General features: G+C 37.1%; 1 pseudogene; it reads left to right on the top strand.

Annotated features, from left to right (window-relative positions):
* The first annotated feature begins 34,483 nt into the window (after positions 1 to 34,483).
* LOC107507099 lies at positions 34,484 to 42,777 on the top strand (annotated as a pseudogene).
* Positions 42,778 to 72,089: the final 29,312 nt, after the last annotated feature.

Raw genomic sequence — 72,089 nt, 5'->3', positions numbered from 1 at the left:
AACTGTTAAAAAAAAAAAAACATTTAGAATTATGCAAGAATAATCGAAGGATAATAAATTCATGGAGAAATTTTTATGAGAAACAAGATAGGTGTGTGGTGTTTAATGTCTTTGACAAACTATTTTATTGACTGTACTATGGAAAAATTGGAAAACCCCTTAATGGGGAAGAACTTTGTGTGATAAAAATCAACATCACTACTGAGGGGCTGATGGACATCGTATACCTCTGAATGTGAAATCTTGACAAGAGTACAGTATCCCCTGTGCAGTATTCCAGCCAGTCTCAGTCTAGCCATGAGGAAACCTCATAAATCCCCAAATGAAGAACATTTCTTGAACATTTAACATTAAAAGGAGGGGTTGTATTATTCCAAAATGTCAATACCATAACTGAAAAAGACAAGCTGAGGAACCGTCCCAGGTTAAAGAAAACTAAAGTGACACGACAATGAAATAAAATGTGTGATCCTAGACAGGATCCTATACTGGAAGGAAAATAATGCTGTAAATGTCCTGAAATTCACAAGTGACTGTGGTTACTTACAAGGTACCCTTATCCTTAGGAAATATGGATTTAAGAATCTAGGGTTGGAGAGACATAATGTATGCAAACTACTCCCTAATGGTTTATAAAAGATTATATTTAATGTATATGTATGTATATGTATGCATGTATGTATACATAAGACAAGTAAATAATGTTAAAATGTTAACAATAGATAAACTTGGGTATTCCTGTGGCTTTTATGTAAGTTTTCAAATAAAAAGTTATTTATAATTAAGATAATTTTTTAAATGCAGAGGCAAACCAGTACAAGTATATCAACAAAATTATCCCCAAATTATTCCCTATTGGATGAACAAAAAGAATCAATTCCTTCTACCTTGACTCCAACACACAGGCATTGATCTAGCACCTAGACCACTACTGAGGCTTCTGAAATGATTTCCCAGTTCTCAAAACCTCCCTCTCCAGTCACTAGGCCCAGCACACATAAAATGTGTTACCTTAAACAGCCATGGTTAGGGTGGGGTCCCTTCTCTGCAAAACCCTCTTAGGGCCCTTAGTTGAAAACCAAATACATATCAAACTCATTCATTTGACCTGCAAGACTCTCCGAAAATGAACATAAATTTGTATTCCTTCCTTTCATTCTACTAATATCCATAACAATGAGTAATGTGATAGAAAGTTTTGGGGTCAGAAAGACCCTGAGTTCCCATCTAACTCCAAAATGAGTTGTGTGGGATTAGGGAAGTTCCTCAACCCCTCTGAGGTGCAATTCTTTCATTCATTTAAAATATATGTATATATTTATATATATGTTTGTATAAATATATATATTTATATATAGAGAGAGAATTATCATATATATCATATATATGATAGAGAATATGTGTAATGATGACAAGGATTATTATACTATTAAGCCTCATAATAATATGTCCTAGTCTGTAAGATTGTATTCCTCAATTTTCTACAGAGGTTCCTTCTGGCCAGAATTCTCTTGTCCTTGACTTTTTCCCCCTGTGAGAGCATTTTTGATTCAGCCTCAATCTCATCTCTTCTGTGGACAGTCTCCATTTGTCATGGCTCTCCCTTCCACATTTTCATAACCCTGTTCATAAAACTCACGTTTAATTCCCCACCCTTGCCTCCATATCAAACCAAATGAGCTCACAATAAGTGTGGGGTCAATGCATGTGGGCCCTCCTGCCCTGCTGAGCATTGGAAGCTGACTTATATAGTAAGTACTTATACAGCATTATCTCTCATTTTGGATTACACATTCATTTAGGGCAGTGGCTATATCCTACATTCATCTGACTTCCCCACAGGATATTCAGCAGAGTGCAATGGGGTTTTGTGCCCTCAATTTTGGTGAAATAATAATAACGATAAGGATAATAATAGCTAACACTTACTGAGTACCTACTAAGTTCTTGGTCCTGTACTTTGTATGATATATACATTAAAACATTTAATCTGTGCACCGATTTTATGAGGCAGACTCTATTACTAGTCCATTTTCCAGATAAAGAAACTGACACACACAAAAAAACTAAATAACTTAACAAAGTCAGTAAAATGGCAGAGCCAAGAATGAAACTCAGACAGCTGGGCTCCAAAACTCATTCTCTTAACCATGACAAGGTACTATTCATGGTCCATAGATCATATAGGAATTCTTATGTCTGAAGGACAGCACAGTTTGCCACTGTGACAACACAGAGAGTGTCTGCAAATAGGGAAGATTGTCATAGAGGTTTCAGTACCCGAGGGGAGCCACAATCCTGGCCATTCTAAAGAGACTGTGTTCTTTTATTGTCTGGTGTCTTTCCAGCAAGGACACTCTGCTTTCTTTCTGTGTCTTCCCTATTGCTTCCCTTAACTCAGCAACTTCTCCTCTACTATCATTTTATCTCTGAAGACTCCACATCTTGGATGTCTCACCACCCATCTCTTTCTGTATTAGGTTGCTACTGTGATAAGGCTGTAGAACAGCAACACCCCAAATCTCAGTGGCTTACAAAAACAAATACTTTTTTTATTTTTTTGGCTCTCCTCTAAAGATCCTCTGCAGTTTGGCTAATTTGATTGGGCTTTCCTAGTTTAGGTGAGCTCAGTCGGACTCACTTCATATCCCATTCAAATAAACTCCAGTTATTTTCGTAATTTTGAACCCAAATTTTGGTATTCCAAAGACAAGTTCTTCATAAGACAAACGGCAGAGTAAAAGAGGCTAAACTAACTATAAAGCATATTTAAGGCATCTGCACGTGATACGTCTACTAATTCTCCATTGGCCAAAACAAATTGTATGGACTCAAAATGCACAGGATAGGGATGCGTACTCTGTCTACTTTACTAGGAGGAAGAATCACATGGCAAAGGAGCATGGAAATATAACTATAAAACACAATATATTTTTTAATAAGGACTGATAAATTGGAAATTTAATCCAATCTACAGACTTCTTTAATGTCCCAGAGGCAGCAATGCAGTAGAATCCTAACACAAATAGGGGCAGAAACAGCACAACGTATGTTTTACCTTTAGGCTCCAATATGAACTCAGCCCAGGCAGTCATTTAGAAGTGGATGGATGAGACCATACCATCAGGGATAGACAGAGAGTGTGCTCATGTATAATGCACGTGCCTGAGAGCTATCACATTACCCCAGCTTGAATAAGTGGGGCACTGTTATGCAATCAACCAACAAATAGCTACTCACCATTCAAATTGTAGCATCAACTTGTTGTTACTGAGTCCAAAAGAGAAATGGTGCATCAAGGACCAATTGACCTCTCTGGGAAGACATGACTAACACACTTGCAACACATCGAAGAAGTCAGAATGTGATTAAGTTCTCAACCACATAGAGGAGCTCCTGAGAAAAGGACGCTATTTTTTAAAGTGATAATTGTGCAGAATGGAACACATACAGAGAAAGCCTTGGGGAGCTGAGAGGTTTGAAAGAGGACCTTGAATGTCCTATAGATAGAAAGAGCAGATAGAAAACATTAGATACACATTTCCAGAGAGGATAATGAGATGAGTCAGGAGAGACAGGAGACAGTAATAGCACAGGATATTATAGGATTGTCATTTAATAGAGTTTTAGAAAATTATATTCCAAGAGCAAGAGAGGAATAAAATAAAATGGCCTGTGCTGACCAATATTTTGGCTGCCCTGGTCTGAGAGAAATTCCTAAACTATCTTTTTCAGTTAAAGTTCTGTTTTCTGTATTTTTTTTTTTTTTCTGCTTCAAACCCATTTACTTTCTGACTAAATTCTGTGGAAAGAAACAAAATTTAAATGACTCAACATATGTCACCCAGAACTACTGGGCCCTGTCATTCTTTTTTAAAGACAACCCCCATGAGAATTCTATTTTTGGTTTGAGCAGATTTCCATTTCAACCAGAGCTGCTGGGATGATACTTTCCCTTCTCTCCGTTTCAGCGTGGGAGACTGTTGGGATTCTTTAAAGGGCTTGCTGTGTTGCTGAGAGTCCTGGAAGAATGCAGCATTGCAGTAGATCCGGCTGAACCAATAAATCATGACCTGGAAACCCCAGCTACTGTGCCCTCCTGTTTATCACAAACAAAAGGAAATGCCATGCCTCTTCTTTTTCCTCTGAGGCTGTGTAGTACCCAAAGATTATAATATGAGGAGGGAGAATTAAAAGCTGAAAGCTAGATATTTTTTTAGCATGAGTTAAAATATTACTCTAGGATTTTAAATGTCGTTACAGAGACTTCTAATACTTCCCCAGATCTGGTTCCAGGAAAACAGGAAGATTAAATATCCCTTGGCTGTGGGGTGGAGATATTTGACTGTTTCTGGTCAGTGCACAGAGGTGTTTGTGAAGCAGGAAAAAGCCAGTGCTCATTTCTCCAGTGTTTCTTCCCCTGCCTTTTGAGCAAGTAAGTTATTAGTGGCACCCCACCATCCTGGACCACCGTGTTATCGTATAGAAGTCAATTGTCCCTAAGGATTTTCTGGATACTCAGTGGACATTGCATAAGCAAGATATACACTTTGCTGGGTTCAGGTGCTAAAATTCCAGAACTGTTTTTTATCACAGTTTAACCTACCTACATGTACTAATAAATGCTAACCAATATCTACAAGGATCTAAAATACAGAAACCTTAATTTAGGCTAGAATAATTGTGAATAAACAAACCAGAGCTCAAAGAGAAGAGGCCTAAATTGATCCTCCAAGTGCCACTGTGGTTTTTACCCACAGGTGAATCCCTTAGAATGTCATTTAGCACCTAATAGTTCTTATTTTAGACATGATTCAAGCACATTTCTTCTTTCTCCATTAAGGCAGAAAGTTAGAAGGGAGAATGTTCAGAGTAATACTTGCAGCAACAAACAAAGAGAGCTGACATCTTATCAGCTTGGGTGTTTTTCTCCATAACCTTGGTTCTGAATTGGATGAATTTAAAAGTTCCCTTATTTGGTCTGATGTTCTGAGCTATCATTTAGTTTGTATTTTGACAATGACTGTTTAACATCTCTGTGCCCTTGACTGCCCTGAAACACCAAACATTTTCTAGAGAGGATATGGTGTGAAGAATATCAGGATCGTGGTGTTGTCAAGAAGCCAGTGTAAGCACATGATTTTAAACATGAACCCTGGCTTCTTACCACTTGCACGCAGAATTGGCTCTGAGTGTAGACACAAAACACCTAAGAGGGTATAAGGCATCACATTCTTATTTTCAAAGAACAGCATGATTTACAATAGGAAATTTATTATACAAATGCAGACATACAGTAGCCCTGTCTAGCATTGCAAGCTACACTTATATTGACCACAATCTCTTGAAGACTCTTTTCTAAGGCTAACTCTACTTGCAATTAGTAACCCCAGGTGTACACAACTATAGATCTTTGATTGCTGTTTTCTCCTGCACACTTGACTACTGTTTTTGAAGAGCAGAATTGACAGGTGGTGCCTGAGGGAGATTTGGTGGAAGCTATTAGGTCACAATGTGCTATAATCATTAGATGTTTATAACTCACCTCTTGATGTTCATAATCCATCTCTACAAGCTAACCAAATCCTATGCTTTACTATGCGTCATCAATTACTTCTCTATCTAAAGACAAGCAAAGAGGGAGTGACTTATAGAGAAACTATGGTGAATTTAATTTTCTAACCAGTTATTTATCTGAATGGATATCTTTCTTATGAAAAGTGCCTTGGCATTTAAGAAGGTGGAATTTAAGAGTTCTTGGTCAACCCATTTTCCATAATTGCATCTGAAAATTCCTTGCCTATGTACACTGGCTAGTGTTTATGTTTAGCAATCGGAAGTTTGGAGTGATGTTGAAAAAAGGATAAATGAGGGTGATCCATACCAGGTAACTAGGTTAACCTCTAGGAGGTCCCCATCTCTCAGTGGCACAAAATCAACTATCCTTGGTAAAGAATCCATATTGAACTGAGAAAATTTTACAGAAGGTATTATTTCAACATCATGTTTTTCTTTCAGGAGACCAGGGCAATTGAGAGGCAGGTAAGCATAGAGGAAAGGTTGGTACTTCAACAATGGAATGTGGCTAAAGATCTACTGATTCTTTCCTGCTTAAGTGATTCTGGTATAACACTCATAGAAGAAAGGTCACTGAATGAGTGTGTGTATGTGTATGATGGGGTGGAAAAAAGGTTTGAATACTTCCCAAAATCATTCAATGTGATCACATAAGTCTGTCAACTTAAAACTCATCCTTACCCACACTTATATATGTATCCTTTTTAACAAGTAGCACCGCAACTTGTATCAGAGTTTTAAAATATTTCCATGAGACTCTATATGTCCATTTCGAATCTCATTGTTACCCAAAACTTGTATTCTATATGACACTGTCATAAATAAGAAACCCCAGACCATTGTTTTATATGATTTCATGCCTCCTATCATACTGGAGTTCTGGCCTTGAGTATTTCTGAATGTTTGGCTGTTTCCCTGAACTTGGGGCCCATAAATGGATATGAGGGGGTCTATGAAGAGTCAAAATTCTATGAAATTGTGTGCGGGCTTGTGTAACTATGTGTGCATACATGTTTTTGACAAGAGGTGCAATAGCTTTCATCAGGGTCTCAGAGTAGGTCTGTAACTCTCATCCCCAAAAAGAGCAAGAAACACTGCCTTAAAAAAAATGCACCCAGCTCAGTAATATATTTACTCTTTCCATCCTCTCAAAGTCTCTAAGGAGAAAGTAAACAAAGGTCATGTTGGTTCCTCTCCTTGTTCTCCTCCATTTCTTATCTTGCCTTTCCTTTCTCCTCCACCTTGAAGCATTCATGGCCCTCTATGAATCATGTCCAGGTGCTCTTTGATGAAATTATTCCCTCATAGCTGTTAACTGCAGAATATAGTATCTCTTCCAGTACCTTTTTGTTCTACACTTAAAAAATAAACAAACAAACAAACATCCAAGAATGAGAGTTTACGCCAAAGAAATAATCTGACTTAATTTCAGACATGGTCTCTAGACTAAAACTGCTTAAGAGTCTCTCCTAGAACCTTTCCAATCCCACCAGCAAGTGATGATATTATGCTGCTTAAGGTATGGCTGATTTTAGTCAAGCTATTTCCTTAAACCACAAGAAGTCACCAAAAGGATACAATTCTAGTTCAACAGGAGAAAAATCAGCCAAACTCATTGAGAGAGTAAATGTTAATTTGTATTCTGATAACATAGCCTTATCTCTAAGTTATTTACATAACTTAGTATATCTCTTTAATAACCTCGGATCGTACAAGAACCTATATTAGTGCCCTCTCTACAAAGAGAGAAGGGTAGGATATGACCAGAATTGCTTATCTTGCTTTTCCTAAAACAGAAGAGCATCTTCCAGAAGCAAGTGCAGGCAGCAGGCAGGGGAATGATGGGCACTTTCTTAGCTCGCACTGCACTTCTCCAGCACAGAGCAGCTGTTAGAGTCTGTGTCAGCTCTTCCTATACCTGGGGAAAAGGCAGAAAGCCCCCACACTGTATTTTTCTTTATCTCCCTGCTGCTGACCCACCTCCAGCACCCTCTCCTCTCTCTTTCTTCGTATATACACACCACATTCCAAAGAGTATTCTCAAATATGTATAGATGTCAGCTTCTTCCTCCTGGAGAGGAAGATGTAGCCAATTACCTGATGATGGTTCTGAGAAAAATGAATATGTATAATGAAACTGCTTAAATAAGCCTGGAAAGAGAAATCATTTTAGTCCATCCCTGCAGTTTCTGTGAGTCTCCTGTGACACTCCTGAAACCTAATCATCTTCCATATTTTGCCCAGTTTTCTGAGCAATGATGTGTGTGTGTGTGTGTGTGTGTGTGTGTGTGTGTGTGTGTGTCTGTTCCATTATCATTAATGGGAATTGGGAGCACTTAAGAGCAGGCAAGCCTTTCCCTAGAGATGTAATTTCATGCATTAAGATATCAAAACATGAGAGAATATACATTGATATGTGGTGGATTCATAAGATTGGCTCCATTAACACTAATGGGAATGAGGCTCATGTCTCCTCGCCACACTGTCGGGGCAAATATATAAACCCTGGCACCTCAGGAGGCCCACAATTGCAGGCTGACCTCACGCCTGCATGCAGTTTCCTTTGTTTTCAAATCCAGCTGGATAAATAGAGCAGAGGCCCCTTTTAAATATAGATGCCAGGTCCTCATCCTGGCAGCAGGCAGTCTATGAGGTATAGCTTTAAATAAATGCATGAGACTGGTTCCATAAGCCACATATAAACATCAGTGCAACCCATTTATGGTCACGCCTTTCAAAGAACAGAGAAAGTAAATTAACAATATCAGTTTTCCTAGAAAGGAGATGCAAAATTCTGAAACTAAAAGACCTAATATGCTGCAGACTCAAGCAACCTAAGGGACCAGACATCCTTTGATGGACTCACTGTCCACTTCATTCCACTCTAAACCTCACTTGCCTTCCCTCCCTTAGGGTAAATTTACTTTTAACTGCTTTTCCTTTGATGTCTTTTCTCTGTCATACATTCCGATAGTCTTTCCCCACTGAATGTTTTGCATATTTAGTATTTACTTGATTAAAAAATTCTAACCCCCTTGAAACATAAAATTAAGAAGAGGTATAGCATCTCAAGGAGGATGACAACATGGTCAAATTATTCACTAAGAGCCATTAGTCAGCAAGGAATAAAAATCAAAGCTCCAAATAAAATTAAGCATTAAGCATTAAATTATGGCAGGTAAACCATGAAGCTAGATATTTTTGGTTTCCAGTCAAGTGTTTAATGTATGATCTTGACTAAGTCATTTATACTCTGCTGTTTCCACATCTATTTTTTAAAAAATCATGTTTCAATGTAGGATTGTTGGTAAACTTTGGATTAGTAATCTATGGCCACAATAATATTGCATAAAAAACATGCACAAACTTCAGTGACTTAAAACAATAAATGTGTATTTTTTGCTTATGAATCTATGGGTTGGCTGTAAGACTGTGTAGACCTGCTTTGGGCTTGGCTGACTTTGGCAGGCTTGTTTATGCATGTTTGAATAGTTGGTTGGTCAGTTGTATCTGGATGGTCTAGGATGGCCTCAGTTGGGATGGCTCATCTATGCTCCACATGGTCTCTCATTTTTCATCTGTACCCCACATTGTTCTCCTGATGGCAGGGTCCAAGAGAGAGAGCAGCAGTGAACATGGCCTTCCAAGCATTGGAGTTGTATAAAATCATTTCCACTGCATTTTATTGATCCAAGCAAATCACATGGCCAAACTCAAACTCAGGGTTTCAGGAGATAGATTACACCCCTTGAGAGGCATTGCTACAAAATCATATAGGGTGTTGTAAGAGAAGAATAGAGAACTGTGGCCATTTTCCAATCAGTGTTACACAAAGCTGAATGAAATTGTTTATGTAAAGGTCTTAGCACATAAAATTGCTTAATAAAATATATCTTTTGTTAAAAGCATTACCAGCACACTGTAATTGCTAGTGATTAATTATATGGTATTATATCTGACTCATTTTATGTATCTTCAGATTCTCTTGGTACCAACATTTTCTAGTTTCATAGGTACTTGGTCATCTTAGTTACTGTACAAATGACCAACTCTCTTTGGACCTCCGTGGTCCAAACACAATTTTTTTTGCACAGGAATGTCAGGCTTCCCACACAGCTGAGCTTTTGGTTTGTCCCATGACATCTGAACTAATGTAAAATGCCGCACTATGGGGCCCAGGGTCAGTTATCCTGAGGAACTGCTAAAGCAGTTGGATAAATCAACTTGGAAGTGTGAAAAACCCAGTCACCTATGGGGTCACCTTTGACCAGTGGAAAATAAGACACAGAAGGAGCAGACAAGTAAATGCCTTTTCCTTATTCCCTCCCATGAACTATTTCATTAGCAGAATCTTTATAAATCCTGTCCAGAGACATTGCATGGGGCTGAGAAGCCACACCTGCTAGGCAATATACTGTATCTATTCACATTGACTAGTATAGTATCCTTTCATCTGGTTTTCTATCCTTGCCTATCTTACTTTCTTTTGTCCTCACTCTCAATGCCCTGGGTTTGTGCCTTCCAAATCAAGCTTTGGTACTTAATCCTTGCCTCAGGCTCTTTTTCCAGGCAACTCTAAGATAAGTACATTTATTATATATCTTGTGCATAAAACACATTTATAAGTTGTGAGTCAATTTAAAATAAATAGTAATATTTCAATATTCATCTAATGATTGAAGCTTATAAAGTAGTAACTTCTTAGAACACACATGTTACATGAACAGAAGTAACATGTATGTTCCAATGTGTTCCATCCCCACAATTGAGAACTTAAATCTCTTGTGTGTATGTTATTAAGTAACACAGTTGCTTCTGGAAACACTTGGAAAACAGGCATTGAAGCAGGGATTGGGAAGAAAAACAAATCTCTTTAGTGCCAAAGTTGGTGCTGGTTTTAAGTTGGATCTGAGTCATGTAGCTGGAGTTGTTTTGCAGAGCAAGTTGGATGAGAAGAATGAGTGCCAAGACTGGCCAGCAAAGCTATGCACTACCCATGTACAAAGTCCAGAGTCCACAGAACGAACAGGTTTTTCTCACAGAGTCTGCATTTCCCAAATAGAACTCAATTGCCCTCCTTCCATACCTGCCTTTAATCTATGATTCTCCTTTCCCTATATTGTGACAGAATGCCTAAAGCTTTTCCCCATGTAGAGAGATTTTTTTTAAAAAAAGGTTAAACTAGTTGTGTTATTGACCTTCCTTAATCTTATGATTAGTAACAACATCCCTTTGGACTGGTGGCTTAGAACAGCTTCCCACAAGATGAGAATTAATGTGCAAGTGATTTTTTAAGAAATTGCTCTCATGAAAGGCTCACGGAAATTTCCCTCAGAAGGACTGAGGGAAGCTGGTAGAAGGGAAAGAAACCAAGTGAGGAATGAGAATATTCAGGTAAATTTTGAACTTTAGCCTGATCTCAGGGGGAGCCCTGGAATATAAATTATACCCCGGAGTTTATCCTACCTCAAAACAAATAAGCCGAGCTTTTATATTTTCATACCAATCAGTAAGGCTCACCTCCTCATTTATAAAATGGGAATCATATCTACATTATTGGGCTATTGGAATTCTAAATTCTATGTGTAGAAAATACTTAGCAAATTACCTAGAGCAAGGTAAGAATGTAGCATGTCATGGTTTATATAATGATTGTCATTATTATTGATGAAATTGAGCAAATTGCTTAAGTGTCACACATCTATCCAGAGCAGAGCCTTGAAAGAGAACAAGTGTTTTATTTTTTCCCTGTAGTCTACCTGAGGAGTCACAGAACCTCTAAACTGCATGTTTATACTCTGGTTCATACGATATCCAAGTCTTCTTCTGAATGGTTCTAATTTTAAAATCAATTAGAATTAAAGTGAAGAGTTAGTAATGAAAGTGATTCTGTCATTTAATTGTTAGAATTGTTCTAAAAATTTGAATATAAAAGGTCAGACAATTCAAAACGTATTCATCTATTTGGGCACATTCATATGGAAACGTTGTCGAACTAGAAATATTTCATATTGACCAGTGTCAAATTTTTGTTTGATTGTAGAGTGCTGTCATCTCTCATTAAGCTTCTAAATCATGCCTAGTACATAATAAAAAGAAAATATATCATGTAATGAGCTCATATTCTTTCCTGAAAATATTCAGCACTTTTTCCTCTTTCTTCTTCCTCAGTTTGTTTACTTCAATTGTAACAAAGAGGCATTCCTGTTCCTCTTATTGAAAGAATATTCTCAAGCTTCTAGAGTCATTTTACCTGTACACAGAGAGCCAGAAAGGCTGGGAGGTTTTATCTGCCGGAATGAACCTTAACTGATGACTGTTTGATGCTGAATTATGAAATCTCGTTCCATTGTCATGAGGTAGGACAAACTATAGAGCTCCCTTTGGGGTCAGAATGGCTGAGAATGTCCCTAAAATTTCTCCATCTTCACTTGGCTTCTTTCTGTTTTCTCCTTAGCTTCCTTCACTTCTTCACCAATCTTTTCTGGGAGCAAACCATAATAAGACACTTCTAAGTGGATTCATCTAAGGGTTGGCTTCCAGAGTTCTGATCAAAGACACTAGTACAAAAGGATTTTCTTAACGATTCTAAGACTAAGACAAGCTAGTAACACTACAATGAAAAATTAATATTTTCTGTATGATTATTATTTATCAGGAAATGTGTAAAGCAATCTACAGATTATAGTATCTATGATCTAAGTTTACAAATAAGGAACCCATACAAATAAAGGTCTAATAATCTGTTCATAATCACACAGCTATTTAGTGACTAAGCATATTTTGATTCAAACTGTTCGATGATGATAAAGATTAGACTCTTGACCAGCCACCACCTTTGAACCTTGAACTTGAAATTGAGAAAGTATGAAAGGAGATACTTTAATTATTTTGGAAAAAGAGGTGTCCATTTCAACCTCTAGATTAATAGTACAAGTAAATTCTGTCTTTGTTTTCAGATTTGCTCCCAGGTCAGCTTTGTAAATGTTCCTGGATTTTGCATCATATTCCATGGAGATATGTGTGAACTGACATTTCTATTTCATTTTTATGTTTTTCTTGCTTAGATTTTTTTAGAGACCCCGTTGAGTTCTAATGCTAGCTGCCAATGACTCTCCACCAGGGAATGGGGTTTAAAATTATCATCTGTAATAAAGGCTCAACCACCAGAAATGTAATATCCTTAAAACCTGACCTTCTTGACGTTCAAAAGATAGTATCATTAATTTGAAAGGAAATCCTTATATGTAGGGTTGATCTTCTCAACTCTTAAGAGAATGAGTTTAAAGTTGCCTCCAAAGTGTGTTGTAAGAGAGAAAGAAAGAAAAACGAGAAAGTGGAGATGAGGTTAATTCAGTGGAATTCAGTACTCCAAATGTACTGAAAGTATTGTGTATTTACTCAATTTATTATACTGTGCAGCACCTTTATCATCTTTTTTTTTTTTTTTATTTCACCCTAAGTCCTATAACCACAATCGGCATAGTAATAACAATTTGTAATGATTCTAAGGGTAATACTCCTTTCATACTTCTCCACTATTCATAAAATCTATTTGGAAACTACAAAGCTTATGGTCATGAACACAGTTATGTGGCCAAAGAGAGAACAGCCATGGGTTTAGAAACTTTTGTTGTTTCCTTGTTCTTTCTCTCCTGCCATATATTAACTTAAAGAACAGTAGATAATAGATCCTTGAGACACCTACATTTGGGGTATATCCTCACACATTTTCAACCAGGTAAAAGATACTATACTAGGTGCAGGCATCTTCTTTCCTGCAAGAAATTGATAATCTAGATGAGAAATAAGACTTAGATTTATTGATATAGTATAAAATAATTAGATTATTTTTAAATTGCATAGGTTAGCGAATGAAAAAGTCATTTAAAGCCAGGCTGATCAAGGCAAACATTGTAAAAGAGATTGATTTTGAATAACAGCTTGCTGTGAGCAGGCTGAGAGGACCAGAAAAGGCATCCCATGCTCAGGATCGGCATAAACAAAGGTGTAGCAGTAGAAAATTTGCAAGACTTATCTGACACACATTGGGCCTACATGCAACAAAAAAAAATTATAATAAAATTTGAGCTTTTTCAACTAGGGCTAAATAGCCTTTCAAATATTTTTGAAATATCAAAGCTTTTCCTTATTAAAGCTATTAGCTGATGCTTAACAAACTATATTACTAATTCATTTCCATATAATAAACTACCACAAATTCAGTAACATGGATAATAACCATTTTATTTATTCATAATTCAGTAGATAAGTAATTTTGGCTGGGTTTACCTGAGTGGTTCTTTTGTTGGTCTAGTTTGGGGTCCTTCACTTAGGTTTGGTCATCTATGCTCAACCCACCATATTTTCTCCACCCTGCCCCCCAACTCTTCTACTTCTTCTCCTGTGCAGTAGGTAGAATCTGGCTCATGGACTCTGCCCTTCCATCATGTGTCATGGTAAAGACCAATAAGTGATATGAAGAGAGATAAAAGTAATGAATCTGAACCAAAATATTTATCATTCTTTTAAATACAGAAGAAATTCCAAGTGAGATTTCAAATTTGAAGATGCGTTTATGCTATTTATGAAACCTAGTACTATGTTCTTTAATGGTTGGATTGAGAAATGGTCAGCACATCTTGTTCAGTGCTGAACAAGGACATGGAAGGAGTCCATGGTCTTAGGAGAAGGAAGGTGTGATGAACCTGAGCAATAGCAATGACATTCTTTACTCAGTGGGAAGAAAACAAATCTGTGTGCTCTTGGTATATGCCTGCAAGCTTTGGCATAGATATGGAAAAGACATCATTCTCCCTTGGGGCTTAGACAGGAGATGCACAGCATACCAGCAACACATTTTCTCCTTAATACCTACATAGGGATTTGTCAATATCTGAAAGTAATATTTATTTTCATTTACTTTCAGTATTAAAAATCTTGCTCTTTAACCTCCTGATATTTGAGGAGGAAAAAAAAAAGTTAATTTAGTGGCCCGAATCAGAATCATACTAAATGGAGCCCAAATAGATTGAAAAAATGTTTTCTGTTCCCTAAAAGAATCCAAGAGAGCCTTTTATACAAGGAGAAGAGTTTGTTGCTGTACTCTGCCTGCGGCAGCTTTCTCAAAGGGTGGAGAGGGGTCTCAAAGTACTTCGGAAATGTTAATTCATTTTATTCTTCATATGTCCTTAATTAATGTATAAAGAGGAAGAATTTATACTGCCATTTTAAAAAAAGAGCTACATTAGCATCTGTCCATATCCCCTTTGGCCCTAACTCTGTGGTGCACATTGACCTGACATCCAAATGTCAACATTTGCATCTCTTTTGCCTGAGGGCTTCTCTTGCCTCCTTTCTTTGCCCTTATCACAGCAGACTGAAAGGACTAGATAATTAACAGTCAGGGAGAGCAGCCTCAACTAATGACTGACAAAAATAGAATATCAGTATATAGTGCCTCCCACAACAGGAACTTCTCCCCTCTGGTGGGATAACTCTGAAGCCCATGTTCTTCACTGGCTCCAGGGGTCCCCAGCAGGACTGAGGTTCAGTTACCCACAGTAACACTAAACTTAAGAATCTACCCTGAATTATCTGCCTTATTGAGTCACCTGCTTCCTAGAGTCCCCTCCTACATAAATCACAGGCACTCAAATCTTTTTCTCAAATTCTCTTTCTGGGGGAAACAAAACTAAGACAAACAATAGTGTGAAGAATAAAACAATTTGCCTTTCATTAAGTCAAACCTAATCTTCGGTTTTGGAAAGAAGACCATGTTCTTCTTTCTATATTTAGGATTGCGGGGTTTATAAATTAGAAAAGATTATAGAGAGTTTTATTCCAAACCCATCATTTCAACAGATGAGGAAACAGAGGCAGAGGGGTGAAAATCTTGTTTCTTTCCGGTAAAGCAGAGCACCTTCCTGTTCTTACTGTCCACACTAAGCCACACCATATTGATTATCTTGAGATCCTCTAAATGTCTTCCCTTATTGAAAATGATGAATTCAACATAAATACTTCAGAAAGTGAGAGAAAGAAAGTTGAAGAGAGCCAGAAAAATGAGCTAGAAGAAGAAATTGGGAAGGAGTGAAGGAAGAAAAGAATAGGTTAGCCTAGCAATGGAAAGTTAAATTGAATGCAGTGGTTCCGTTTTGGTACACACTGGAATTAATTACTTGGGCAGCTTTTAAAAATGCTGAAGGCTGGATCCAGTCTCTAGAGATCCTGATTTAATTGATTTGTTGAGCAGTCTTGGCATTGGGGCTTTAAAAAATGCTTAGTTGGTTCCAAGGTTGAAAACCACTTGTTTGATATACCAAACTGTGCAATTATTACATTACTGATATAAGAAAAAATCAGTCATATTGCTTCAAGGAAGGCCTCTCAGAAGTCAAAAGAGGCTCTAAGGATATTGAAAAGTGAAAAAGTTCCATAAAGTTGGTATATTCTAAAGATTTGCTTTTAATTAGTTAATACTTTTAAAGAACGCTGTGCAATATAATTACTTATTAATTCATAGTGCTTGTTTTAGGCAAAAAAAAAAAAAAAAAGCCAAATAATGGACCCCAAAATGTCTATGTCGTAATCTGCAAAACCTGTGAATATGTTACCTTACCAATTAGTAGGATTTTGAAATATGATTAAGAATCCAGAGATGGGAAGATTAACCTAGGTTACCTGAATGAGCCCAATGTAATCACAAGAGGCAAGAAGGTCATAGTCAGAGCAGTGAGGATAGTAACAGAGTTGGAATGATGCCATAAACCGAAGAGGCCCAGGCACCAAGGAATGAGAGTTGCCTCTATAAGTTGGAAAAAGCAAGAATTAAATGCTCCCTTAGAGCTCCCAGAAAGCATGTAGTCCTGCTAACCCCAAGGCCCATTCTCAGACTTTGACCTCCAAAGTATAAGCTAATAAATTTCTGCTGTTTTAAGTCACTAACTTTGTAATTAATTATTATAGTGGCAGTGGTAAATTAATACAGGGCTAGTGGTATGATCTATTAATGAGATACAGCTTTAAAGTTGTTTGATAAACATTTTCTTTCACTCTGGTATCCACTCCCAACTCTATGGATAATTTAGTCTACAGATAAGCCTAAATTTGGAGCCCTTTCTGACTGGCCCCCAGTGATGAGCTCTGACTCTAAACACATGTGATAATGTTGCAGATGATATAATAGGACTCATGCTGACATTTGCCTAAATATAGTGCCCAAAACAGAGAATTTGAGATTCTAAATAATTATTTGTTTACTTATTTATCTATTATTCTATTTACTCATTTATTTGTCCATTCAACCAATACATTTGGGTCACTCTATTGTGTTGGGCAGGGGGTATGATCTAGTACAGTTAGGATTGCCAGATAATATACAGTATACCCAGTTAAACTTGAATTTTAGACAAATAACAAATGATTTATTAGTAGATATATCCCAAATATTACCTCAGGTTATATTGTAATATTATTCAATGTTTAGTTTAACTTGTCATTGTACATTTTTATTTGCTAAATCTAGCAACCCTGAGTATAGTGGTTCTCAGCCAGGATTCCAGGACACACGACTGTGTTACTGGTAATTCGTTGCTATACTTTGTGAAAGACCTATGTTTATAAGACTAAATTCTCTTTAACTGCATTCACTCTGATATGCAGTGTTGTGCCTTAAAGAAAAGAGTAGAATTTTGGTCAGATTAAGAAGAAAGAGGCCATACTCAAAACATTCACGCACCCCCTGGGAGATGAAATAGCCTAGTAAAGTCTATTTGAGTGACAACTGTTTTAATCTTGAGTAATATAGAGGATACTTTTTTCTCTGGGCCTAGCTGGAGCTAGCAAAGGAGAGAACTAGCTTCTTTATGTTCTGCACTTCCTCAGTGAGGTAGGTTTCCACGAAGCAGTTCACAACATGAAGAAATACAGTGATTCGGTGGTTTGCCTGTATATCAAAAGGCTGGTGATGGAATGTTACATCTTTGAAAGCTTTGGTAGCCCATATGGAGATTGCTGTTAGTTCTGATAGCCAGGAGCCTAGACATCTAAGTGCTTACATTCAATATCACTTATTCAAGTAAAATTTATTGAAGTAATTCCTGTGTATGATGAAGGTAAACTTCAATTTTCACCGCTCACTGCAGTTCACATTGCTTATGAGCAAAAATGTGGCAACAGCAGTGTGTTCTGAGATTGTATATGAAAAAAATTTCTGATGAAATCCACAATATTCTCTTCATATTGCGATGTGCTATAACTTTTCTGATCTATGTGTGTACCTAGGAAAGTATACATAGGAAAGAAATTTATCCATGGCAGAGAAAATCATCTATTTATTCAACTGGATAAATAAATGGATGTCCTTTATTAAGCACAGTGCTGTGTGCTAAGGAGAAAGGGAAGATAAAATGTCACATAAAACTTTATACTTAAAGGGTGGACAATCCATGGATAATTAGCATCATCATTTGCTAATTCTTCAGAAATGCAGAATTTCAGGCTCCACCCCAGACCTACTGAATTAGCATCTACAGTTTAACAAGGTCCCCAGGTGATTCAAATGTACATTAGCATTTGAGAAGATACAGGTCAGGATCACTTGGAGAGACCACTTGTCCTATGGAGAGAAAAATTACCCACAAGTTATTAAGTAACAATGAGAACAACTATATGATTTTTCTCAACTTAAAATCCAAATTCCTGAAATGCTGTTCTTTTCTTTTCTTTCATTGTTATTTCAAACTTTTTTGACCAGAAGCAACAATACCAAACTAATTCAAAGCTATATTATTCCTGTCTGTATGTATTTACTTCTTGGGTTTAATTTCTTCCTCATGAATTCTTAGCTTTGAGCATGAAAATTCTCTATTCACCTTGCTTTTAAATTAATGCAGCCTCACTAATGTAAGGATACTTTTTTGCTGTCAGCTTCAAATATTCATGTCAATAGTTGATATCAGATTAGCAGAACAAGTAAAAAAAAATGATCCCCAAATCAATTAAATTAGGGTTTACAATATTCTTAGTATTTGCAGTAAAGTTTAGTATGCTGCCTTTTTTATGAACGCACATGAATTTTTTTAAAATTGAGATGTGATTCACATATGCAAAAATTGTAACCATTTAAAGTATATAATTCAATGGTTTTGAGTATATTTCAAGGCTGTGCAACCATCTCCTCATTTCCAGAATATTTTCATCTCCCCACAGAGAAATTCCATACCCATTAGCAGTCACTCTCCATTCTTCCTTTCCACAGCTCCTGGTCATTACTAATTTACTTTCTGTCTCTACAGGTGTCCCTATTTCAACATTATATATAAATGGTATCATTCAAATGTGCCCTATTGTGTCTAATTTCCTTCACTTATCATGTTTTCAAGGTTCATCTATGTATGAGTTCTTTATTCTTTTATTTGGCTGAATAATATTCCATTGTCTAGATACACCATATTTGTTTATTGATTACTCAGCTGATGAATATTTAGGTTATTTCTCCTTTTGGGCTATTATGAGTAAAACTGCTACAAACATTCTTTTACAAGTATTTGAGTGAACAATGTTATTAATTTTCTTTTGCATATACCTGAAAATGAAATTGTTCCACCATATGGTAGCTCTACATTTAACATTTTGAGGAAAAGCCAAACTGTTTTCCACAGCAGCTACATCATTTTAGATGCCCAGCAGCAATGTACGATGGTTCTAATTTCTCCACATCCTTGCCAACACTTGATTTTTTCTGTTTTTTTTATTATAGACATGCTGTTTGGTGTGGAATGATATTTCATTGTGGATTTTACTTGCATTTCCCTAATGACCAATGATGTTGAATATCTTTTCATGTGCTTATTGGAAGTTTGCATATTTTTTTTGAGATATGTATATTCAAATCTTTTGCTCACATTAGTCTCTTTATTGTTGTGTCACTGAGTTCTTTAAATATTCTGGATAATAGACGCTTAATAGATCAATTATTTTTCTTTGGTTAATTTCTAGAATTACAAAAATTGACTCTAGTAAACTCTGACTATTTTTTTTTTTTGCTGATTTTCTTATAGATTCTATGGGGAGGGGGTGGATTTTTAGAAGTTAGGCCCTTACTCTGCCATTTTTGTTGATATCAACCATACTAATTGTTTTAAAGTAAAGATATAAAAGATACAAAATATTGATCTGAGGGGAAATTAGAACGTTTTAAAATTTCATTTCTTTTTACTGTTCAAAACTCCCCTGTGAGAAAACAATATGTTATGTATGTGATATTCTAGTTTTATGAACATTGTGTATATTCATTTTACTGAGACTATTGTAAAGATATAAAAATGGTCTATATTGCCTTAAACACAAATAAACAGGAAGATACTTCTGAAGATGTATATTTCTCAGAATGACAACCAGATCTTGTAGACAGGAACTGGCTATCTAGGAAAAACAAGTTGCTTCAGACCTAACTTAGAATTCAGGAAATACAGTAAAATAAGCCTCGTTTCAGTATTTCACATTCAAGATAGGGTCTGGAACTTGGTGAAGCATTGCAAAACTGAGACTAAAATTTCCCATTATGGAGTGGTATCCCCAAAGACTAGGCAAGCTAGGATGCAGTGAGTAATTTTTTGGTTATTATTCAGACTGCTTATGATACTGGTATTGACTATATTTATTTTCCTCTTGTTGTCATTTAAGGTGATATTCCCTTTCTGAAAGCTAGGTGAAGATGCGTATTTAGAGAAATTTAGCCTCAGCCTGATTCCCACTATAAAAATAATTGACCCAAAGTCAACATTTTTCATGTTTCAGATCATGTGCAACATCATTATATGTCTTTAGAGTCAAAGCTTATCATCAAGAACCAGGAGGGCAATTTTCCATAAGCTGCATAGTCATGAAGGGTCTCAATATAAGACTTTTAATTTTATCTTTAGATTATGTTATCTATATGGTCACAGGGAGAAAAAGAAGCACTACAGGAGTGAAGGAAAATATAAAGCCTTGCTACTTAAATTGCAGTCTGTGGACAATTAGTTTTACCATCTTATGAGACATTTCCATATATGTAGTATCTAAGGCATCACCCTAGACCTACTGAACCAGAATATACATTTAAACAAGATCTCCTGGTGATTCATATGCACACCGAAGTCTGAGAAGCACTGCCATAGATAATCTAGCCATGGATTGTTGAAATTTGATTGTATTTACTCCATTAAACAAGGCTTTGGTGAATTCAAAAGGTTGTTTTTGGGCTTTCTAGCTACTCTGCTCCATTCACCTGCAAAAGCAAGAGGGCAGCCAAAATATTCTAATCCCCAAGTGGTCTCGTACATTATTAGTTGAGTGATATTAAATATCATTATATATATATTGTTGTAGTAAAATTTCTATGGCAAGAAACAGAGAAAAGTCACAGTTTTTCCCCCCAATAAATTTTATTTATGCTTCTCAGAGAAATTCTGTAGTCACATCATTCCACATACTAAACAGTCTTTATCTTCTCTGGCTACTTATTGAAAGAGATGCCACTGCCATTCCTAAACTTTTAATAGGGAGATGTAAAAATGATGATAATGGGCAGTTGGTCTTACCTGTTGCACGGGTGAAATTTCTGAAATTTATTGTATATATGAATTTTCACATTATATGAGAAATGCAGTAGTAGGTTGTCCTGGGGCCTTGGGAAAAGGCCTGGAAAAATAAAGAAGAGCAATTAATATTAAGAATTGTCTTAAATAAAGTTCTCTAAAAGCAGAGCCTGAAATAGGGATTCAGATGCATGTAATGTATTAAGGGAGGGCTCCAAGTGCAGGAAGCAGGATGGAGCAGGGAAAGCACATGAGCAAAGTGGTAGAAGCTGATGTGGTATCTAGCTTTAATCTGATCACACAAAGAACTCTAGACTGAATTTAACCACAGAGCCTCCTTTGAGGCAAGGGAATTAGCCTGTGCTGTCCCCATATTCATTGGTCATTTACTGCCCCTAGTGGTTAGATATGACGGCCTGAATGAGACGGCTACCCTTGGCCAAGGGCAGTTCTCCAGAGAAGGGGCCCCTGTGACAGCCAGCATGGCAATCAGGGGACGGGTGCATCAGTTGAGCAGGGCACCACATCGGCTATAAGGGAATATTATTGGGAGTCAACAACCATTCTGAAGCATTCATATCAATAAATGGGTTCACCATTTGACAGCCTCAGAGGACACAAAAAGAGATCTTGATACAGGGTGTATTTTCTACTCATCCATGTTTATTTAATCTGCATAACTTTAGCCCACATAATATACATAGCTCTAGCTGAACACTGTACTGTTATTTAAGTATTTCAATATATGGTGTGTAACTTTGGGTTTCCTTAAATGTAAACCCTGAAACAAGAAATTGAGTGCAGGTGGTATATCTGGTAAGTAACTCCAAAAAGCACAAGGGAGGGTTAGGGAAAGTGAGACAGGGAAGGGAGAAAAGAATTACTCCAAAACAGATTGTAAATTATTTGTAGTAAAAAGCCCTTGTATAGTATGGAATCACTTCGGGCAAATGAGGATCGGTCCCACTCGTGACTTGTTGGGGAATGCACCCAGAATCGTGCCACCAATCCTATCCATTGCTGTATGAGAATTGCTTCTGGAGATGATAACTGCATAGCACTTCCTGGCTACCCTCGTTATGTGACTTAAGAGAAAAGAAGGGTAAGTTTAGGCTAATCAAAGAAGGTCTCACACAAGAAGCAAGATTTGAATAGGGCTTGAGAGAAAGATGAAAGGCTAAAGGAAGAGAGTTTAAACTTTATCCTATAGGGAAGCATTCCCCAACCTTTTTGGCACCAGGAATTGGTATGCCTATGAGAATCTAATGATGATCTGAGGTGGAACTGAGGTGGTGATGTGGGGAGTGGCTGCAAATACAGGTGAAGCTTTGCTTGCTCACCTGCCACTCACTTCCTGCTGTGCAGCCCAGTTCCTAACAGACCGTAGACCAGTACTGATCTACAGGCCAGGGCTTGAAGAACCCTGCTATAGGGAATGAGGTGTTCTGAAGATTAATATGGGCATAGAATATAATAAAAGTACTTGTTTATTGGGATCATTATAGCAGAAAAGTATAGCAAGGTGGGCAAGCATGCAGCCATGCAACAAATATGAATGAAGTACCAACTGTATACCCAGCACTTGCAGCCTAAGGGTAAGAGAGAGAGCATTCCAGAACTCATCTAGTGTGATCCTCCAGCCTGGGTTAAGTCAGGACTGAGGATCATTTTCTCAAAGGCAAATATTGGCCTTTACATGTGGTCCCAGGTTGCACACTCTAAAGGTTCAGGTAGACTACTCCAGCTGACTCAGGTTGAATCTTTGGGGGTCCTAGCCCAAATGAGAGAATTTTTCCTCTATTAGGTGGGCTGGGAGGTTACTGAGCCAAGCTCATTAGGACAAGGTTCTAGTTCATGCTCCACTAATGAGCTTCATGAGTTTTTTTCCTCTCTAGGACCCCATTTCTTTTTTCTCTAAAAGTGAAGAGACATAACTTGAAGATGTCTATGGCCTTCTCCTATAGGCTCTCTGCTTTGACAAAACCCCAATCCTTGTTTTATGGAACTAATACCTGGCTGATTTCCCACCTCTTCATGTCCAATGTGTCCATCCAGAAAGGTCCAGTGATGCTTTTGGTCCTACCTTCAAACTTGCATGGCATTCATTCTTTGTATTAAGGGTAATTTGTCCATTTTCAAGGTCCAAAAAGCAAGAGCATTCTTTTTTATTTATTTGAAATTAGCCACCCATATTTCTCTTAAATAAAAGGCTAATGGAAATTCTTCATCTTGTCAATTTTCATAACTCAGAGCAAACTCAACCACACCTTCCTGCTGTGCAGAAACCTTTTCCATGGTGTGTGTTGGCTATCTACATGAACAAATATCTTTAAATAAAGTTATACAATATTTTTTATTTTCCACGGTGTAATATTTTAAAGAAAAAATATATTCTTGTGAGAAAATGTGCTAATTGATAATAGAATAGACCAAGCCTATAGGAAGCCTTTCTATTCAGAACACAGAGCCACTACAAAGCCAGGGAGGCTGTGGCTTACCCAAAGCTTAGCCATAGAATCCAGGAATACAGGTGTACCTCTGAGATATTGCAGGTTCAGTTCCAGACCACTGCAATAAAATGAGTTGTAATCTTTTTGCTAGCAGAGGGTCTTGTCTTTGATTGGCAAAAAAATGCAACACCTGTAAAGTGTAATAAAATTAAGCACAATAAAACAAGATATGCCTATATATAAAATACCATCCCAGATCTATAAAATGACAATAACTGTTAGTGCTTATAAGAATTTCCAAATCTCATGGTCTATAACAGAATCTAAACATGCTAGATATTCAATTGCCTGTTCTAGACAGAGAACTGAGCTGTGTTTTTCTGACTATACCCATTTGAAACAATCAGCAACATATGTCCTTGAGTTTGGAGTAAGTTGGCAAATGCGAATTCAATAAAAGACAGTAATGTAACAAGTATTCCAAGTGTAATAATAATATATTTCAACAGCCACATTAATAGGATGTGCAAGACCTAAAACCTAGGTGGGAATTAAAACTGCTCTTTTAATTGAGGAAAAATCAAACTGTGTAGAAAAGAACATGTCAATGGTCACACATGTTGGAAAGGTCAAGATTCCCAAGGACAAGGGGCATGTTCTTTATTCCACTAAAAACATGAGCATTCATGGCTAATGTTGCAGCACTAAGTCGGACTAAGTGAAACACTTCATTTGGTTGCTATTTTTGCTAAAGAAACTATTTCTAAATGTTCAGCAAGGGCTGGACTCCAGAGAGATCAGATTATAAATGTCATGTGCTTATAAGAGTTTGGGAGAAAAAAACAGTACATCCATCAGCTTTGGGCATGTAGTAATGATGCCTTAAATTTTATGTCTATAATAATATTGGAAAACATTTTAACTTTGTTCTTTGGGACTTGAAAGAATAGCAGCAAGAAAACAAAAACAACAAAAGGTTCATTTTACATATTTACATTATCTAGCCAGCCTCATTATTTAAAATCCAAAATTTCACCAAAAAAAAAGGACTTGAAAGGGATTTTAAAAGTCATTTAGTCCAAGTTTCTATTCACTCAGGAATATCTGATATATATTTATTCTCAGTTTGGGTACTTCTGGGTGAAAAGGTGGGGAGGGTCATTTGTCAAAATCTCATTCTCCTATAAGGTCATGATTGATTTTCCTTCTTTTTTCCTCTCTCTTGCCCAACTCCCTTTCTGCATTCCCTCCATCCTCTTTTCTCTTCCTCCTTTCTTCTTCTTTCTTTCCTTCTCTCCTTTCTTTCCTTTCTTTCTTTCCTTCTTTCTGTCCTTTCCATCATCCCTATTTATGCCTTCTCTTCCCCTTTATCCTTACCTTCCTTTCTTCCTTTTTTAAAAAATAGCCTTGATATTGAAAAATTTCACTTTCTGCTATGCTAAAAAGTCATTCCCTCTAAAACTTCCCATTTGTGTACAGATCTGGGCTTCAGGGCCCATTAGATGAGTCGACTTGGCTTGTGGGACTCTTCTTCCAAATTCCACTAAAGCCTCCACTCTTTCTTTCCAGGCTTCCAAATCTCTTCAAACACTCCCATGTATAATTTATGAATGAGAAACTCAGATTACAAATTAGGAAAGGAACATAATTTTTAATGCTTATATATTAGCTTTATTTTTATGATTTTAGTACTTTATCTTAGGGATAGCAGAGAGGCTAGTCAAATAATAATAATAATAATAATAATAATAATAATAATAAATACAATAGTCAAATATATTGCATATTTACCATGTGTCAGGTAATGAATAACATACTTACAGCAACTATTTTACTGAATTCTCTCCACCTGTAAGAAAGTAATCAGTGTTTTTGTGCAGTTTTAGAAACATTCCCAGGGTCAGCCAGCTAAGAAATGACAGTATCGAGAGTTAAAGCCTCCATAAATCTGCCAACAATGTACTCTCAACCACTGCCTAGCCCTGTATTTACATATGTTCAGTGTTCAATTTCCAAAAAGTCACCATAGCTGACTTTTAATTCCACCCAGGTTTTGCAGTTAGCATTCCCAAGAGTGCCAGAAGCTTTGTTTGCTTTTATGAGTTCTGTGCTGCTGCAGCCACAAAACCTGCTGGGCTATCCTTTGCCACCTCTCCCTTGTACAGCTGCTCTTTAATCCTGGACCACACTCCTCATGCAAAGTCTGCACCCATCCTTTCAGACGTGCGCATGTCCAGCCTGCCTCATCACAGCACCCTGGAGATTACCTCCTGCCCTCGCCCTTGCCTCTCACTCAGAGCTTTTCCTCAGCCCACGAAGCTTCCTGTCCTTTGTTTGAAGTCCTTATGGGGAGCCTTTACACCTCTATCCAATTATGAGAGCTTCCAGGGCAGAGTCCATGCCCCATGTAGGGCTTTGCACACATCATGCCCTCAAATCATGCATGTTGGATACATTGATCAATACATCCCTTTCCTAGCATCTCCACTAAATGCTCAAACTGTTTTCCCTATCCTGATCTGCACACACAGGTCTGATTTCTCAAAGGAACACAAGCAAACCTCAACTCCCAAATTCCCTTTTAAGCTTGTCCATTTGCTTTACAATGTTACCCAAACTTTGAGTTCCTCTCAGCAGTCTGCATAGAAAGGGAGGAGTTGGTAAGCAGTATATTTTTTGCTGAAATTCCTCATTCACACATGACCAAAAAAGAAAATAAAATGGCCCCCAGAGAGTCTCAGCTGCCAGAGAAGATGTTAGAAGATTGCCCTTAACTGAGGCCCCCGAGGGGAACTTGGGCTTCCCATGGCACACATAACATAAGCAAAAGGCTCTGAAGCATTGGGACAATTTTATCTCTTAATAAAAGATTAATTCCAGTGTACAAGGCTGTGCAGAAACCATCATTACTAGTTAGCAAGGCCATTCCATTTCCCTGTGCCGGCTTCGACCTACTTTGGAAAGCTGTCAGGAATGTCGTTGCAGAGATGGACAGATGCCAATGAAACCAAGGAGGAGGCTGTGCAGACCCAGATTAAGATGTGAAAGTTCTGCTCTTAGTTCTGACATTACTATTACCATTAACTGTTTTCTGCATCTTTTTGTTAGAACATCTTAAAAAGGCTTTCTCATTCTCAGGTTCTTCGTGCATGATCAGCATGTTTTAAATACACTTCCATGCATTCTTTCTTCTACCTGAGAGGTCATTCCCCTATTTTATGGTCTGGCCAATGTCTGGTGGTAGTAGCAGCTACTGAAACAGTGTGATCACTCCCTAGTACACAGGCCCAATGCTTGGCACATTAGTTTGATTTCTATCTTTCAGTACTCATAAATCCTGAGACAGATATCTTCATTATTATTATAAGTTCATAACCAATAATATTATGTCCTATAATTATATGTAATTAATGTTTAATCAAATGTATAATAGAATGTGTGATAATAATCTCCATTTTGCAACTAAAGAATCATCCTAGATCCCTGAGCTAATAAGTGATGAGCATTGCCTTTCAATCTAGGCTTTTCTAAATCTTAAGTTCTTGTATTTAACTACTCCGATATACTACCTGTTTGTTCACCCTTCAAAGTCAAGTTCAAATGTCACCTTTTACATGAAGAGACTTTCTGGGTGACAGTAAAGCCAATTAAGTGATTTTTCCATCTCCCTATCACATTTTCAAATATATAGCTGAGTAAATCTGTGTCTCATTAAGACCTGGTTCAGCATAGTGCCAAAATCAGATAAAATATCAATTCCATATGCATAAATTATAGAAAAGTTGCCAATATCTTTTTGTATGCTCTTAGAAAATACCAAAGGTAGATTGGTGTATTACATTCAATAAATCTAATGCACATGCAAAATATCTTAAAATCATCAAATATTTCTCTTTCTTTTGATATAGATATAGATACAGATATATAGATACAGAAATATACATACACATATATGTATGTATTTATATATAAAATAAACATTGAATAAAAAGCAAGGTTCGTGATGAGTGTGCTAATCATGAAATAACTTTATTTTTTTTCTTCTATTTTCTTTTTAAATCTATAGTAGTTCTTCCTTCGACCCTGGATAAAAAAATTAGCAGGTCTTATGACTTATCTGCTTACAATTATCTCATAAAAATTCTCCATCACTTTAAATCAGAATAGCAATTAAAATCTCCAGACCTTGTAACTGTCAAAAGCCCTTGCTAAGGCCTGCCATGTAGGGAGGAAGGGAACTATTGAGAAGTTTTTTTCCTTTCCAGCTCTTCCTTCTATAACTCTCTAAATTTGGTTTCTGGCTTTTCTAGGATTAGGGCATGGGAGATGTTAAAGGAAAGTTTATACTTGACTGAAACTCTTGTAAACTTTGTAAATTCTAATAACAAAAGCAATGCAAATTGCATAGCAATCCATAGCATATAGAAATACATAATATCAAATTAACATATATTTTTAAAAAATTCAACACAGCACAAAGAAGGAAATAATAGCTACCCATAATCCACTACCCTACTGACTTCTATCAACATTTTAGTGTACATCATTGGTATTTCATTTTCATCTGTAGATATACATATTGCAAATTCATGTTTATGGGAACTACTTTCCCTAGACTGTCTTTTTGAAACCTTAGCAATGACTTTTCTCTTGAGCGCATGTGAATCTTGAGTGCAATAAATAAAAAGAAGTCATAAGTCACCTGTTGATGATAACTACAACTCCTTTGCCTTTGATAGCTATGGCAGAAAATGATCAAGAAAACAGATTAAGAGTCTAGACTTCAGAGATAGAATTTCTTAGGGTCATAACAGTATCCATCCACTTATTAACTGAGTGTCTTTCAGTAAATGAAATCAGTTAATGTTTCTATATCTCAGTTTTCTAATCTGTAGCATGGAGATAATAGTAGTAACTTTCTTCATAGGTTTATTGTGAAGTATGGAATATGTAAATGAGCCTTTATGTTTAACATTCTTTGAATAGTGTTCAGCAAATGGTACATTCTATGATGATGACAATAATTTTGATACTAATATAATCATACAGTGGAAAAATAGTTCTCGAGAAGCTTGTAATTTACATTGTGAGATAAAATTAGTATAAACCAAGCAAATCAAGAAATTTTAAGTACTAATTTAATTATTTTAATTTTTTAAAAAAAATAATAAGAAGTTTTAATAAACAAGGTAGGGCTTGGGAGAATTTAAGCTCGTTTGAATCTGATGTTTGGCATATATTTTTTTCCCCCAAAGTTTTTCTGGATCTTTTTCATGTGCCCTAAAATCCAACTAGTTTCATAAGATACACTGATGACAATAAACTGCCCTAACCCTAATAAACAAATTGCACCCTCCCATGAGAGAAGCCACACAGGAACCTTGCTGGTGCCATCTGTTGTCAGCAACTGCAGCCCACTGCACATTCCTACTAGACTTAACTTGATCGGAGCGGATCAGGAAAATGAGTGAAATTGAAGGACTGGCATCATTCCCTCCTCCCCAGTCACCCACCAGCATGATTCCCAGAAACCAGCATGATTGGAATCTCTCTTCTAAAATTGAGAGGTCCAAAAAGAATTGGGACAAATAGCCTAAGAATTAAGAAGCAGAAATTCTTTAGGTATAAACTGTCAGGATGTGGAGGGGGAGGTGCTGAGAGATAGTTCATGATCATGAGCCCAGATACTTTAGCAATGTCAGTCTGAATAATAACACACTTTTCCTTTCTGTTGATTATAACCTTTTGTTCACTGGGTATGCATTTTGGAGCATGATTAGGAGGTTTTTAAGGAATATGGAAATAAGAGCATCCCATACAGTAGTATTATCTGCAATGACATGAAACAGTCAGGGTCCCACAAGTGGCTTTTATAGGCACTGAGATACCAGTGCCTCTAAGTCAGTGATTGTCAGTCCTGGGTGCAGAGTTAGAACTTCCTGGGGAGCTTTTAAAAAGTCCAGTGCTCAGGTTGCACCGAGATCAATTGAAATCAGGAGCAAAGAGGGTGGGATCTAGTCATTAGCATTTGTCAGAAGCTTCTTGGATTATTTTAATATGTAACCAAGGTTGAGAGCCAGTGCTGTAGACATTAGCTGAAGAATCCAGCCCTGTCCAGACAGGTGTATTCCTTTTCTACATATTGAAACCCCACATCTTAGATGAGGTCCTTGATCACAGAAAGAATGTATGGGTGGTCTGCAGCATGGTGGAGGAGAAGAGAACTGGTTTTGTAGCCTGAACATTCTGGGTTCGTAGCCCAGCTCTGTCACTAACTCCTTAACTGTGTGAATTTGGAAATGATAATAATAACAACAATTTTGCAGGGTGGTTCTAAAGATTAAAAGGATAAGATGAAAAATGCTTAGCACTGTGCCGAACATGATAATGGGTCAATAATCAGTGATTGATAGCTGTTACAGTTATTATTTGTAAAATACTTATAATTTTAGAAAAAGAGTACGTGCTATTGACAGCAGAACAATGATACCAAAGTCACATACACAGGATAGCACATTTCAAATGAAGATATGTTTATGCTACTGATTTATTTAATGTTGACAGCTAACTCTAAATTCATAAGTGCTCACAATTATGGATATTAACTTTCTAAATGAAAGAGGTATTTCCAGTGCATGATATGATGCAGAAAGGCTTGAAATTTGATGGATACATTCAGTTTGTTTTTAGAAGACCTATAAGAGATATGGAGACATTATTGTATCCATCTTGGCAGGTATCCAGGGGAGTAGATCAGAATATGTGCTATCATTCAAGAACAGATCACTAAGTGGCCCAAGAACTCCTGGAGTCATACAATCATAAAATGTTAAACCTGCAAGGGATCATATAGGTCAATGATTTTAAAATATATATTCTCCTAGTGGAACACTTACCTCAATGAAAATTTAAGTGTTAAAGTTCAATATTTGTAAGTGAATTTCATGTTGATGTGAGGCTTACCCATTTGACCTTGAAGGGTTGTTTGGAGCTCTAGTGATTTCAAAGAGTGCACTTTGGGAGTCACTGATTGAATTAGAACCTCTTGTGGTGGACTGTACTTGGGTAGCATCCAGTGAAACTCACCTCTTGATATTCCCACTGCTGTGTACTCTACTGCGGCACTGAGTAAAAACTGGACCTGTGACTACCAGTGGAACATTAGCAAACATGAATCAAGTAGATATGCTTTTGCTTCTTGGCGTACTCCCTCTTTGAACCAGTCACGATGTTGTATTAAAGCTTGGGCTAGGCCACCACATGATAAGACTATGTGAAAAGACAGACCATGAAGAGGAGCATTGAGGTACCAGATTCATGAGTGAAATCCAGTTTAGCCTCTAAATAACTGCTATCTCACAAGAGACTTCAAGTGAGACCTGCAGAAGAACCACCCAGCCAAGCCAAGCCCAGATGAAGAATCATGAGGAAATAAAGTGATTGTTGCCACAAGCCACTAAGTTCAGGGTGAATGGTTATATAGCAACAGAAAACTGAAAAGTTATTTACTAGAGACTCTATTATATCTCTAAAATCTATCGCTGTGCCTTGCGTTAAAAAGTGCTTTAATAATAAGCATTGTACTAACCTGATTAACCAGTCAGTGAAAGAACAAAAAATAATCAATGTCTTCTTATTCTGAATTCAACCCTACAATTCTGAATTCAGTGCTACATTTCACCTGATCTCATATTAATATAATAAAACCCCTAAACTCTAGATCTCCAAGCTAGATTCCTTAACATTAGCTATATTTTGAGGTAGAAAGGACTATTTTTGTCCCTCAGTCCAGAAGTCCAAACTCAGAAAACAACTAAAAACAAGTGGCTTTTAAGACGTGAAATAAGATGCCACAATATCATGGATTATTCTCAGAGGAGAGTCTCTCTCAAAAACTATATGCTCTTATTTTAGATAGTTATATTTTAATGTAATTTTCTGGATTCCTGGTCCATACTAGATTACCTAAGAGGCATTTGAAGTAAGTACATTAAAATTTCAATAATAGACAAGAAGAAAATAGGAAAACTATAGAAAAATACAGACACAAATATTCAGCAATATTCAAGAGTTTGGGCAATTTGGTGTAGATATGAATAACCCTATTTATTATCAGAAACACCATAATAGTAAAATATACCACAAAGACTGATTGATTACCAATGATATTGAGACAACAATGAAGGTTTGATATATTCTGTTTGATAATTATTATGCCTTCCAAGTTATACAATACCATAGTGCTCCTACGGTTAACAACCCACTGTTTGGGGGAAAATTACCACTTTCACTTTTCACAGCATTCCTATTTATTCCATATGGTTCTGGTGGAGCCGAACTCCATGACCCTCAAAAAGGACATAAAACCCACTATTGTCTAATTAGTGTAGTCTCTTCGATAGGCCACATTGATTGGTTCAATATGGATATGTCACTCAAGCCCTTTATGTTCTAAGCAAATATAGAAGATGAAAATAGCTTGAAGTCAAACCATAACACATGCACACATATATGTATATGCACATATACACATGTGTCTGTGTCTAATAAATTTAATTTACTAGATTAAATTTGTATTTAATTGGACTATACTGTATATATCATGCACCAGATTAAATCATATTTTGAGCAGCATTTTAAGATTTTGTTGGAATTCTTTCACATTAATGAGTGCTCAATCTGAGATATTTCTCAGCAAAGCATTTGTGACAGGGCCTCTGACTTATGTGTTTTGCTCTCACAATGAATCTTTGACTCCAGTGTTTCACCATTGCTACCATCACTATCACACCTGGTAGTTAAGTATTATTCTCTCAAACCAGGAGACCATAGGCCAGGCTTTTACAAGTGCATAAAAAGAAGTAAAGTAGCTACTGCTGGTTTTATATTCTTCCTTCCCCCAAAAGAACATGGCAAGGAAATGTATTTCCTCTTAAAATCTGAGGAATATGGAGGTTGTAAATGTTACCCTACAATACTGGGTTAAAATTTTTACTTTTTTACTTCTCAGAATCAAACTCTATTCTCCTGCCTGGTGATGAAAAATTCCACCCATTGTTAAAGTATAATTTTAAAAAGATAACATAATACTGAAGCAAATATAAAATGAACATGTGTCAAAGATTTATTCAACTTATTAATTACTGAGAGAAACAGTAAGGTATTAAAATCAGCTTAAAGAACATTTGAAAAGATAGGTATTTATAGGCAAGTTTATAAAGGCAGAGTAGGAATTGATTTCTGGCATAGATACAAAACTGGTTAATTTCTAGCAACATGATAAATCATAACCTTTGAGGTGATCTGTTCCACTGATTGGAAATAATTTACATCTCTATTAAGAAAAATCTTCGAAATAGCATATAACTTCATTATAACTGTGAATTAAAGGACATGCATTTACCTGATCCCTACAGGGGACTGAACTATATGACATTGAAAAAACAAGGCACCTGCCTTTCACTTTATGTCCAAATTTTGAGTAATTTTTATTAATACTCATCATTACTCAGTCTTTTTTTCTCCCTGTTGATGGGCCCCTACAAAAATCATTGGCCTTTTAGAAGCCAGGAAATATGAAAAGGTCCAGCATGTAGCCCACTAAGGTATCATTTTTACCAGTGCTCTTTCTGTGACCTAATCTTGGCATTTTGTTCAGGTCTTTATCTTGGATCCTAGGATAATCGCCAATGACCACCACTTCTGGTTTCTCGGCCTTTGTATAAGTTCCTCCACTTGAATGTAGATGCAATCTGTATCTTACCTCTAGCCAACAAAATATTGCAAAGGTAAAGCAACTTTGCAAGTATAATTAAAATTACAAGCTATTCGATTCTGAGTAAAGGGAGATTTTCCAGGGTGGGCCTTAATTAATCAGGTAGGTTTGAATTAATCAAAGCCCTAAAAGAGTGACTGAGCCATCTCTGAGGTAAGAGATTATCCTGCTTGAAGAAGCAAGCTGCCATGTTTTGAGAGCTATCTGTCAAAGAGCTATAGGTGGCACCTACCACTGAGAACCAACAAAAAAGCCTGTCTTACAAACACAAGAAATTAAACTCTGCCAACACTAATGTGTGCCTAGAAGAAGACCTCAAGCTTCAAAAAGAAAGGAGCCCAGATAACACCTTGATTGATTGCAGGCTTGATTGGACTCTGAGCAGAAGGTACAGCTAAGCCATAACTGGACTCCCAATCTCAGAAATTATGAAATAATAAGTGTGTGTTGTTTTAACCCACTGAACTTATGGCAACATTTATTCTGCAGTAGGTAACTAAGGCATACTCCACACACAACCTACTACAGAGAATCCCTCTTCAACGTTATCAAGACCACAGTGCCTATTTTCAGCCACCTGTAACATCCTCTGTCTGAGGAATGGGGTGAAGCCAACCTGCGTCTCTGCCAAAACCAGAAAACCCCAAATATTTTATTATTATTTTTTTAGACCCAGAGATGCACCTTCACTTCCCCTCTTCTCCAAAATCATCTCTTTTTTCCAAGCCAACCTTCTAAAAGCTCCTATGCCTAATTATTAGCCCCTATTTTTCCCTTTTTGAAACCCCCAGGTAAAATTTTCTCCTTGGGCCTGAAACTCTAAAGCTCTATACTTACCAATTTTTGGAAGAGGGAAATAGACAAAGGAGAAAAATGTTACAATGACAGCCCTGGCTTTTAGAAAATCTAGTATTGGCCTGTTTTTTTCTAGAATTAGAGTGGGGAGAGAAGATTCTAACACCATGTTGTAGGGTTTTTTACGAGTAACTCACCTTTTTTACGGAGTTACTGTAATATGCAGTATAGAGTGAGGCTATAATAAAGTCTTTTAGGGGCAGAATTACAAAATAAATGGGATTCCCAACACTTTCCCGATGATGGATTTTGCATTCCTTGAGATCATGAAAGAGAAAAGGAACGAGAGGCAAAAATGTGTTATTAGTAGTAATGAATTGAAAGACATGGAGATGAGGAGAATGAAAATGTTTCTGCTCATGAGAGGACTTCCAGGAGGTAAATTTGGGGGACCAGCTTGTTGGCGAAGCCAGTTCTAGAATTTGCTAGTTACTACATTTGACCCAGTGTTTCTCAAACTTGCCTTCACATTAGACTCACCTGGGGAGTATTTAAAAATCCCTGTGCCCAGGTCGCACCCCAGGTCAATTAAATCACAATTTAAGAGGACTGGGAATGGATATCAGTGTTTTTTTAAATATCCATATAAAAAAAAAAAAAACTGCCCAGACAATTTTAATGTGATGCCCTTTCAGGACCATTGCTTTATACTTCTTTCCTTTGTATAGAGCACTGATTCTCATACATTAGCACTGAAGCATCACATGGAAAAGAAGATAACGCTCAGATTCCTGGGTCCCAACTGCTAGAGTTTCTGATGCAGTAGATTGAGAGTAGAGCCCAGCAATGTGTGTTACTTACAAGCACCCAGGTGATATTGATGCCAGTGATTGGAGGAACATTCTTCGAGCAAGCAAGAGCTAGAGTTTTACCTTAAATGGCAAGCACAAATTTTAATAAGTGGTTAAAATATTTCAGGATTCATAACTTTATTTGACAAGTGTGCTGTGTTTATGAATACTTAGCATTAATAATTTCAGACTCTACTCTAATTTTTAACTAGTCTTTTCCCTCAGCATCATGACACACAGACCAGCTGCCACCAGGGAGAAAGGCCACTAGGAACCGTCTACATCTTCTGTACAGTCACCTAAATGCACCCTGTGTATTAAAATCCTTGTGTAAAAGGCACTAAAGATACCATTGGTATTTGGTCCTCACCCCTGGAAATTTTAACTTACTAATCCTGAGGAGGAGCTTGAATGGGCAATGATATATACACACACACACATACTGTATATGTGTATGCATATCTATATATCTATATCTATGTATACATATATATAGAGAGATGGATATGGATATGAATATGGGTATGGGTATGGATATGGATACAGATATAGATTAGATATAGATATAGATAAAATTATGTGTAGATAGATATAATACATTTAGATAGATAATAAAATAAAACAAATATATATCATGTATAGCATTATTACATATAACATAATATATGATATCTACTAAATGATGATATAAATCATTATTTGATTATTAGACTATTTCTTAGAGCAGTTTTAGGTTTACGGAAAATTCAACAGAAAGTACAGAGGGCCCTTATATACTGTTTCTTGCTGCCCTCACAGAGTTTTCTCTATTATGAACATCTTTCAAATGTGGTACATTTGCCAGAATTGAGGAACCGATATTGATACATTATTATTAGCTAAAGTTCAGAGCTTACATTAGAATTCACTCTTGTGTTATACAGTTCTGTAGTTTTGTTAAATGTATAATGTCCTTTGCCTATCCTTAGATCATCATAAAGAATCATTTCACTGCCCTAAAAATCCTCTGTGTCCCACCTATTCATCTCTCCCTTCCTTCTCCCAAATCACTGTTTCTATTGCCTATAGCTTATCTTTTCTCAGAATGTCATGTAATTGGATTGATACAGTGTGTATCCTTTTAGACTGGTTTCTTTCACTTAGCAATATGCTTTAAAGTTTCCTCCATGTCTTTCCATGGCATGGTCATTTATTTTTAACACTAAACAATAGTTCATTGTCCAGATGTACATTTTCATGTTTGTTTGACCTACTGAATGACATGATTGCTTCCAAGTTTTGGCAACTATGAACAAAGTTGCTATAAACACTTGTGCGAACATAACTTTTCATCTCATTTGGGTAAATATAAGAAACTCTATTACTGGATTGTATGGTAATACTATATTCAGTTTTATAAGAAACTGTTAAACCGTCTTGCAAATTGGCTGTAGCATTTTGCATTCCCACCAACAATAAATGAGAGTTCCTGTTTCTCTGCATCCACTTCAGTATTTGGTGTTGTTATTGTTTTATATTTTAGCCATTCTAATAGGCGTGTAGTGGTGTATCATTATTGTTTTTATTTGCAACTCTCTGATGACATATGATGTGGCACATCTTTTTATATGCTTATTTGCTATTTGTATATCTTCTTTGGTGAGGTGTCTGGGCAATGGTATTTTTAAACGACTTCCTAGGTGATTTTCTTCTGAAGGCAGAGTTGATGGTTACTGGAGCCTGGAACTTTCAGAGAAGACTGGATATGGAACAAGTGACAATGTGCGAGAAACAAGCTCCATTTTTATGCATTGACTTGAGGACAGTAAACTCCATTGCATTTTTGTACATCCTTGTATCCCACTCGTATCTCTTCAGACTTAGAATTATAGAGCATAATGATCTGACTTTCGTGCCCAAGGGCTTTCTCTGACTCCACAGGGCAAGCTCCACGTGCCAGTGATAAACCCCTACATGTCCCCAGAAGCAGCCCTCAACCAATGTAACTGGAAGTCAGTATTTAAACACCCAGCTCTCATCCCTCCAGTGGGATAATTCTAAGATGTGTTTTCATTGTCTTGGAGTTCCCAAGCAAAACTGAAGTCTAGTTATTCACAACAGTAACTCATTTGTTATACATCCTTTATCACTCGCTTTCTTTTATCTTTCTCACTTTTCCACCCTCTACTGGTGTTTCCTGGCATCAGTTACCAAATAAGCTGCTTCCTATTGACATTCTAGTCTTGGAGTATGCTTTTAGAGGAGTCTGAATCAAAACATTCTTTATGGAGTAAAGTGGGTGATGGAGTGCACAGAGTGGAAAGTCAAATGATGCTAAGAAGGCCATATAGCAGATTTGTCACTGGTCAAGGGAACTGGTAAATATTTGAACGACATATTTGAAACCATAAAGTAGCTTTACTTCTATCACTTTGGGAGCCTTCTGCCACAGACTGCACTCTGAGGCCACTAAACAGTTTCCTAGAAAATGGGAAAATGGGAATATTAATCAAAACCTGCTCTCCTTTCCCATTTTTCACAAGCGTAATTGGTCTTACCTTTGGTCACCAGAGAACTGAAGGTGAGGTTGACAGTATATATCATATTATTTTATTAGGATATATAATTTCAGGGAAAAGAAGCAAGAAACAGGAAGAATCAATAAGGGAAGGAGGGAGAGCCCATAGGAAGAGGCTACTTTATGGAGGTGGCTGCCACCAGGGAAACTGGTTACCTAATCCTGGAACTGTGCTTTGGGAATTCATATAAGCTACATCCTAAGACTGATGGTGGTCGAGTGTAGTGAGAAAAGAGAAATCGTATGATCACTGGCTCCTATCGCCAGTGGTCCAAAGACTAGTTTCCAAGGGATGGCTCGTGGTAAAGGACAGAGTGAATCCTCCTGTGGTTGTCAACCTCCAACACCCAACAGTGGAGAAACTGAAGAGGAATGAGTGACACTCACACTTTCTCCTTTCTGCCTTTTCAAAAGGTTGACTGTCCTAAGTTTCCAGAGACAGACTGTGAGGTATTTTGTATATATCCTAATTCTTTGTAAAAATTTAGTAGCTCTCTTATCTTAAGAAAGAAAAAAAGGGAAGGAAATAGGAAAGTCAGTGCTTCCCCTGCCATTTCAAAATGACAGAGCTGAGCTGAGCTTTTCTGACCCTGGTCTCTCCCAAGACACTGTAGCCTCCAGGAAACTAACTACTCCAGGATCTAGGGTCAAAACCATTTCCTGGGAATCCAGGCATGTGTGATTTGCCCCTATCACACTATGAAGAGATGCACAATCTTCCTCCCAAAAAGAAGTTCCATACAGACAAGAAATACAAGGCAGTTCAATTACATTATAATTGACTTTAATTGGCCCTCCCACAGGCTGTTAAATTCTTTATCTGCAGCCTGGTAGCACTTAAGAAAGCTGTAACACCTCTATCCTGCCCTGAAGAACACAATAGAAAATGTTTAAAAAAAAAAAAAAACACCAAGCAGCTGAGCTTGGAAAAAGGGAACTCCTACAGGGTCAATAAAATGGAAGCTGTTTTAGGAGCAGTGTTGAGGAGTTCTCAGGGGAAATGTGAAACTTCTGACTGCCTTCTAACTACAGATAGAAAAGAAAAAATGTTCTTGAGGGATTAGTATTGATGCGTGGACAGTTTCTTAAACTGACATGTCTTCCAACAACCTTCTCTACTTTTTGTCACTTGTTCGGCATGTACGGACTCCAGTTAGGTGCTAGGCACTGTCTCAGGACTGGAGGCACAGAGTGGAGATGACTTATGTGGAGCCTGGCAAGAGAAGATTCAGAGAGATGACACCAGGACCTGAAGCCCACATAAGGGTGGTAAGAATGTGGGTGAAGAGAACTGCGCAGGAGTGCTGGAGGCAGCGAGAAGAGCAAGAGTGAAGGGCCAGAGTTCAGAGTGGGCAAAGCAGGAATTTACCTGACGTGTGCCTCTAGAAAACAGGGAAGCAATCCCCCCCCACACACACTTTTGTCTTTCAGGACTGTCTACTACAAAAGAACCACCCTTCTCCACAGGACTCAAGATGAGCTCCTTGTTTGCTTAGGACAGGCCAGACACAGACCCCGCAAATTCTCATTCTCTGCCTCATAGATAATTGGCTAAACAACTCATCCTCATTTTTTAACTGGAACCAAGTGTCAGTAACTGAGCTTTGATTAGGGTTCTCTCCTTCTCCTAGGTCCATGAACTTTGACCCACATTTAACCTGGACCAGCGCGTACTCCCTCCTTCACAAACCCACTTGAGAATAGCTGGCTTCAAGGTAAAGCATTCTCTGATCTACTATCCTTTCATGCCACTCCCCTTCATCCAACTTCTGTACTCATTTCTTTCTAGCTGTGTTTATTCTTCCCTATGAAAGCAAAATCATTTTGTTTAACTCTTGAAATGCTCACTGATTTATAGACAGCATTCTTCATATTGCAATAGACCCTCTCCCTGTTTCAATAGCTTCTCTTCACCCCTTGCAATAATCCTTTTAAACAAAGTCTCTCCTAAGTCCTGATTTATTTTTTATTTGACATGACTGAGCATGTGCTCTAGTCACTCTAAATATTGAGTGTCATTTTTAAACTTGAGCTGCATCAGAATCCCCCGGAAGCTTGTTAAACATGGGAGGCTGAGCCAGAGTTTCTGATTCTGTAGGTCCTGGGTATGTCCAGGAATTTTTTGCATTTCTAACAAGTTTCTAGATGTTGCTGGGGCTGCTTACCCAGCACTTCACTTTAGAAACATTAATATAGAACCAGATGGAGAAAGGCAAGTGATAAGGCCACTAGAGAATTAGGCAGAGGCCAGAACATGAAGGACTGTAAAGTTTACATTTTTCATCTACTGAAAGATGGAAAAGGAAGTCACATAATCACATCTACCACTTTTGGAAATCCTACTGTCTGAAGCTTGGAGAACAAATTGGAAGAGGTAAGAACCAGGAGTAGGAGGTCTATGAGGAAGCTGCTATGTGATCCAGGTGAGAAATGCTGATAGTCTGGGCTGAGGGGTCAAGGGTGCTGGTGACTGAAGAGAAGAAGAGGTTCAACTGATATTTTGGCAACTGCACGCACAGAACTCAGCATCCGGCTGGCTGAAGGTGGAAAATGAGGAAGCATGAGGAGTCACTCATGATCTCTGGCTTTCTAGCAAGAAAGAAAATCCAGAAGAGAAGCTCAGGAGGGAAAGCTGGGGGTGTTGTCATATGGAATTTGGTCTGCTGGAGAGACCTGGAGCGAGAATGACTAGTATGCAATGGGATAGAGGGTTCTAACATGGTCCAGGCCAGAGAAAAGTTTAGGAATTTTCAGGTGGAATACACATAACATGTAAAGCCATAGAAATGGATGAGACCACATTGAAGAGAGGACACAGAGTGAAAAGGAAAAAGGAGCAGGAATAGAGGTCCGAGGAAGAGCAGACACATGGATGACTAACACCTACTGCTCTCCAAGAGTCAAGCCAGTGCTGGTCTTGGGTCCTCCCTCAACATGGTCTTATAATTCTCATGTTCCTCTCATAATTACAACTTTCTCTTCTGTGCTAGACTACAACCTGGAGAACAGTGCTATATATGAGTAGTTTTGCAAGGTGTCCCGTAATGATTCTGCACCCAATTCCAATGTGTGTGTGTTTGGGGGGTTCCCCATATCCCCAAGCAATTCTCAGATACCAGCCGGATGTCCTACAATTCAACTCAATTCTGACAATATCTGGAGATAACATCAGATGTCACAGGTTAAGGGCTCAATCACACAAGACCGCACATAGCTTCAGATGCCAATCGCAAGTCCAAGTTGTCATCCGTGTTTCTGACCAACTGGCTGTAAATCCAAGAGGTTCCTATGACCCTCTCCTTGGATTCAATTAATTTGCTAGAGCAGCTGACAGAACTCAGGAAACCCATTTACTCACAAGATTAATGGTTTATTACAAGGATAGTAAAGGATAACAATCAACAGCCAGATAAAGAGATGCATAGCACAAGATCTCAAACAAAGAAGCATCTGTCTTTGTGGAGTTTGAGCCTTGACACAGTGCCACGTGGAAACAAATTTGATTCCTTAACTGCCCTTACTTTTGGGTTATGGAAGGTTCATTACATAGGTATGATTGATTAAGTCATTGGCCATTGGTGATTGATTCAACCTCTAGTCTCTAGTTCTTTTGCCCTCCCAGGAGGCCAAGGTCAGTGGTCAAGGGGTGAGACTAAAAGTTCCAACCTTTTAATCACCTGGTTTGTTCTCTGGGCAACCAGCTCCCATCTTCAAGTGGGATACAAGAGTTACCTCATTAACATAACAAAAGACACCTTTGTTGCCCTCAGTACTTAGGAAATTCCAAGAGTCTTAGGAGCTCTGAGCCAAAAATGGGACAAGGACAAATATATATTTCTTATTATAAATCATGATATCACATCCCATTTAGTGTTTATTTTTCTCGGAGAAAGTATTTGGCAAAATCAAACATATCATCAGTGTTTGTTTTCAATATACAGAAAGATGACAAATATTAGAAGTATCTTCTTCTGGCCCTTTCCTCCATCATCATTTGACAAATAAAAAAATAAGAGAGATGGACTGAGTGAGGAAAGAAGACACTGCCCAGCAGGCCTGAGCCAGCACACGAATGAGGACTTTGCATTTTTCAAACAGTGTGCAAGATCCACCATATTGATTTCTTTAAAAGAAATAAAATATAGCACTGTGCCACAGAAATCATTTGTCATATTGTTCTGCATATTTAGAGACTATTACAATTTTAGTTGAAAAAGTTTCTCTTTTTCTGTTTCTATGGTAAGTCACTTGTAAAGTCTGCATTGCTATGAGTAAAGTAATAACTTTAAATTGGTCGATTTGCTCAAGTAGGAAATGCACCCCATTGCTATGTTTCAAATTACATGCTCCCTGTATAAGAAGAACCACACTAATGGAAAAAAAATTGAAGAATTTTTTTATCTTTTTAATTTATCATCTTTCTTCAGACACGAAGTTAAAGTCCCCAGATCTTACTCGTCTCCCAGCCATATAGTTTTCTGGATTGGTGGGGCTGTGTCTACTCAATTCACCTACTGAACTTGGGGGAGTAGGGAATAGAACCCACCCCCACCCCCACCCCAACCCCCCAAGGCTCAGCTCATCTTAGCTCTGCGATATCCACTATGGGCCCCACAAGTCACTCATGGTTATTGAGTATCAAATGTGGTGAGTCCAAGTTGAAATGTGCTGTAAGTATCCAATACACAGTGGATTTGGACAGATGTAAACTATTTTTATGTTGATTACATGTGGAATGATAATTATTTTTGTATATGGGGCTGAATAAACTATATTATTTAAAAAAACCTTTTTGTTCTTTTTGCCATCCTGGAGCCTGTGGCGGCCTACTGGGAATAGGACTTCTAAAACAATAAATGTATCTGGGAGGTTGCAGTCCAAGGCCGTTTTTGCTGCCCATAAGTGAGGTCTCCAAAACCAGAGGGAGCACACAGCTCTTCTTAAAATTGAACTTGATTATGCTAAAGATGAAACTGAATTCTGTCTAGGCAAGAGATGTGCTTATGTGCAAAGAACGATACAGTGACTCCTGGTGGCAGACTGAACAAAATCAGAGTCATCTGGGGAAAATTAACTCATGCTTATGGAAACAGTGGTATGCATCATGTCACATTCTGAAGCAACCTTCCTGCTAAGGTCATTGCACACAGAGTCTGTAATGCTGTACCCCTCAGGAATTTATTATTAGAAAGTAAATAAATAAAAGTATATTTGTTCTCTTGAAAAAAATCTTTTCACTATATGTTAGTTTGCTAGAGCTGCTATTACCAAGTACCACAAATGGAGTAGTTTAACAGAGTTTTATTGTATCACAGTTCAAAAGGCTAGAAGTCCAAGATCAAGGTGTCGGCAGAACTGGCTCCTTCAGAGGGCTACGAAGGAAAGCTCTGCCCAGGCCTCCCTCCTTGGCTTGCAGATGGCTGTCTTCTCACTGATGTCTTTTCACGTTATCTTCTCTCTATTTATATCTGTGTCCATATCCAAATTTCTTCTTTTTATAAGGACAAGTCAGATTGGATTAGAGCCCACTCTTATGACTTCATTTTAACTTGACAACCTCTTTAAATATGCTCTCTCCAAATAAGTTCACATTCTGAGATACTGGGGGTTAGGACTCCAACATTTCTTTTTGAGAGTGTACACAATTCAACTCATAACACACTATTCATTTTTTTTAAGTGGCTATTAGAAAATGTAAAATTACATATATAGCTCACATAATTTTTCTGTTGTTCTAGAATTACGTCTGTCCTAGGGTCTGGTGGGCGGTGGGGGTGGCAGGGGCGTTCAGGGAGCAATGGAGGAAAGGAAATTATAAGCTTTCCTAAGTTGTCAATAATTTGAAATTGTACTAGCCTATTGAATGACATGATGATGGTTCCCGTTGTTAAAGGGAAAACCACAGGCCCAATATGTCTTCACTTGTGTTAGAGCCCGTAATACCAAATCTAAACTTAATACCTGGCTTAACAGCAGTTTTGACCATTAACAGAAATATAATCTTAATTGGACAGTCTGGAATCTTCTGGTCAACACCAGTGAGGTCACATGGGCCCTCTCTCTCCTCACTCCTTAAAAAGAAGAAGTAATCTGCATGTTAAAACTGTGACATTCTCTTTACCCCAAAAAGATGTTCAGCCTAAAAATCATTATTTCTTTTCTGTTGCTAATAACTCCTTTGCCCCACCCTCCTTTTTATAAAAAACAAAGTGATTTGTACAATCCCAAGAGTGCCCTTCTAGTTGGTAGATGGGATGCTGCCTCATCATTCGTGAATCACTTAATCGAGCCAATTAGATCTTCAAATTTACTGTTTGAATTTTGTTTCTTAACACCATAATTCTGTGAGAAATCTGAACCTAAGTTAACCTTGGAATACAGACATATTGAGGAGAAACAGAAGGTTTTTATAATTATTTTTATTCTGTTGACGTTAACTGCAGAGTAAGCCGAACCAATTTTATTCATTTTTTTATCCTTTGATTCTCTCATCTATCCATTCATTCAGTCATTCACTCACTTATTCAAATATTTTATCCTCTTGGAGGCCTACAGTCTCTGTCTCTAGAATATCTTTAAGATCTTCTTGACTAAAGAAGAGTTTAGTAATGGGAGCCGAGGAAGATAAGTTTTAAATGGAATGGCAGAGAACATTCTGAGCTATGGAGAGAATGCAGAAAAGAGGTCAGGGAAGGTGGAGAAATAATATATGAAAGAAAGAAGCAGGCACCAATATTCAGGTTCTATCCAAGGGTTTCTTCCTCCTTATTTTTTATGCGTATGGAAAGCTAAGGTTTTTTAAAATAAAAGTTTACCCAAAAGTTAGATGTGAATTCTCACTATGCATTGTTCCTGTCAGCACTTCTTGGCACCTCATTAGCATTCAAGGCCTGTGGGAATTTCTGCTTTGCCACCAAAAAAAAAAAAGAGTTAATGGTTAGGAGGGGGTTGTTACCAATTCCTGCTCTTTTTTACCAAGTCAGGGAGCAAAATTATTCTAATTTAGCAGCAAACGCATGAAAAATTAGCATAATAGTGATGGAGTTCAGGACCTGCTACCACAAAATACAGCACCTTGGCATTCTAAATATTTTAAGCTGAAGGAGTTTGAGAAAACAGCAGAAGTAGGACAGTCACTCTGACTCCCCCTACCCTTCTCTCCTGAAACACGGGTGCCCTCCCTACACCCGAAGGAAAGAACAATCTTATCGCAGACTGAGGGATATGGAAAATATCCAGGACAAATAGGAATTGCTAAAGTGCCTCCTCCAGTTTACTTCACTTACCTCGTAATCTTTGACCTATCATATCTCTACATGACTGTCCACTCTTCATCAGACCTCTCATAAAAATACCCAGGTTTAACTGTTTCTTTGGATCTTCATTTCCTTCTGAAGGCTCCCATGTTACTTAAAACTTAAATTTAATAAGTCTGTATGTTTTTCTTCTGCTAATCTATCCTATCAATTTACTTTTCACACCCACCCAGGAACCCTAAAAGGGTCAAGGGAAATTTTTTCCTCCCCTACAATAGATCCTTGAAAAGTATAGAAATCTGATTTTCTTTTTGGCTGAATTGGGGCTGAGTGTCCTCTTGTGTAAAATCACGTGCAGGCCTCTCCCTGGATGCACAGAATAAAATCTTTTTAACAAGGTTCTGCTGAGTTGTTTGCATCTTTCAAAAGAACCCCTTAGAGACTGAGTTATTCAGAACTAAAATTAACCACAGCCTCTCACTTCCTAGATTCATAATAACCCTGTGCGGCACAGGGAGACTTTGGTAGGCACCCTAATCTCCCTGGATTGACCTCTTTACCATTCTCCTTATCACTGTGGCAAAGCACATTTCCTTCCTAGGGAGGAGATGCTAAACTAGTCCCAGTCTTCAGAATTGCCCAGCAGAGATAAGACTGCACTGCATTAACCTTCCCACCCAATTATGTTCCTGGCTCCAAGAGGAGGGAAAACAGGACTCAGATTAATTTGGGTTATTACTGACATACTTAGGGCGGTTCACAGATATCAGTCTGATTCTTTTCTCCCAGGTCTGGACATCTCCAGCAAAGCTTTTTCTGGGATAAAGGGGCAGGTCTGTCATGCAGCTTATTTCTGACTAAGACGCAGGAGACAAATGCTTCTTGCAGTAATTGTCAGCCATTCGGCTCTCTCAATTGCTGACAGAAAAGCACTTTAAAGGCAGACCACAACAGGAGGTCCTAAGTAGACCATGGACCAAGGACTTGAAAGAGATAATTGGCCACACATAAATGCCAGACTGGTACCCAGTAAATTTGAATTGGCCATACATCAAATAAGCAATAATATATTTAGCTTTTGTTTAGTGAATTAATATGAGAAAAAGGGCATGGTGTCTCTCAAACTAGAAAGAGGACAAAATAGAATATGTGCTATATGCTATTCCCTATATTAACATAATCTAACCAGAGTATTAAAAAGCCATCAACCTCTATATTTTGTACTAGTGCTCATCATTTCTTGTTGTAGCTCATTGAGAACCATCTCTTCCAGGTATCTCTGTTTCAGGATCCAGGACTCCCTTTTAAGTGAGAATTGTATTTCTTAACCTGGGTTCCTGATAATTCCTGTTTAGGACCATGTGTACTTGCCTGATATTTAATTTAATTGATTTAAAAGTAATTTAATTTAACTTATTTCATCAATACCTATCTGGCATGCATACATCTTATCCTGTAGCTTTTGAGCCCTTCCTACTCCAGCTCTGTATTGGGCCATGTGACTTGTTTAGGCCAATAGGAAGTTAGTCAATGTGAGGAAAGCAAAGGTATGAAAACACTTGCACACTTCTGCTCCCTCTCTTGCTTCTCTGCTATTTCCTGTGGAAGGGGTACACATAGGCTCATACGCTTGGCTAGCCTAGTAGAGAGATGTGAGAGACTTGGGGAGGAGACCTGAGCCATCTCAGCAGAGGCCACTTCACACCATACAGCCCCATTCAACCTGGAGGCACACTTCAGAAAATGAGCAATCCCAGCCCAGATCAGCAAGTCTCCAAGTCAAAGCCAGAAATGTGAGAAATTAAAAAAAAAAAAAATGCTTCAAGACACTGAGATTTGGAGTGGTTGTTATATAGCATTACCATGGCAATAACTGAGAAGAAGGAAAGGTGATTTGACAATTCTATGCCTTACCCCAGAATCTGACATTCCCTAAAATTTGGCTCTGACACTGGAAATATTGGAGGAGCTGCCTTGTCCCTCCCCTGAGCTCTATGAGTGTTTAGTCTTGGGGCTGTCTCCTGGGCCTTCGGGTGGGACAGGATCAATTTCTTTCTTTCTCCAAAAAGCAGAATGTCCTGTCCTGGATTTTTAGCCATTCTATCTCAAGCTAATCCCACATGGGCTTCAAGAAATTGAGTTTGTATGCTTCATATTATAGTAATTGTTTTCCTCTAAAGCTATAATAAATTTACCCTTCTCTGGTCCTTGAGAGAAAAGGTATTTGTGAAACTTCTAAGCTGAAAAAATGTTGATGATCATCCAGTCAAACAATTTTATGATTTGCAGAAGGACTTATCTTTCCCAAAAGGAAATATCTGGGCACTGCTAATTAATTTTTAAAAAGGCAAAAAATAAGACTTCCCTGTTTGAAGCAGGTCAAGGAGAGCATGGTGAAGAGAATCTCTCTTCAAATGTCCTTCTCTTTCTCTCTCCCATATCCCACAGGGGAGCCCTGTAGCACCACAGATATACCCCAGATCAGTGCTTCTCAAACTTTAACAAGTACAGGAATCACCTGATGTCTTATTAAAATTTAGATTCGATATCTCTGGAACTGAAATTCTGCATTTCTCACAAACTCTCAGGTGATATAACACAGCAGGCGCAGAAACACGCATTGAGTGGAAAGACTCAAGAATATTCCAGAACAACTCAAAAAACACTGACTTTTCTGAGTATCTCCTTTTGCAAAGAGGGATTGTAACTCCAGGAAGATCACATTTAAAGCCAGGGCTGGGACTCTTCAAACACAGATCGATGTTCCTTCTTACCCTTCTCCCTAAATGATCCAAATTCCCACAGGTCCATTTCATACAATTAAAGTACTAGTTAAGGAAACCGCTGACATAGATAGTTTCATCTATGCTTTTCATGCTTTTTTTTTTTTTTTTTAATTTCTGCTAAGATGTTTTAACTCACCAAAATATCTCTGGTTTTAAAATCGACTAGCTCCACAAAGTTCACAGAATAAAAACACATGCAAATACTTCTAGCTTAAAATAGCATCTGTTACAACTTCTTACATACCACTAAAACATATGTAAATACATGGAAGATAAAACAACTAAACCAAAACAAAATTCTCACATGACCCCAAAATGAAAAGTGCTGAGTGACCTAGTTCCAGAATTTGTAACAAATGTCCTCTCTCCATAAAGTCATTGAGACATGATTGTCCATGCTTTGCTTCAAGAAACAAAGCAGTTCTACTTGCTGGAAAAAAAGATAAGGAAAATGCCTCCAAATAGTCTGACTCCGACTCACAGAGCCTTGGTATCTCACCCCCACCCCTTCTACCCCCAACCCAGCTGGCAGCCCCCTTTATGCATGGGTATTCTTTAGTGAGACAGCCACATCAGGGAATTTGGGGAGGAGACAAATCCAGTACAGCAAGGTTACGTTCGATGAAATACCCTTTAATAGCACAATTGGCCTAGAAGCTGACATATTAGCATGAGTGCATGGTTCAGTTTTGTCATGAAAAAGGTTTTCCACCATCGCCAAAGTGGACAGAATGCTGAATTTTGGCCAATTCACAGGCTCTATGCCCTGACCAGAGTCCAAAGAAAAACGACTCTTATCCAAAGATAAGCAGAAAATGCCAACACATGATCTCTTAGAAAAGTGCAGATGAAGGGAAAGAGAATTTTCTCTCCCAAAAATCAGAGAATGAGCACCACGGAAAGAAGTAGAACTTTTGTCTTCCTCTGCCCATGTTGGATACTTTGACTAGAAGGCTCTCAACCACCTTCTTCATGACTAGCTTATTCCTGCTCTTTGTTGAGTTTTTAGTTTAAATGTCATCTTCTCAATGAGTCCTTTCCTCGAGAAAGGACTAAAAGATTAAAGTTGGCCTCCTTTTACATACCCTCAGGGTGCCCTGTGATTTTTGTCAGTATAATTATTTGTGTAATTATTTTGCTTAATGTCTGTGACTAATAAGGCTGCTACTGAGCATGAAATAGGCGCTCAGCAAATAATTGTTGAATGAGTGACTGAATCCCTACTGATACAAAAGTTCCTTCTTAACCGATATAAAATAGAAACAGAAAGCCATGAAAATAACAACAACAACAACAACAACAACAAAAGATAAAGATGAATAGAGAACCTCTAGTCAAGGTACAAAAGGTGAGTGAGGAAATAGGGAAGAATTTTAATCCAATATAAATCCTCACTAAAGGTAAGAAAGCAGATCTAACATCATTGGAAATTTAATCCATGATGGGGCACAGATTGCAAAGAATAGAATTGAGAGAGTTTTCTCACAATTTAAAGGAAAAATATAAAGAGATAAAAAAATTTTTTTTGGTAGAAAATTACATATAAGAAGATGGAGAATAAAGGTCTAGCTTCATAGTTATAAGCATATCTACTGAGGTAAAACACATGAAAATCAAAACCAGATGCAATAAAAACTAAGTTTAAAAGAAAAGGAAAGCACTCAAGAAAATGCCCAAGTATTATGGTTAAAAGCTCACACATTCCAACAATAACAGACAAAAACAGTAAAAAGACAACCTACAACTAGACACCTGCTAGATGTATTTTTGAGTAGAATACAAAGAAACAAACAAACCAAAAAAATCTAACAAAACAAGGTGAGAAATACAAGTTACCTCAAGAGAAAGAAAAATAAGTGCCAGGAGATAATGGAGCATAGTCTAGAAAATTTCATACACTGTCAAGTTACTATTCATGAGAAGGAAAAAAAATAAGGTCTTAAGTAGGCAAGTCTTCAGAAATTGTATAAAGACTGTACCCTTTCTGAATAATATTAATAATAAATCATCAAAAGTTTACATTCTTCCTGAATAAAAGATGATTCAAATTAAAATGTCATGTTTTATTGTTCAGATATACACTTACTATGTAAATTTAGCAGTCATAAAATAGTATGCATAAAATAACAGCTCACCAAATGTATAAATTAAAAACTTTAGGATGAGATAAGAAGAATTACAACTAATGGAGAAGACTTTTAAAAAGCTTTTTCAGATTTTGATAGATAAAGAACATAAGAAGTAGATGAAGAGGTAAATAAATATAAAAATAATTTAAATAATGTAAAATAAAATTTGTAGGGAAGTATACAATCTATAAAGAAAAAGTGTGCCTCTTTTCCAAATATTCTTGAAATTCTTACAAATTGATCATATGTTAAACAACATGAACAAAATTTGAAACTTGTAATTAACCAAAATTACATTTGCCACATTTTCTAGTACAGATGTTCTAAAACTAGAAATGCTAGTAAAACTTTTAAAAAGACAAAAATAAACCAGCCTTTTGAAAAACATAAACTTTGTCATAATTATAGTTGAGAACTCGATGTAAGAGTGTGATTATTCACCTTAAATTTTATGGTCTGAAATTTACTTTAAGATACTTCAGTATAATTAGAGAATATATGTATATATGTTCAGTTTAATATAAGAGATAACTAGACATTAAGTTACTGAGTAACAATCTGTCCTCCAGGGTGGTTTGTTAGCATTTCATCAAAGACCACACAATAAGGGTGACTAGTACAAGTTCTATAGCAATATTGACCTCAGAGCAACACCTAAGGATTTTTTAATTAGCCTAACTGATATCAGAAATGAATTTTCTTTAATGAATCTAGTAGTTTACTTAATTATCACAATGGATTTTAGAAGTGAGTTTATACTGGTGACATAATGGTGTTCAGGATATTTGGGTTAGTTAGAAACATGTGAGAATCATTCAGACCCTTGTGTGTGCATGGTATAAAAATTCAGGGTATCCTGAAGTTTTCTCAGTTAGGAATGGTACCCTCCACTTGACTCTAAAGCAATTCAACATGCAGCAGATAATGAAGAGGATTCTTGGTTGTTTGAGTCCATTGTATACTTAGTTGCAACCTTCTGTCTTTGTCTTGGGTGAATATTTTATGGAAGGTACTATTAAATCACCTAAAAATAGAGACAGAGACTTCATTGAGCCCACAGAGCAGAATATGTGAACTCTCAAGTCTGCTTGCTAATGTCTGTAGGTGAGGCAATGCTAGCTAGATCTGAGACTTAGGTTCATTGCAACTTCTTAGTAAGTCTGTGAAGAGGAAACATATTCTCCGTTATGGTAGGCTGCTGAAAATTCTCCCCCCAAAAAACCTGGCTGAGCTTGACCTTAATCAATTTCAGTCAGTTCTCAATAGGGCACTTCAATATACCAAGTTAATGGCCCATTTTGACCTATTATTGGAACTTCTAAGTGCAATAGCACAATTTTTCACCTCACTGATTTACGTTACATGTTAAGAACAATAATTAGTGTACTGTTAGATAGCAAGACATGAAATGTGGTTATTATGATTAAGAAAGTCATTTTCTAATTTTTTTTCATTTAACATAAATGTAAATTTAAATAGTGACATATGGCTAGTGGCTACCATTTTGGATATGGTAAATTTAGAACATTTCCATTATCACAGAAAGTTCTATGGAGGTGACATTAGAATCAAGGTGATAGCATGACTCTCCTGACACATTACTTCTCTTTATTGTACTTATAGCCCCAAACAGGATCCCTGAACTCTCCTTGTACTGCAACTGAATATTCCTTTCCCACTCTGAATTTTGATGGTTAAGTGACTTGTTTTGGTCAATGGAACAAAAGGAAATGTGACACAAGCAGAGAATATCTTGCCCTTGTTTTTCTGCAGTCATAAGAACATTACCACACTCGCCTACTGTACTTGAGAGGCATATGGAAGAGACCCATGTTGTCCCATCTGAGGCCATCAGCCAGCCACTAGCTGAACCACAAACTGACTGCAGAGGGATGCATGAGCTCAGTGAAGATCAGCAGAACCACCCAGCTGACCCGTAGACTCACAAAAGACATGAATGGTTATGGTTTTATAAACCACTAAGTCTTGGGGTGGCTTGTTATAATTGTATAACAAGCATCTGTCACAACAGAGCTCAACTATTGAGTCAGTTGTTAAACCCAGTTAGAAAAGAGGAAATGAAAGTCTGGGGAAGAATGGGCAGATGAAGAGTGGTGTTGTGAACTGCATGTTTATTTTGTCCCCAAATTCATACCTTGAAATCTTAATCCCCAATTTGATAGTATTTGGAGGTGATTAGGAAGGTAACTAGGTCATGAGGGTGGAGCCCTCATGAAGAGATTAGTGTCCATATGTTAAGATATTAAAAAACATGAAAGAGCTTCCTCTCTCTCTCTTTTTTCCTCCTTTTCCTTCTCCTTTCATGCTACTACCTCTTGTCATGTGAAGAAACCAGAAAGAAGGGCTTCACCAAGAATCCAACCATGCTGGCAACTTGATCTTGGACTTCCTCTCTCCAGGGAAATAAATGTCTGTTTTTCAAGCCACTCGGTCTGTGTTATAATGTTATAAGGCCAGAACTAAAAGAAATGGTATGTCCCGTTCCTAAGGTACTTATGTTGACCAAACAAAGGTAATTTCTTCCCTTACTCCCTATTCAGGGGAAGGCTTGCAAAAAAGTTTCTGATCCCTCTCTACTCAATTACTTACTACTCCATAGTAGAAGAAGTTAATACTCGGATCAATGCATGAAATTTTTATTGGAGCAGGTATTGTAGGCATAGGGATTCTATAAAATGCAGTGTCTTAGTTCCACCCATTCTCTTTCACTTCCTGTTCCACACTAGGAAGCTCACAGTACTTACTGTCACCATGCCATAAGTGTACCAGAAAGGGGCATACGCTTGCTTTCCAGAGGTAAGCATCATCCTTGCCCATGTGACCAACTGAAAAGGATGGATCAGAATCACTTCATTGCAGACATACCTTAAAATGTCCAATAGTATTACTTAGATTCAGAATAAGAGATGGGTGACAACACATTTTGGTCCTGGAACAAAGACCAGCTCAGCTATAATTAGAATATGGAATTAAGCTGTTTAACACTTGAGTGCCATATATTAACATATTGTTCTTTGCTTCTCTTTTGGCTACTGATTGTTGTGTACATTTTTTTTGCATGATCATGTTATACAGGGGGGAAAAAAAATAAGTGAAAGTCAACCTTTCACAGCATGTTAAAAATAATCTAATTAAGTTCATTAAAACTCCACTCCTTAAGTAAATGTTCAACGGGCAAAATTTCAGACATTGTGATCAAATTGGTTTAGAAAATTGTCATAAAGAGAGGTTTTTGGAAAAGAACACATCAACAAATTGTCTACTCTTGAAGAGTACATACTTAGAAAGATTGTAGTTTAGGTTAAGAAAGTTATTAATTTAATAGGAACAAAATCACTTTAAAATATTGGTGTTATGACAGCAAAAGGAACAAAGGCATAGAGCCAGAGAAAATATCTTCTTAAATGAAAAATGTTAGATGGAGTTTGTATCTTTAAATAACGAGCTGCCTACAATCAAAAGAAAAGACAAGAAGAAATCAATTGAAACCCATGAAATACTGGAAACCCAAAAAGTGCACTATATCAGACATTACTGGAGTAAATAAGAGTTTGAGTTTGTTTGTTTGTTTGTTGTTGTTGTTGTTGTTGTTGTTATTGTTGTTGTTTCTCATTCAAATATGAAAATGTAAATTTGGAGCAAAGATACTAAGAGGTAAAAAGTTATCAGAATATGGTCTTCCTGATGGCAAATCAGGCCTAAAGGGGAGGGGCGGGGAGTGCACTGGGGGCATGAAAAGATCGAATAAATGTAGAAATTGAGCTTGTATCAGCAGATATTTCAACATTGTATGAAAGCAAATGTTTCTTCAAATTTCCCTCAAATAAATGACAAGTGTGGCAAGTCTAAGCAAACTTGTGAATCACCCCATCTCAGTACTTGCTCTAACCTCCCAAAGTTTGCTTTCCTGTCATCTTCACTCTATCTCAAGTCACTTATACCACTATTCTAGTTTATCTCAAATAGTCCTATGTTTTAAAGATTACTATGTGTGTAAAATTAAAGTAAATCAGTTAAGTCTTCCCACAGAGGATGTTAGCATCTCTTCCTACCTTGAGTTCTTCTCATATGTAATACCCAAGAGTCAATAGATCAGACCAGATTTTAAGGACATACCCTCAACAACACAGTAGGTGGTAGTTACCTACAGCAGTGTAACAGATCACTCCAAAATTTAGTGGCTTAAAACTATAATTATCATTTCTTATCTCTCATGGTTTCTGTGCATCAGAAATTTGGGATCGATTCAGCTGGGCCATCTGGCTTAGGGTCTTTTCATAAAGTTGCAGTCATATGGTGGCTGAGACTAGCATCATCTTCAAGCCTTCTTCACTCACATGTCTGGCAACGAGGCAGCAGAGACTTAAATAATGGGAGCTTAAATATGTGGGGCTCCTCAGGCCACAATCTCTATCTCTATGAGGTTTTCCCACAAGGTTTCTCCAGAATGGTAGCCTTAGTGTGGCTGAACTTTTCACATGTCAGCTCATGGTCCCAAGGTGTACATCTCAGTAAAGACAGTAACAGCATCACTATCTCTAATTTAGTTTTAGAAGTCACATAGAGTTACTTGCTCCATACTTTATTTATTGAAGCAGTTGAAGACCTTTCCAGTTTCAAGGGAAGGGAACTTAGACTTAAGCTCTCAATGAAGCAGTGTCAGTATCACAGTATAAGAAGAAAATACACATGTATTGGTGCAGCAGTTTTTGGAAAATGAAATCTGTCACAACTTCTCTTTTGGTAGCCCAGGAGGCACTTCAATTTGCCCTGTCTAATTAAACATTATAACGAACATAAATGAAGTCAAATAAAAGAGTTTATCAAAGTTAGAAGAAAATGTTAATATAAAATATTTCAAAATCAATATCCAGAATTATCTCTTGGCAGACTTGGACTGCTCAGTTTAACATAACAAAATAAAGTTTACAAAGGACCATGTGTGGAAATTTAAAAATAATTCTGTGAATACACAATAGGGAACTCCTGGCTTGGCAGGAGTTCACAGGAAAAAAGAACTGAGAATCGTAGTTGATTATATGCATAATATATATAAGAGTGGGATGTGATTGCTTAAACAAATAAGAAGCTAATCCCTATTTAGGTTGCATTTATGATATTTAGTATTCTTACGACAACGGGAAGTAAAAGCCCAATATGCCTGTATTCACTTAACCACTCATTCACTTGATAAATGTTTATTGAGCTCCTGCTATATGCTAAGTACTGACCTAGGTGCTGGCCATATAGCAATGAACAAACACACATACCTCACCCTCATAAAACCTACCATCTAGTGGAAAGCACAAATAATGAAGCAGACGAAAATGCTTGAGAAAAAATATGATAAGAAAAAGAAAGTAAAAAAAGAGAAGTAAACGTTCAGAATGAAATTACAATTTTAGATAAGGTGGGCAGGAAAGTCTTAATTCAGAGGAACTATCTGGCACAAAGGCCTCAAGGCAGTAATGCCTAACAGTGAGGAGTACAGTGTGCTTGAAGCAAAGTGGGCAAGTTTGAGAGTAATAAGAGGTACAATCAGAGAGGTGATAAAGAGCTGATTTTCTGAGGCCTACGTGTCACTCTGAAAGCACGGATCTCACTCTGAGTAAAGAGGGAAGCCAGCAGAAGGCTTCAGCAAGTAGGGACATGATCTGACTAGGAATTAAACCAGATCAACAAGAGTGGCCACTGTGTTGAAGGGATGAAAGAAGAATAGTTATGAGATATTTTCAATAATTCAGGCAAGAGATGAGGGTGGCTCAAACCAAGATAGTAACAGAAATCACTCATGACCTTGATAAAAGCTGTTTTAATGGAGTAATGGGGGCAAAACTTGACTGGGGTGAATTCAAGAGAGAATCAGAAGAGGCAAATAGAAGACTGAACAATTAATAATCCTTCAAAGAGTCTTGCTATACATGGGAGGTTAGACATGAAGTAATGGCTACATAGAGAGAACTATTGCTAGAAATAGAAAAATAATAACATGGTTCCATTCTGTTAGGAAAATGTCAGCAAAGGAAAATATATAAAAGGGAGAGAAAAATAATTACTGGATTGATGACCTTGAAATGGTGAGAAAGGGATGTGATCTAGTGGATAATGGAGGAATTGCCCTTAGGCAAGAGCACAGTTAATTCAAGCATGCTACTAAAAAGTTAGCCAAATATACAGGCGCAGTTGCAGATAGGTGGGTGTTAGTGACGGTGGGAGATTATAGGAGTATTTTCCTGAATGTTTCCATTTTCTTCATGAAATGGAAAGAAAGGCTATCATCTGAACATGAGGATGATGAGGGAAGTATGGACGTTTGAAGCAGAAATGAGATGAAAATGGTTTTGCAGGAAATTGTGAAAATGAACAAATGGAAATATAAGTGCCATGTTTTATTAAACGGTAAAACATACTTGAGGATGATGAATAAATGTGAGACCAATCAGTATGGCTGTGTGTTTTTCTCCAGTTGCATTTACCTACAGGTGAACTGGTATAGGGTAGGCGGAAGATGAGCAAAGGCTGTGGCATAGTTGAAGAAGTATTTCAATAAGAATGTTGAGTTTGTAGACAAAAATTTAATCATAGTTGTTGGCCAAGGAGTTTAAGCTGGATAAAAAGTGTTAAGTTAAATTTAAAAGCTGAAACGAGAGGCAACAGGCATTTATTTGTTTAGGGTTAAAAAATGTGCAAATCTGATTCTTCAGATTGAGTTCATAATAATCAGTCCTTGTGGTCAAGATATCCACTGTCTTTTTGCTTTATAAGCAATCATTGGTAAGACAAGGCTGGTTTGGCTCAGTCCAAAAGCCTGGCCCAGTTCAAATAATACAAAAGTTCAAGGAGCAAAATATGCAAGACAGTTCTTCTGAAATGGTGGCTCCAACTTTATTTAGAAATGACTCCATTTATGTCATGTTTTATAAGAGAAAAGTGAGAATTTTAGGTCAGTTTTCCAAAAGTGGCAGGGGTGGAGGGAAATTTGAATGAAGAGAGATACCCAGATAGAGATATTTACCTTTCTATTTATTATATGATACCCACTCTACTCTTTAAAGAATCTTTCTCTTTTATTATTCAGATCTCATTATCAATATTATTTTTGTTCCTCTTTTTTCCTTTACTTACTAGATTTTTCTTTATTCCTCATTTTATATTCCAGCCCCAAACCGCTCATTTTCTCAGCACCCCAAGGGACTCACACTTCCCCTCCACCATCTGCACCACCAGATCCAAATAAAAATATGCTCCAAAAAAACATGTTATTCTGGGAAAGAAATGTATAGATGCATTATAAACTAAACATAAAAATATGTTGTAGAAATTTAAAATCCTTATCTTTTTTCCTTTGACTCATTGTTTTGATTAATGCCACTTGCTCTGAAAATTTTAAATGCCCTTCTCTTGATTTATTTAAAACTTTTTGTTTAGAATATCTGTGGCCAGAAAGTAGGCATTTGAACAGTCACTAGAGCACTGTTTAGTGTCTAAAGTAGTAACTCACCACAAACTTAAAATCCCACCAGAAATACTGTAAAATAAATGTAACTGACTGGCCAACTACTGAATCTTGAATTTGTAATTCCTATGTTTAATGTAGAAGTGGTAAAGCTCATAGAAACTATAAAAAATAGTCTTGAACAAGCCAAGTTTTAACTTTACTGTAAGCTTGACTCAACCTTGGCTTTTTTCTGACTCTAATCTACTGACCTCCCTTTTTTTAGAGCATTTTGACTTTAGAAAACTTGTAACTAAATATTTTCTCTATCCCTTTGAGGGTAATTATATTTTTTAAGTCTCTTATCAGTTTTCTAGCCCAAGAATACCTTTCTCAAGGATTTGGGAACCATCTATTTTAAATGCTATCATCTAGGAAGACAATGTTCCTATCTCCCAGTTCCTGTGGGAGAGTAGAAATATAACTTCCAAGTTTCAAATACCTCCTGTCAAGAAGACATAGAAAGTTTACTTTTCCATGGATAGAGCCAATTGGCAACTAGAAATGGCCTATGATCTTCCCATCACCCCAAAGACAAATCCTGTTTTCTTTTGTTTTAGTGGAGCTGAGTTCAAGCTCAAAGATGTTACCAGTTAATAAAGGAATTAGAATTGTTATAAAGGATGATTTTAGGGAAACTAATGTATTCAAGGAAGTCTTTTACTAGGACCTCACCATCCCACCTCTCCCTATGTCCTTGGGTGCACACATAGAAACATATTCCACCAAATCTCTAAAATTAACCTGACCATAACAACCAACATTTATATGGAGGAAGCTTAACATGTGTCAAGCACTACTCCAAATGCTTTGTGTAAATTAACTTCTGAGTCTTCAAACAACTCTGTGATGCAGGTGATATTTTTATCCCAATTTTTATGTGAGGATACTGAGGCATAGAAATGTTCAATACTATGTCCAAAATCAGCTAGAAAATTTCAGAGATGGGATTAGAATATAGGCAGTTCTAGTTTCAGAGTTCTTTGTTCACAGTTCATAATTGGTGTGTGCACCAATTATGGATATTTTTGGCATGAATAGTCTCAATTTCTCACATTTCCTTCTCTCGATACCTCTTGATAGTGCCCTCACATACTGACTCTTGGCTTGATCATGTGCCTTACATTATTCAACAAGAATAGCAAATTTGATACAAGTGGAGAGTTTAAAAAGTGCTTGTGCATTTAGTCATCTGTCTTCTGTCCCTTGCTACCAATATGAAACTAATCCCAGCCTACCACACTGGAATATTAGAGATTCAGAGATCAGAGACAATTACTCCCACTTGAGGTGATTCAACTCACCCATTAGCTGAATGCAGATGCAAGAGAGAGCCCAGTAAAGATCAGTCAAGTCTGAATCATAACAGCAAAACACTCCTGGGCAATTCAAACACCTACAAGAAATAACAAACAGGGTTTTGTTTTGTTTTTTAAACTTTTAAGCTTCAGGTTTATTTGTTATACAGCAACAGCTAATTGATTCAATCACTTGAATTAAAATTCAGTCTTCAAAAATTTAGTCCCAATTTCCTAGATCTTATCCTGAGAAGACTCCCAAATCTATTTTTGATTATCTTTTATCTTACGTCATTCCTCATTTTATGGTGCACTCTCATTCTGCCATCTTATCAAAATCCTGATATATCCTTCAAGGTTTCAGAACACTACCATCTCTTCTATGAAGATGTCTATGAACAATGCAACCAGAAGTCTTCTATTACTGCTCTTAATTCCTATAGCATCTATTTCCTTAAGCTGTCCTCTTTTGTGTATGAATTCTCTCTCCTGCTGTGATGCTGAAGACTAGTTTAGAACAGGGCCATATTTTATGTATTTTTGGATTACCTACTTTATCAGACTGGTGCCTTAAAGGGGCTCAAAACCACTTGAAGAAATTTATCAATGGCTTTCATATTAGGATAGGCTAACTGCTGTCGCAAATAATCCCCAAATTTCAGTCACTGGTCAAAGTAAATGTTTATTTTTTGCTAGTAAATGTTATAGTCCAATAGAGGATGATTGGTAGTTGAGCTAGGGAGAAGTTGCTCTTTACAATCATCCTGTGATCCAGGATCCTTCCATTTTGTTGATCTACCGTTTTCTACTTCCTTTGAGTCTCCCCTAGATTGCCAGCAGATGTAAAAAGAAAATACAAATGGGTATCTGGGTGTTTTTTATGAGGCAAACCTGGAAGTTATGCTTCTAGGATCATTATCCTTACTTATATCCCAGGACTCAGTCACAAGTCACACCCAACTGCAAAGGAGGTTAGAAAATTTTAAATCTCAGCGATTAAGAAATCTTGGTCTTATTGATACAAATTAGGGTTTGAACATAATGCCTCTCCAAAGTTGCAGATACAGAATAGAAAGTAGACTATTTGGAGTCAGGAAAACAATATTTTGTTTGGCTCTGCCACTAATTATGTGGGCATGGTGATTTCTTTGATCATGATTTATTCATCTGCAAATTGTAATAGGGTTGGGTAATATCTAAGCTTCTTACTCATTCCTGTTCAGATGTCCTATAATTCTATGGGCCTTTCATCTCTGCCTATGTTGCTAACACTGTTTAATAGATGACTTTTTGTCTGGAGATTTTATGTTTTTCAAATCAAGATTTTCAATGTTTTTGAATCATTGTCATTCTAATGGAAATTCTAATTCTAATCAATGTCATTCTGATGACAATTATGGCATTACCACCTGTAGCAAATACTATTGTGCTCTGCATATGTTCTGTACACCTTTCCCTCAACTTCTACCTGCTTTGCTGGTAATGACTGGGTTCTGTATCCTTTTTCAGAGGTCCACCATTGGGTTCTTGGAGTTGTTTTACCCATATTCACGAAGAACTGGAGATCTCTGGAGTTTATATCCCTGGGGCAGCTTTTAGCCAATGACCTACTGGTGTGGGAGTAGAAATCCTAAATTACTTGCCTTTCTGCAAAACTTATTCTGAGATATAATTTATTCTTCAGAGTTCCTCCATGGGATTAAACCGAGACTGGGATTTCACCTAAAACTGCACTCTCGATTGGCCTCTTTCCCTTCTCTGTCCTCTTTTTATCCAGCTAGTTTCTCCTGGAAGTGTTTGTTTAATAAATCATTTACACCTGAATCATTGTCTCATGCATGGAACTTGCCCTAAGATAACACCTTTTCTAATAATTTCAATGTCTTGTTAAACACCTAAACAAGACATATCAGGCCCACCGGGATCTTGATTACTTTTCCAGGCTTATCTCTTACTTCCCTTCCCAGCTAACTCAATGGTCCATTCTGAGCTAACTGCTATTTGCTCATGTTGCTGTACTTTCGCATAAGTTCTTCTCATTGACCCTATCTACTCATCTTTTAACGCTTATCTAAAATAATACCAGTTTTGGAGAGCCTTGACAAATTCTCTTTCTTCCCTCTAAATTTAGGCAGTTTCTCATTTCTTTTATAAAAATAGCTCTTTAAAAATATTCTCATAATATATTAGGAACCTAACCTCAACAGAGGGAATCATGGACAAGTTATTGAACTTCTGTAAGTTCCTGTTTACTCACCTATGAGGATAGAAAGATACCACCTTCTTTATAAACGCATGTAAGGTGTTTGACAGACTATATGGAACATATAATGAGCTAGTTTTATTGATATTAATGAGTACTATATTTGTATCTCTTTAACCTAACTAGATTTCAAAGCTGTTATTAAATCTTGTTTTTCTCTGCATTCCTGATTTCTAGCATAGTGCCTGGCATGGTAGACATCCAAGAAATAGTTGATGAATAAATAACTGATATGTTCCTACTCTAAGAATATGTTCCTAACTCCTTTTTTCTGTTTTAGCATATTGTTCTATATGCACAACCAAAAAAAAAAAAAAAATCCGGAAATTCATTTAAAAACTCAAAGAACAGAATGTAATAGTAAACATTCTGATATTTGTTATATGTTTTTATTTTCTCTAATACCTACTATGCTCTCACTCCCACACTAGTGAGTTTTCCTTTTGCTATTTGAAAAGATAGTCAAACATATATGAGTACCAAATTTTCTTTAAACTCTTTATTGAATCTGCATTCTCTTTCTCTTCCTATTTCTCTCTTCCTCTCTTTCTCCCTTACTTCATGTTTCAGAGATCTAGAGATAAGATATGACTTTATACTTTTTCTTTCTTCTGCCTTTTTATTTTTGATGACTTTGAAAAATTGAAAATCCATTGAAAACCCATACCCTGAAAATATAAACTCAAAATGAGATTCTTCATTTTTAGATATGCTAGAAAAAGCATTCTTTTCATAGATGAATGTCATCAAAATGACTCTTCTCTGGAATATTGTCCAAAGATTTTTGAAGAGAGTTTTCCATTTGGTAAGTTATTTTCCAAAATTCTTGGACGTTTTCAGAAAAAAAAAAAAAAAGCTTTGTTTTTTTCAAAGTCCCTCTGAAAGTGCTTAATATTATTAGAAAGTTGATTTTGGTATGTAAAAAGATTAACTCATGAAATAACAACCTTGTTTGGCTCTACTTAACATATAGACTTATTTAATAATATCTACAATGATGTTGATAATGATTTCAGGTATCTGCCATCTTTTCCTCCAGTGGTCACTATAGCTAAAGATCTTTTTTTTTTCCTCTTCTTAATCCCCATGACATTTCATGTTAATCTTTTAACACACATCATTTTGCACCTGATTTGAAGTTCCATTTGTACATTTGTTCCTTTATTTGATCATAAGATCTCAACAAAATCTATCACTGAATCTTGGGTATAATAGGAGCTTTAAAATATTTGCTGGGAGGATAACAATGGCCAGAAGGTGCCTGTATGAAAATAAATCAGTGAAGTACTATGGACAATACATCCTTCATAGTTATAAAATAACCTATAGATTTGTTTTATATTAATAATATTATTATAATGAGTTATATTGATAATATTAATGTCTAAAACTATTAAGGTACCCTACTCCCTATGTATGAAATTTATTCTTCCAAAGAACCTAAAACATATAACAAATTCTCTCCACATATCCACATCTCCAGGAAATCAGACACTATAAAGAAGAGAGAGTGCAGGTAATGCCTCACAGAACACATTTAGTTCTCCCCTGATGGATGAAACAAAACCAGCTTTGACTATAATACCCAACTCAAATAAATGGAAACTTCACCCTTCAGTCAGATCCATAGGGGAGCATATTCATTTTCTAATTAGAATCTCTTATCCAGTCACTCTGGTACCAGATTCTGTGTCTGACTCAGTATTAGGAGTCTACTTATGCTTTCGATATCTACATATTAATTTCCTCTGGGCACCAGGCTGATATTACAAAGAACTTTTCCTGATAGTTCATGCCTCTGTAGAACCTGAAATCTATTTACGACAATCCCAAACCACTTTCCCATCTATGGTTCCTTGATTCTATTCATTAGGGTAGGAGTAAAATTAGTCTTAAAGATATTTCACTTAGTTTGAGTATTCTACTTCTAGATGGAGTGAATGTTTAAGCAGAAGGGAGATTCAGAGCAACTTGAGATTATATAGGATTTGGCATACATCTTACTTTTGCACAGTGAACAGCCTTCCTCCCTGTATAAAGACTACGTTTGTGACTTCTCTAGTAGAAAATACCTAATTTTTACCAATTCATTTAAAGAATTGACAACTATTAATAGATACTAAATTTGTTTTGGGAAATAAATGTGTTTTGTGTGTTAAAAGCATTGATGTGATATCATTGATTGCACTTATAACTTTTCTCCATAGATTAAGAGACTAGAACAAAGTGTTATTTTTTTTCAAATGTGTCTTAAGTCAGGCCCCCTGACTTAGAGGAATATTCTGAACAGGGGTTCTTATGCAAGTGACTTAGTGATCGAAGACTCTCTGGAGAAAGGGAAGGAAGGAGGATAGAGTAGAGGAAGGAGCCAAGCAATGAGGTTGCCTTAGCTGCCATGTAGTCTCAGTTGGATCTTGCAGCAAGCTCTGGAGAAGGCATGGAACCAGAGTTGGTACACCTTGAGGCAAGAGGGATGGCCTTTTTGTTCCCCCTTTCAGATAATTATTAACTGTGGGCTACTCCCAGGGGCAGGACACAGAATCTCCTAGGCATTTCTGGGTGAGGTGGCTCTCAGGAGCTGAGAGAATGTGTCTGAGGGAAAGGACAGCTGTAAGCTGTTAAAAGCTTCTGCTTGCAGCAGCTGGGGGACAGATGCATTACTCCTGTTAATGTGGATCTGGACAGGATAACAGCAGCATTCACTATGAGTTCCTTCAGGACTAACCTAATCCTGGCATTATTTTACACATTGGTTAGACATAAATGCAGAATCAATTATTGATCAAAAGGTGAAGTAATACCCAACTTGCGTGGAGGTAAATAATAAACTGCCTCTCTAGTGGTAAAGGAGGACCATCTATATGATTAAAACTCCTTCAAACACCTTCTTTAAATTCACATTCAATGACAGGCTTGGAACTGAAAGATGATGAGTGTGACTGGAGAACATTGGACAGACTCTCTGCCCTTCAGAGAGCATTTATCTGTATATAACCAAAATTTTGAATGCAGAATTAAATAAATAGAATCTTAAAAAAGAAGTCAGAAGCATCACAATCCAAGACTGGTGCAGTTGCTCTACAATATTACCCAAAACTCGTTATCTTTCACACTGAGTTATATATCTTTTATTCCTTAAACTTGGTGGCTTATTGTTGCCTCACAGTCACAACAGAGCTTCTAGATTACTAGACATCTCATCTGTGTTCCAAACAGAAGAAAGAGAAGAGATTAAAAAAGCAAAGGACATGCTAGCCAAGACAGTTTCTTTTATCAGGAAAGCAAACACTTTCCCAGGTGCTATACACAACTGACTCATTCAGATATTGGTAGTTAGATCACATTGTTCTGATTCTGTTTATTTATGCAGACTGCAATGGAACCAAGGATGAGTTTTATAATATTCTTGAACATTTTAGCAGATAACGTTGGTACACTGATGATATTCCCTTAGCCCACCCTGGAGGTCATTTGCAGCTTTGGAGGACAGGTCTTGACTATGAAGGCAGCTTTCTACACAAGTCTCTATGTCTACCTCTCTCTAAGTTTTTTTCTGGCACAGGAGCAGCTCTGACTAAAGGTGCTAGAAATACTGGGATGTTAACAGTCTTCCACACGATCAATCCTCAATTAATCAGAAATAAGAGAAGGTAGATAAATACTCCTGCTTCCTCACCTCTCAGGGGAACAATTATAAAGTGAACTTTATACAGTCTCCCAGAGGGTCTTAGCAGGACTATACCCCAATTACCTACAGAAGTGGCTCACTAAATAATACATTCTTTATTGGCTTTCTTCCGTCCCTGTCTCACTTTTCTGCTTCTTCATTGAGAATCTGGGATCATATACCAAAGAAGGCACCTCTGCTCAAATGCTTGCCTTAGTGCTCATTTTAGGTAATTGTTAAGTTAAGACACTTAAAGGGGATAATGTCTTAAGACAATATCATATATTTTTAATAATCATAATTTTTACTAAATTATATTTTGAAGCACAAAACTACTAACCAAACTTTCCTCACCCTACAGTCTCAAGAAATTCAAGAAATAGGCCATGCTCACCAAGAATAATGTTATATTTAATTTTAAATAATTTTTTAAAGGATTGGTTAAACATACTCTCTAGGATCCAGGTGTTCTTTGTTTTGTCACTTTAAGTCCAGAATATGTATGCAAATAGAGTATGGACTGCAGTAGCGCTGGCCAATATGGTAGCCTCTACCCACACAGGGCTAAATTAAGATTATATAAAATTAAAAATTCAGCTTCCTATTTGCACTGGTTACATTGCAAGTACTGAATATCACATATGGCTGGTGCTACCATATTGGACAATGCAGATATAGAATGTTTTCATCGTTGCTAAAAGCTCTATGGGACAGCACTAGGCTAGGATCTTGCCATTGGCAAATACTACTCTTCTTGTTTGTGGGAGATAAGCTAACTGATCTTGGTACTGTTTTCCTTGAGCTTGTCTTTAGCCTTGTAGTCTTTCCAAAAACAAAACCCCAGACCATCACTTCCAAACAATATAGTAATTAGCACATATTTTAGCCATGCTAAGTTATGCTGCAGTAAAAAATTAATCCTGATAATCATTGGCTTTCTCAGACAAATTTTGATGTGGGTCAGGTAACCCTCCAGCTTGGCCATCTTGGCCATGCCACCTCCATTGAATGAGTGCTCTAGTAAAAATAGTTTCTTCTGGGAACAGATCTTGTTAAGAAGAGAGTGCTCTGGCATATTTCAAAAACTTTCCCCCTTCTCCTTGCCGGAAGCATGATATTTTTCTTCCATCTTCTCGATGGAAAGCTGGGAGCACTCCTGGAGATAAAACTCAATAAAGTATGGGGTTGCCCCACGTTGTGACTAGGTCACTGCAGTTTTTAACTCTTAGGCTTATCTACACTGAGCCTCTAGCAATTTATCAATTACAATTGTGGTTTTCTTACCCTAGTACTGGCTCTTGAGAAGGTTTTTGCTCATGAGTTAATGTTCTACTATTTTCTATATCTGTCTGTTTGTCTCTTCAGCCTTGAGGGCCGTGGTTTAGTGGTTTGCCCTGTGACCTCAATTTCTGATAGATCTAAGAAGAGTTGTTGATTTTTAGTTTGTTTTTTTTTTTTTTTTTTTTTACTTATGGTTAGGATGGAGTTCATCCAAGCTCCTTAATGTGTTGGCATTTTTTTTTTAAATGAGTTTTATGTTTCTATTGTGAGGTAGATTGGCTATTTTTTTTTCTCCTCTGCCTCTTTTTTTTTTTTTTTCTCTACTCTGGATTTTCTAAACTGAAGCCTTTTTTATTGTTCTGATTAAAAGTAGGTTCTCTCACTAATGTTTTCTTCCCTGTGGTTCAGGTTATGAACTTCTACCCCAAGTGCACTGGGTCTAAAACTCGTTATGTCTCATGTGTTCTCCTTACTCTACTAATAAAGAAATCTGTCACAATGACTCAGTTATTAGGAATTTTTTCTTTATACAGTGATATACCACGTAGTATCATTTCAAAGACTTCAGAGGCATATGCTGCAGTTATGGGACAGAAAAAAATCAGTAAATTGCCATGGCCATTTGAACCCAAATGCTTTTTGTTTGTATGTCTCCATAAGGCTCATCTCTCACAGAACAGCTTTTGTTTTATAATTTTTAGGACTTCGAACTGAAAAAGACATTGATTGGCTTGCCACCCAATGAGTTAGATATTCCACTTGGTTATTTCTCGACAGCCTGGAGCAATGTCAATCTGTTTTCTCTCTTCCTCCAAACCCCATTCTTTCCAGGTGAGGCTCTCCTAAAGAATCGTCTTTTTATGTATGCCTGACATACATTAAAAGTTCAATAAGTATGTATTGAATAAAGGAAGGAGGAAATATATTCATAAAATGTTTTTGAGGTACCCTTTTTTTACTTTAGGGAGAACCATTAACCCCACTTAAGCAAATGCCCGTTTTACATGTCTCCATTCCTACTGAACTAGCCAGGAGACACTAGGAAATACCCATTGCTCATTTTCCTTGTACTCTTGAGAATACAAAAATGGTACAGAATTACCACATTTCCTCTTTATAAATGTTCTTCACATCAGTTTATGAGGTATCTTCTCAATATCAAATATTATCTCATTTAAGTAGTCCTTTCTGCATGATCAATGCCACCAAGTTCAGCCTTTGCAGAAGCAAAGGTGACAGTGTAACATCCCCTACCTGCTCTCAGGAAGGATCCTCACTCAATTGTTGCAGCCACCTCAGAAAGGCCTGAAATCCATTTGTCAAAGAAAAAGCCTGTTCATTCTTTTCACTCTTGCAGCAAAATAAGATTTAAATGCAAGGCCCCAGGCAGGGGGGTAGCAATGGCTTACATTCCTACTAAGGCAGAATCTTTCTGAGAGTGTATTTGTGTCAAAATGAAGGTGAGCAGGTGTACATAAAGAGATCTGAAGCAAGAGAGATGAAGCCTACAGGTCTCAGGGATAGAAGAGGATTAGAAACAGAAAAGTCAGCCTTATCTACCCATTTAGGAATAATTTAAACACACAATAGCTTTTACACAGAGTTGAAATTTTGCTCTTTAAATCTTCAGTTACCACCTGCCTCCAAACTGTCTTGCAAAATGGAAGATGCTTTTTGCAAAGGAGAAGATGCTTTCAGTTTCAAAATTTAAATTCTTACTTTTTAGTGAAAAAGTACAGACTAAAAAAATCTCCATTTACTTCAGGAGTGCATTGAATAACCCACACATTGGGTCTCTAACTTTTTGCCTGATATCTCCTTTCATTCCTGCTTATCTATTGAGGATAGGCTATTAGTACACATTAAGCAAGACGAAGTGTACCTCTGCTATTTCAGTTAATGCATCTTTTTCCTCTACCTTCCCTACCTTTGAACACTAGCCTGTTATCACAGCTGCTTTAAACATGATGATTAAATTTCTTCTAGATTCAAGTTAAGACTATCTTAGCTTATGAGTCACAAATAGTAACAACTCATTAAGTCACACATAACTTTTCTTCTTCATTCTCTATAACAAGTCAGTAGTCTCTTAGAACTTTACCTTAAAAATATAATAAACACTCTGACACTATTTAATTTAAATTTTTGAAATTTTAAGTATTTTCTGCATTAATTTTGATTTTTTTAAGTATTGTTTATTCTTTCACTCTTGCAGCAAAATAAGGTTTAAATACAAGGTCTCTGGCAGGGAAGAGCAATGGCTTACATTGAGATCAATGGCTTTACTAAGGTAGTCTTTCTGAAAGTAGACTTTGATGAAGATGAAAGTGATTCAGACATCAACAGGATAGCAGACTAGGAAGTAACAGGTCCTCTTTCTCCTACAGAGACATCAAGTTAACAATATATGAATACCTCCTTGAGTACTCTAAAGACCAACTGAGAAGCTTTAACACCCAGACCATTGTGAAACAATGACAGGATTCCACTGGAAAGTGTAGAAAAATCCACAGTATTCGTCACATTCATTTGTGTCCCTCTAACTATATGACATAGCATAGAGCAATTAGGAGATCCCTCCCCTCCCCCACTCACCCACCTTACATGAGCTCCTCCCTTGGAGTGCTAACAAAAGAGTGGATCACCCATCAAAGGTTTTGGCTTGTCTGGGGACAACCTGAGGGATTGGTTTATGCCTTGCTGACTCATAGTGCTAATGGGATTTGTAAACCACTGTAAACAGAGGCGAGCAGCATGTTAGAGCTGCAGTTTGCAGGCAGATATAAAGAGAGCAAGAAATCAGAAAAAATTTAAGAGGTTCTAGAACCTTCAGCTGGTCAGCATAAAACCAGTTCACAGAGACAGAGAGAAGTGGTTGTTTCAAATGCTTAAATCTCAAAAACAACAACAAATTACAAGGCATACCAATAAACAGGCAAGCATAGCCCATTCAAAGTAATAATATAAACCTCGAGAAACCAACCCTAAAGAAATATAGAGCTATGAGCTTCCTGAAAATGAACTTAAAATAACTGTCAATAAAATGCTGACTGAGATAGAACAGAACACATGTAGAAAACTAAATGAAATTAGAAAAACAATGTATGAACAAAAAGAGATTAACAGATAAAAACTATACAAAAGAATCAGAAATTCTGGAGCTGAAAAATACAGTATAAACTGAAACTTTTATTAGAAGGGTTCAACGGAAGGCTTGATCAGGCAGAAAAATCAGTAAAGTTGAAGACCAATCATTTAAAATCAAGCCAGAGGAGCAAAAAGAAATAAGAATAAAGAAATTATGGTATAATTGACACATAACATAATATTAGTAATTCTATTCACAATAGCCAAGAGGTGGAAGCAACCCAAATATTTATCAATGGATGAATGGAGAAAGGAAATGTGCTATACACATATAATGGAATATTATTCAGCCTTAAAAAAAAATAAGGAAATTCTGTTATATACTGCATACAACATGGATGAGCTGTGAGGACACTATGCTAAATAAGCTAGTTACAAAAGGACAAACACCATGTGATTCCACTTACATATCTAAAGTAGTCAAATTCATAGAAACAGAAAGTAGAATTTTGGTTAATAAGGACTGGGGGTAGGAGGAAAAGGGGGGTTGTTGTTCAGTGGTGTTAAAATGATAAATTATGTATGTTTTCACCACAATAAAAATAGTGAATTAAAATATTATTTATCTTAATAACTGAGTTTTTTGGCACCCACTTAAATTTTGTGCTTCAGGTGAGTACCTCACCCCAATTTATGCTCTGCACTCCCCTACCAGCCAAGAGTAGTAGCTAAAGTGATGGAAAGAAAATTAAAAGAAAAATATCCTGGGGGTGAAAAGGGGCCAAATTTCCCCAAATTTCTTTCATTTCTCTCTCTATCCATCAAGAAATGTATTTATTTGGTTCTTGACAAAGAAAGGTAACCTGCAAAGGTAATGCCAGATTTAACTCTACTGAACATTTCAAAGATCTTGATATCACATCCTGCTCCATAAACCATTCGAAGGCTAGAGGAATTCATATTCAGCACCACACACGGTCTCCCCAGAGGACTAGAGACCTCAGACGGTTTGAATAAATGTCAAACTGGCTTTTAAAATGGCATTTAGAATTGACTAATAGTGTAGTCCACAGAAATTGTAGCTTAAAGCTCTGATATGATGGATATTGAATACACAATTCTGAAAACAGTTAATTTCTCTAAAAGAAGCATGCTAAAAGAACAAAACAATCAGAATGCAAAAGAATGGGAAAATAATTAGTATTTAATAAGACTTGCTCTACTTCAGTGAAAAGAAGCAAAGTTAATAAACCTAAAAGTACGTTAATCTTCTATCTTGTCCCTTAAGCCTGCCATTTTTTATGTCTTCATTGTATTCCAAAAACATTCAGAAATATGAAAGTCCACCAACAATATATTTTGGAATATTTCTTCAAACACATTCAATAAGTTACAAACTGTTATGAACACTGAAGATATAGCTATAAGAAAAAAATCCTCCGATTTCTTAAATAAGAAAACACATTAATAAGAAAACTTTCTTTTTCTTATTTATTTTCACACATTGAAGAGCTGTTTGGGAAATTTGAAAAAGGTATGACAGACATACAAGCTTTTCTGAATCAAGGACCCCTAAATTGCTTCCGGTGGACCTCATTTTTATCAACTGGTGTTTGGTCCCCAGCCAAATCTCACCTTTTGTGGCCCTCAGACACCTGAACTATTAAGACGCCGAGTTTTCCAGCAGCAAAGCCGTACTGAGGAGTTGTTTTGCCAATGATTTTTTTAGGGTGTGCTGTCAAGAGAAACCAGTAAGGGAGTGAGAAAAGCAAGATGGAACAGGAAAAGGGGCTGACAACATTGTGGTCTCAGCTAGAGTCTAGCTTCAGTCTGATCCCATGAGAAGATCTGGAGAGTGAATTAAATCACAGATTGGTTTCAGCTGGAAGCAAAAGGGTGCGCTTTAAATTCCCAGCATGATTTAGCAATTGGTAATGATAACCTCTTACCAGGAGTGAGTGGAATATGGAGACTGGGGGATAAACTCTTAGGCATCTCTAGAAGAGGTGGCTCCCATTAGCTTAGGACAACTGAAGGATGGATACCCAAGTCCAATAAAAGGGTATCTAGGCATAGCAACAACGGTATCTACCCTGGTATAAAAGTGCTGAGATCTTCTGGGAGGCAAGCAACCAAAGGAAGCAGACTGAAACTCTAAAGGATGAAAATATCCCTTCTATTTGAAATAATCTGAAGATTTTTTCAGTGATCCCCAAGGCTTCTTCCAGCTGTATATTCTTTAATGCCTAGCTTGTCCCCATTTATTCTCCAATCCCAATAATCCAGAGCACTATTATTCAGTGAGTAGTAGAGAAAGACTTTCCAGAACTGTCAAGTTAGACTCAACATTAGAGATCTTCTGGTCTAACAACTTTCAGACATTTGTATCCAAGAGCTGTCATTCACCAGGAATCTTGTGAAAATCCAATGTATAGATCCAAAGAAAGGAGACTCCTGCTGATTGGAGAATGGAAGATGGATGCCAATTCCTCGTAGATTTTGGTGGCTCCCATCGGGCTTCAAAAAATGCATTTTCCTTCCAACTATTATCATATGTCTTAGGTTAGACTTCCCATGTATAGAGCTGCCTGTTGGGGTTTTTGAAAGTGATGTATTGATGTCTCGGCCGCAGGAAAAACTTATAAGAAAGAAAGAAAAACAGAATATGGCTGGAAAGAAGCTAGGCAAGGATGTAAGCTGAGATTAAACAAAAACAGAGATCTAGTCAAACTTTACCCTGTGTATTTGTGTCCCTGAGAGGTCAAGAAATTTGCTCTTGGCCTTGCAGCTTCCTAGTACTGGATCAGGACTTGAAGGCAGGTGGGCTCATGCTTATTTCAAGGCTATTCTCATGATGCTTGTTTTAGGATAGGTTTCCCAAAAGCTGATCCTGAAAATGTTATTATTTTGCAAGTGTTTTATTGAGAAGGTGATCTCAGAAGAAATCTTCAAGGAAATGAGAGAAAGAACAAAGGAAGAAGCTGAGCAAGGAAATGGTGTGTTCTGGTGTCTAGGTTAAGGCTGATCCCATCAGGAAGCTTGAATGGTCCCATAGCTATGTCTTAAATTGAGGAAAGGGACCAAGATTTTATACCCCAATATTAATCAGTCATTGTTTGAGGCTGTAGGGAAGATACAGCTTCCCAGGTATTTTCTGAAGAGGCGGTGCCTGTTGGCCAAGGGCAGTGCTGTGGATAGGAAGCAGCTGAGAGTCGTT

The sequence above is a fragment of the Rousettus aegyptiacus genome, unplaced genomic scaffold (genome assembly GCF_014176215.1).
Source record: "Rousettus aegyptiacus isolate mRouAeg1 unplaced genomic scaffold, mRouAeg1.p scaffold_m13_p_12, whole genome shotgun sequence".
In the NCBI taxonomy this organism is placed as follows: Eukaryota; Metazoa; Chordata; class Mammalia; order Chiroptera; family Pteropodidae; genus Rousettus; species Rousettus aegyptiacus.
This window is presented reverse-complemented; position numbering and strand designations above follow the sequence as displayed.